This window comes from Leuresthes tenuis, unplaced genomic scaffold (genome assembly GCF_036924035.1).
Source record: "Leuresthes tenuis unplaced genomic scaffold, fLeuTen1.0.hap1 SCAF_22, whole genome shotgun sequence".
In the NCBI taxonomy this organism is placed as follows: Eukaryota; Metazoa; Chordata; class Actinopteri; order Atheriniformes; family Atherinopsidae; genus Leuresthes; species Leuresthes tenuis.
This window is the reverse complement of record NW_027325376.1, coordinates 15185011-15257099: the sequence shown is the minus strand read 5'-3', so window position 1 is coordinate 15257099 and position 72089 is coordinate 15185011.

Sequence of the window (72089 nt, the reverse complement as noted above, 5' to 3'; positions counted from 1 at the left end):
AGTTCAAGGCTTTACTGAAACTCTGGCAGACAGACAAACGGTTTAGAAACCGGCAAACAGGAATCAGGAGAGGAGAGGCAAAGTTCTTGGTCAGGGACAGAAGGCTGGGTCGAATTACCAGGAGGCAGACGAAGCAGGGAATCAGGGACAGGCGAGGTCGGTACCAGTAAAGCTGGCAGGAGAACGCTGGAAAGACTTGCATGGCAAAGAACAATCTGGCAAAGGATAGAGTGTGGAGCTGGTGACTTTATGCTGGGCTGATTGCATGTGATGAGAGGCAGCTGTGTGCACAGGTGAGTGGAGTTAACTGATGAGGTGTGTGTGACTGACAGGCTGAGTGGGGCAGAAGCAGGATCAATGGAAAATTACTGATGGTTGGATGACTAAACTGTGACACTCCAGGCCTCTTCTTACTCCAGGAAAAACAAAAGTAGCAGTTTGTAGTTCAGTTTGCAGGCATACAACCAGGAAAATCTAAAAAGGGGAAAAATAAAAAAAATTAGATGAGATCATTTTATTGTCCATTAGATTGACATAAAATGGAAATTACCTTTCAGTGTGTGGAGAAAGAATAAAAGGGCAAACGACACCTGAATTACATTGAAAGAACAACATAAACTGAACTACAAAAATGAAGAAAAAGATACCTATATATTATACTCATACATACACATACATGCATGCATATGCACCATGTGAACACCTGCATATTTATGCCTGGATACACAGATTAATTCATGCATAACATCAACAGACCGAGAACATCATCATCAGTGGATCTGATAATAAATAGTAGATAAAGTTTCTAATGGAACTTTGCATTCATCCACCATCTCTGCTGCCATCTGCCAGCAACTGAAAAGATGAGTGAAGAGAGTGAGAGATTCAGTACAGGTAAATGGGCTGTACTTGTATAACGCTTTTCGCGTCAAGATGACCACTCAAAGCGCTTCGAACACTACATGCCACATCCACTCATTCATACACACTTATGCAGCACGTCTTAATTCTAACCATTCATACACTGATGGATACGTCGGCAGGCAACGTGGGATTCAGTGTCTTGCCCTGTACAGGTCTGAGTGGGTTTCTGGTGCATGAAACCTTTGTGTAGGTCCTGGTCTCATCCAGACAGAATGTAGACCTAAAGCTACCAAAGCTGCTTCACAGTCTGTTATTTCTGATAGATTTTCAGTCTGTGTAGACTGATGAGCCAAGTAAGTCATTCTGCTGTAAAATTGGCCTAAAAAATAATAGAATGTGAAAAGAAATTGTATCCAAAAACTTTCTAGTGTAATATATATTTCAATGTGATTGATTCTTAATGCATTAAAAAAAAATTACAGTAAAACTAAGTATTTTTGTGTACATAATACATTTACTTTATGTTTCACTATTAAGGGCTGGTGATATTTGATATTCACCTTTTGCATCCTTTTAGATGGATGGATGTCTTTGTAGTAAACTGAACAGCTACAAAACCAAAGCTGTGTGTGGTTAGTGTAACTGAAGTGAAATATATAAGATGTTTAGATCAAGAGTCTCAGTCCTGTTGTTACTAATATGAAGATAATATCTCAACAAATATTGCATTCAATTTTATGAGACCAAACTCTTCATAACATGTTTTCATTCAGATCAAATCTCTTTCCAGCACATAAACCCCTGTCTATCCTCACTGTGTCTCCATCATGGCTGAGTCCTGGAGCCTCAGTAACTCTGAGCTGTGAGGTTCATCATCAGCCTGCAGGATGGAGGTTCTACTGGTACAAAGTTGTTCCTGATTTATCACACAAGTATGTCGGGTACAGATATGAGCTGCTGCCTGGTAGCTCCACTGGGACTGCACAGAGTTCTTACATCATTCCTGGACAGACACAAACAGCAGGATATGTGTGTAGAGCTGGAAGAGGAAACCCAGAGTATTACAGCCATTACACCAAACCAAAGTTTGTCTGGTCTGCAGGTCAGTTTATTTCTGTTCAGGAATTACTGTTATATCCTCCCTTGATTCATGTTTTGTTTTCCAGGAGAACTCTCTCTTGAAAACTATGTTCATATATGATTAGCTGTTTGATTCATGAAAAAAATTATATAGATTTGACTTTTATTACTGATTTAATTCAGTTTAATGAAAATACAGTTTGAGTTATAGATGTTGAGACTTCACCCCTCTGTCTTGTCAGTGTTGTTACCCTGGATATTTAAGATAATTATCTTTGCTTACACAGCAGGCAGCACATGTGTAGTTAAAAGACACGCGTTGTTGTCGTTGGATTAAATAAACTAAGTCTAATCAGTCAGAAATGTAAAATAGTGAAAACTAAACATCAATTTCTTGTATAACTGAATCATTATTAATCACAATTAATCTGAACTCTGACATTTTCTCAAACTTTAGAAATATAACTCTCAGATATGTTGAACTGTTTTCAGTTATCTCCAACAGGTGATAAAAAGACGAAGAAAGCAAATGATTAACTGCTTTGACACGTTTTTCATAGTAATTCTTCTGTGATCTTGTAACTTGTTTTTCAGGTTCTCATCCAGCAGCGTCTCTCACAGTGAGTCCTGACAGACTTCATCACTTCACTGTTGATGATATCTCCCTGAAGTGTGACGGAAACTCTGCTGAGTGGAGAGTGGTGAGGTCTACAGAAACAGGCTACCGGTCAGAATGCTCCGACTGGGGAACAATGACTGGATCCTCATGTAACATACACAGTTACCAGTACCGTAATGGGGTGTACTGGTGTGAGTCTGGATCAGGAGAGTTCAGCAATGCAGTTAACCTCACTGTCACATGTAAGTTATTGTAGTTGTTTTGGGGAGGATTTAAATAATTGAAATAGTTAACCCCAATCGACTTACAGTAAGGGGCTTTTTGTGTGGAGTTTGCATGTTCTCCCTGTGTATGCGTTGGTTCGCTCCAGGTACCCCGGCTTCCTCCCACCATCCAAAAACGTACAAACGTACAAAAAATGTATGTCAGATGAACTGGTGTCTCTAAATTGACTGGTGACCTGTCCAGGGTACCCTGCCTCTTGCCCAATATATTCAAAGTTTCATTCAGTATATTCAAAGTTTTAATCAATATATTCAAAGATTAATTTCCTGAACGGCATGTATATATATATATATATATATATATATATAATCTCTCTGCAACAGTACCCCAGCTCACTGTGTCTCCATCATGGCTGAGTCCTGGAGCCTCAGTAACTCTGAGCTGTGAGGTTCATCATCAGTCTGCAGGATGGAGGTTCTACTGGTACAAAGTGGTTGATCTATCACACAAGTCATACAATTATGAGCTGCTGCCTAAAACCACCAATGGGACTGCACAGAATCGTTACATCATTCATGGACAGACACACACAGCAGGATATGTGTGTAGAGCTGGAAGAGGCAATGCAAAGGAATACACTTATTACAGCAAACCAGAGTTTGTCTGGTCTGGAGGTCAGTTCTCTTTCTGTTCTCACTGCACTACAAGAATAAAAAATCAATTTTTTGTCTTACAAATTTTAACTGATAGTGTGAAAAACAAAAGCAAAATGAGATTTATAATCTATATTATTTGAAATGGCAAAATGTTTGTTTTTAATGTATAAATGATAATTAAATTGATGACTTTTCAGATGTTCATCCAGCAGCAGCTCTCACAGTGAGCCCTGGCAGAGTTCAGCACTTCACCTTTGAGTCTGTCTCACTGAAGTGTGACGGAAACTCTGCTGAGTGGAGAGTGATGAGCTTCACAGAAAAAAGATACCAGTCATATTTACCAAGCTGTTCGTACTGGGTGACAATGACTGGATCTTCATGTATCATAAACAGTATCTGGGAGAGTGGAGTGTTCTGGTGTGAGTCTGGATCAGGAGAGTTCAGCAATGCAGTTAACCTCACTGTACAAGGTATGTTATCAATCATGTTCTTTTTCTTCCATATTTGTCTAATTTACCAGCATTGTTAGAAATCAAGGACAAATGCTCCAAAATCATTGAGAATTAGCCTTATGATGGCATTATGACTAACAGCCAAAAAGTGTTTTCTAAAAAAAAGCCTTTTGAACAAAAATAGACATTGATTGTCCATTACAAAGACAATGTTCAAGCATAAGGTGGTTCATAAGTGCAACTTTCTGTGATTTACTAAGACAACTTAAGATAAATACTGTATTCTAATTCGACTCGAGGAGTGAGGGAAGGTTAGTATACAAAGTAAACACAAATATGTTTATTTCCAACAACAACAAAAAGTGGAATCAGTTTAGATTCAGAATCCCCAATGGAATAAATAGTAAAAAAAAATCTTAAGAAACAAAAATAAAATAAATTGTACTCTGACAGCTGACAGTACTCAAAGTTCAATGAATCCAGTCCAAAGTTCAGATTGAATATGAGCCAGTCCAAGTCCATTCAGTGTATGTGTGTGCTACCCGGGTAGTTTATGTGTGTCACTGCGCGCTGTTCAGGCTATTCTCCTCCAGGTATAACTCTTTATGAAGATGATGAATACGCCTCAGATGGAAAACCCGGTTGAAATCACAGCTGTTAACTCGATGTAGGTCCAGCACTCGGCATTTAAAAAAACAAAACAAGTTCTCAGTTGGAAAAACAAAACAATGCCTCTGCTCCGGCTGAAGCCTTCAGGAAAACTCAAAAACATATACAGACTCGTGAAAATGAAACCGCACTCTTTCACAAAGCGTCTTGCTCAGTAATATCTGGTGGTGTTGTGCCCCTGAGGAGGAGTGACTGATAAAGAAAGGATAAATGATCACAAAAGGGATTCAGTAGTGTTTTCCCGTGGGAGAATTTTATGAGTTAACCCCATCGAATCCTCTATGAGGATGTGCCGACAAAATAATCGATCCCAGATTAGCGGATCGAGGCCACACTGCAGAGCATTAAAACATTACCTGAACCATCTATTACTGTAACTATCTGAAATCACATAAAAGGAATTACTACATCATGACATTTTAATCCTCCTAAAGAGATTAGTTTTGGCTGATTTTTAGAATTGTTTTAATTAATAGTACTTTTCTGTAACTTGACATTTTACACATTTTCAACTATTTTTTTTAATCATAAACCATGAATTAACCATCTTCCATTTCTTACATGAATTAACAAGTGTAATATTTCTGTAAGTGTATATTTCAACATGTCACGGTGGCAGCACTAGCACCAGAGCATTTCTAGCCTGTCCCCTTTCCAGCATGCAATGCACAAATGACAAAATCTCCTTCATCGAATGTACATGAAGCACTCTCCTGTGGCCACTCAAAGCAACTACAACAACACTCTCTTTATGAATTCACACACAAATGAACTGTTTAACATTAAGCCAACACAAATACATTTAGAAAACCCAACTGTATTTTAGGGGTTACAATAAGTGTACCTGGTACCAGGCCAGATTAGGCCAACTGTCGACGATCAACTTTGTTGTCGGGTCGTCAGATTCATTCCATAACTTATTATTTATGGCTGCAACAGATGACATCGTTATCACAGTTGCAGCTCCAAAGAGAGCACAGTTTCATCATGTTGCCTCTGATCATTTGAGGGTTTGTTCAGTACACGTTATCGTGTACATGGGTGATCTATGCTTTTAGTCACAAATATTAATGTAGAAAATTGTTGGACATACAGTAGTTTACGGTATACATGTTTAAATGTTGAATTTAACTTTTTTTTTTAAATCATGTGGGTAATCAGCTCTAATTGAACACAAGAGCTTTCCAAAGCTCTGCTACAGTTAAAAACTAGTATTTTCTGACTTGTTTGACAGACAAAGAAGACAAATCAGATATTATCCTGGTGAGCCCCGTCCATCCTGTGACCGAGGGAGCTTCTGTTACCCTGAGCTGCAGACAAAGAGGACAAACTCCACTTTCCTATGTATCTTTCTATCACAATGACAAACTCCTCCAAAATGATCACAAAGCAGAACTGAACATCTCTGCTGTGTCAAAGTCAGACGAAGGTTTCTACAAATGTGAACATTCAGGAAAGGTTTCACCACAGAGCTGGATGTCAGTTTGGGGTGAGTAGGATTAAAACTTTTAATGGTTTTTATCTATGAAATGATTGATTGTAGAAGTCTAATATGATATGGTCTTATTAATCAATAGTTATGATTCATTTAAGTAGTAAAAACAGATGTGTCCAGGCCAGAAAGCTCTCCGTTTCCTGTGCTGTTGGTCGTTGGCACAGCTGGTGGAATCATATTCATTATTTTCCTGTTCTTGCTGTGTCGCTGCAGACAATCTGCAGGTGAGACCTTCCTCCTCTGATTTTCAATATTTCACCTTGTCATTATTCAAGCAAACATTTCCTCATGAGGCCATGATTTAAAGTAACAGCATGACATTTTTTTCAACTTTTTTCTCTTCTGCAGGTTCTACTAGAGATGAAAGAGTCAGCCAGTATGAAAATGAGCAGCAAGTATACTCCTCCCTTCAGCATGGTCCGTCGTTCACCTTGTTTGTTTGTGCTCTGTGACAGAGGATAAAGTTATATTTAACTTGAATATGAAAAGTATTAGTATTTACTTTATCCTATAATTATCTGAAACACTCAGGAGTTCATAATCACACTAACAAGAAATATTCCCTTCTATCACATCCAGTTCTCCAAGATTACTAATTTTATCTGCTGCAGCTTTAACACTGTTAAATTGAATCAAGATAGGACTTTAGTAACCAATTTAAAAAAAAATGGATTCTGTTAAATCTTTCAGTTCAAATAAGATGACTGATGAGCTGTTTTTTGTATTTTCACTGACCTGCAGGAGACCTTTGTGTCTATGAAACAATCAGAGGGCCTGAAAGCTATGGAAATGGTACAGTATAAACACAGAGTTGGTGGAAGCTTTATGATTATACATAAACTGTGATTAACATTAAAGTCAATAACGTTGTTTCAGACCGAGGGGGACGTGATTACGCTAACATCCAATCTCCAAATCAGCTCAAAGATCTCAGCCAGAGGAGTGAGTATAAAGTTAAATGTTAAATGTGATAATTATCATCAATAATCTGTACATGTCAAACAGAGGGTGTGTTTTATATGATCATGTTAACAGGACGTGGCTGTGCAGAAGAGATCCCTGACTATGATGATGTGGATCTACAGTCAACCGCAGGTACGACCCTGATAAAAATGATGGAATCGCCACACTTTAAGGATGTAACTTTAGCATTTTTATTTTCTAAAAAGTAATCACAGATATGACAGCAAACAATTTGATTTAAGAACCTGAAGAAGGTGATTCAGAAACAGAAAATTAAAAAAAATGTCTTAAAATTGCGCAACAAATGAAACGAAAAACAAAGAGTCAGTGGCAGAAACAGGAGTCAGTGTTTGTGACTGAACTGTTGGAAACCAGCTGAAGGAATTGGGATTTACATCCAGCTAAGACAAATATAAATCATCACTAACACTTAAACAGAAGAAAACAAGGTTACAGTGGATGAAAGAGAAGCAGTCATGGACTGTAGATGATTGGAAGTGATATTCAGTGATGATGGAGGAACTTAAGATTGGTGCAGGTCCAATGACATACAAAGATGCATGCTACAAGAAAACAAGCAAAGTTCTGTAGTCACTGATGATATGAGGTTGATGTTTGGTAAAAGACCAAGTGAGACATGAAACTTTTCATTCCATCAATGGAATGCTTTGGTGATGATGTCACTTTTCAGGATGATGTATCTAACTATGGAGCAAACGGTGTTCAAACCTCAGGAAAGACATTTGGAGAAAGTGATAGTTTCTCTTCACAGCTTCTCTGGAGTCTGTTGTGTTGGTGCAAACTGGAAAGATCAAGGAAGCCTGGGTGCTGCCAGCAACATTTAAATGAAGCTTTAAAGAAAGCTCATCACGAAAGATGTGATACGTTTCATTAACTCTGCCTTACCGCTTGGGTTTCCTCCTCTTTCATGCAACTCCCCCTTTTTCACACACAGACAAAACTTTCCAGAATAATTGTGATGTCGCTGCTTTGCTCCAATGGTCTTCCTTTCTCTCTGAGCCAATCAGGCTCTCTTCTGTTCCTTTTGAAATCTCACTTCTGCTGTCATTTTCCTCCTAGGTCGTGTGACGCACAACCCACCTCCTCCCCAACTCCAACTCCTCCTTCGACCCAAGATAGAGTCTCAACCAGTGACCACCACGAGCATCTAGACTCTGGGCTTCCCTGTGGTACATTGCACCACAACCACAACTCTGTAATAGTTGTGCAGTTCCTCTTTCTGAAAAGATTTATTTGAAGCTTGATATTTGTAGAAATTGTGAATGATTTCTTCGCTGTTTAGCATCCAATTTAATTGCTTTTCCTTGTATGACTTATGCTAAAATGACGATATAAGTGAGATATATAAGTTGTTGTTGTGTGTGTGTGTGTGGGTGGGTGTGTGTGTGTGTAACCTTTTAAGGAGTCTGATTTACTGAAGAAACAATAAGATTAGTTTATCTGACTGAGAGCATGACAGCAAGGTCTGATGTGTCTCAGTGTGATTGTGTGTGTATGTGAGAAACAGTCAATCATATTTGTAGTTAACATTGATATGACTTCAGCTTTTGTGATCATAACACCAACCCAACTGCAAAATGAACTGAATTGTTTACATTTGTATGGCTAAATATATGTATGCATTGCCTGATGACTCCTTTTTTCTTTTCTCTTTTTCTATAAAAGGGGGTTGGTCTTGATAAATGTAAACTTCTAGCTACTTCCTCTCAGAGTAAAAAAAAGAAAGAAAAAGGTCTCTTTTTAACATCACCATCAGATTGCTGATATTAACCTCATTTGCTTAGTATCTTATCTTATTTTTACATTATTTGTTTGAAATAAACAAATTAAACCAAGGAACTTTTAAATGATTTCTTTATCTGTCTACTGAAAAGATCACTTTAGCTATAATCTCACTTCTTTAACTACTTAAATAATACTTGAAATACTCGATTCAAAGGAACAGGAATCAAAGTACTTGATGCTATATTGCAGCTTGGTGTGCGCCCGGGTGGAGGCGTCCTGGTCGTGGGTCATGAGCAGCACCCAGTGCAGATGGCCTCCTGTGATGGTGTTTCCTGACCTGAACCTCTGTATTCAGCCACACGTTTCTATTTTTATTCGTGTGTGTGCATGTCTCTACGTGTGTGTGCGTGTCTCTGCATGTGTGTGTCTGTCCGTGTGTATGTGCTGGGGTGGTGATGGGGGCTGCTTTTAAAGCACTTTGTGCTACGTTTTAATGTATGAAAAGTGCTTTATCAATAAAGTTTGATTGGATTAGATTGAGAATCTATCTAACAACTACATGATATTTTAACTGCACTTCTTTGCTGTGTACTTTTAAAATGTGCTGCCGACATGTTGATAAAAGATCTAGGTCCAGTTTCTGTGTGATGACGACACTCTAAAAATGTATTTAGCAACACAGTTTGAAGGTGTGGAGAGGAAGTCAGGCTAAGTTTAATCACGCCATACTGCCACCATTTCTGTTACACAGATATACACTTTTTTCCTCTGCTGATTAAACACTATATTGTGGTGATTTGCATTGAACATTTTAAACCTTCATTTGGAAGCGATGCAGTGACAGAAGGCCTGTCTGTGTCCTCTTTTTCTGTGTCCTCTCCCTCCTGGATGTGAGCTCCTCTCTCTTCCTCTCCTCTGTGTGTCTGATTACATGGGCAGACTTACCAATGCAAAGCTGGTGCAGGGGAGTCAGCTGCTGCCAAAGCTACCTGCCTAATGTGTGGAACTACTGAGGTCTGAATGTTTGCATGAATGAGAACTGGATCCAATAAATACAATACATTGAAACTCCATAAAGAGGCCCTTGAAGCCACTTCAAAATATAACTTGCAGTAAGCGTACAGGGAAGGATCCTCCAGTGCAACACATTCACAGCTCTAATCCATCTTGTTCTCACATATATCATGTGTAAACTCTAAGACCGACTGCTGTGTGACAATAATGTTCGATGTATGTAGGATTTGATATATATGTGATTACACTCATTAGTAAATGTTTGGCAGGAAATATTTGCCTCGTTCTGCTTATTTATTATTTTCATTTTTTTTTTAACATCAAGAGTTCATTTTCATTTGCTGCAACTGGACAGGAAGTGACAATGTGTTCTGTGGAAGAACTCTATTGCAGATGTGTGGTTAGTGTAGAAAAAAAGAGGAAATTCTAAAGAAAAAAGAACTTGTCGATACCACCTTACTGACGTTCTGTGAGTCTGCTCAGATGCGGCAGTTTCAGCCTGTATGCTGTTACAAAGTGGAACTATTCAGACATAGCAGAGTGACACATTATCAGGGCTGGATGTGAGGATGGGTCTGAAGTTGCTTTTGCTGGGGCTTCTGTGTAAGTACATCTCTTTCTCTGTTTAAACAGTGCAGATGAAGTCAATTATTTGCAGTCAGGTCAGAATGTTGTGGGTTCATTTGACAACAAGATTTGCAAAATACTGAGATGACTCCCAATCTATAATACTTCATTTATTCAGTGCTACATTTCTTTATTTAAAAACAGCTCCTACTTTTTCTATCTAATTCTGCATTCTACCGTGATGCTTCCTTCCTCATTTCTAACTTCGTTGTCAGTTTGCGATACTGTTGATTCATGAACAATTGCTGCCATCATCTCTGTGTTCTCAATGTTTTTTTCAGTGATTCAGTGTCTTTAAGTTTGATATCTAATGAAGTGTCAATCCTCCTTTTAGTGTTCAGTTCACTCCTTCACTCTGGACATGCTCAAGGTAACTGAAAAACTTTCTCTTTGCTGCTTCTTTTACTCGCTCATTTACCATCATCTTCATCACGCTGACCTGCATCTTCTTTTTGTGTCTGTACTTTGTTGTGTTGCTACAACAATGATGTTACAAGTTGATTAGTGCTCAAACAGTTTTAGTTAATGAAGTCACATCTTTACCAGGAAGAGATGAATGCATGTCATCATGAACATGGTAGTGATACACTGGTGAGTCTGATGTGACCAGCAGGTGGAGAAAGTCAATAATTCTGGACATTCCGTGTTGTTTTTTCTACTAATGTCACAATACTGGTGATATCTATGGTGTTATAGTGGGAAGGGGGGGAATCATAGTGGTTTGACCTAATGTAGTGCCTCTTTCTTTTCTGAAGTATTACCAGTAGTCTGACTACAACTTGGTATCAGGTATGAGAAATATTCGTTGCTGTAGATTCTAGTTTTTAAGCTTGTCGCTGGAGTGCAGTTGTTTGTGTGGATTTGCTCCAAATCAGTGTTATTCCCGTCTAAAAAAAAAAAAAGAAAAAAAAATCACAGTGTGTCCTCCAATAGCAGCATCTGTCTCCTCCATGTAACGGGTGGTGTATGGACCCAATTGCAGTACAAATGAGTCAGAAGACAGTGGTAAGAAGTTCAAGGCTTTACTGAAACTCTGGCAGACAGACAAACGGTTTAGAAACCGGCAAACAGGAATCAGGAGAGGAGAGGCAAAGTTTGGGAGAACCCGAGAACTCCCCATCCTCAGGTTGTGAGGAAGGCGAGTTCGCCGGTGGGTCCACTGCCTCCTCCTCCGACAGGGAGTCCTCCCAATGGTCCGGGGCAGTGGAAGGGCCAGCAGCAGGCGTCCTATGGCGAGGGCCCCTGCCGATGTTGCTGGGGGAGGGCTGGTCCGGATGTTGCTGGTGAAAGACTTGGATGAGACCCCGGTCCAAAATATGTTGAGCAGGAACCCAGGATCTTTCCTCCGGACCGTAGCCCTCCCAGTCGACGAGGTACTGGCAGCCCCTTCCACGTCGGCGAGAGTGAATGATGCGGCGCACTTCATATGTGAGTCCCCCTTCAATGAGACGAGGGGGGGGGGGGTGTGGAGCAGCAGGCACCAGCGGGCTCTCGTTGACCGGCTTGACCTTGGACACATGGAATGTCGGGTGCACCCGCATAGACCGAGGGAGTTTGAGCCGGACTGCCACAGGATTGATGACCTTCTTGATAGTGAAGGGCCCAACAAACTTGAGAGCCAGCTTGTTGGATTCCACACGCAGAGGAAGTTCACGGGTGGAGAGCCAAACCTTCTGGCCCACCTGGTATTGTGGAGTTTGAGAGCGATGACGGTTGGCTGCTGAGGAGTACCGGTCTGCCGCCTTCAGGAGGGAGGCCATAGCATGGCTCCAGGTCCGACGACAGCGACGGATGAAGGCTTGAACTGGAGGGCAAGAGGCCTCCCCTTCCAGGGCTGGGAAGAGAGGAGGCTGGTAACCGTAGGCACACTGGAAAGGAGACAAACCGGTGGCGGTGCTGGTAAGGGTGTTGTGGGCATATTCCACCCACAACAGATGCTGGGACCAAGAGGATGGGTTCTGTGACACCATACACCGGAGGGCCGTCTCCATTTCTTGGTTCTTCCTCTCAGTTTGGCCATTAGATTGCGGGTGGTACCCGGATGACAAACTGGCTGTGGCTCCCAAGAGGCTGCAGAACTCCCGCCAGAACACTGATGAAAACTGGGGCCCTCTGTCCGAGACCACATCAACAGGAATCCCATGAAGACGTGGTTGAGGAGCAGCTGGGCTGTCTCTTTAGCTGACGGGAGCTTAGGCAAGGACACAAAGTGTGCCATCTTAGAGAAGCGGTCCACAATGGTAAGAATAGCCGTCTTCCCATTCGATGGTGGCAGGCCTGTCACGAAGTCCACTGAAATGTGGGACCAGGGGCGATGTGGCACTGGGAGAGGCTGCAGGAGGCCGGATGGTGCTTGACGCGATGTTTTATTCCGATTGCAGATCTGGCAGGCTTTGACATACTCCCGGGTGTCCTCCTGTAACGTGGCCCACAAGAAACGTTGTAGAAGGACCTCCCGGGTTCTCTGGATCCCAGGATGGCATGTCAACTTAGAACCATGAGCCCACTGGAGTACATCCGACCTCAGAGCTGCAGGCACGAATAAACATCCAGTAGGGCAGGCACTAGGACCAGGCTGACCCTCTGTGGCAGCTCTTACTTTCTCCTCAATTTCCCAAGTCAGGGATGCCACAACACACAGGGACGGAAGGATGGTGTCAGGAGCACTGGTGCCATCATCCCTCTGGAACTGACGTGACAGAGCGTCAGGTTTGACGTTGCGGGAGCCGGGTCTGTAGGAGAGGGTGAAATTGAACCTAGTGAAGAAGAGGGCCCATCGTGCCTGTCGAGAATTGAGTCTCTTTGTGGTTTGAATGTACTCCAGGTTCTTGTGGTCCGTCCACACCAGGAAGGGCTGCTTGGTTCCCTCCAGCCAGTGCCGCCACTCCTCCAGGGCCAGTTTAACAGCAAGGAGTTCCCGGTTACCAATGTCATAATTTCTCTCGGCTGGGGAAAGACGCCGAGAAAAAAAGGCACATGAGTGGATCTTCTGGTCACTGGCTGCTCGCTGGGACAGCACAGCCCCTACACCCATGTCAGATGCCTCCACCTCTACGATGAACTGCCGTTCGGCATCAGGAACTTGGAGGATGGGTGCAGAACTGAAGCAGTCCCTCAGAGTCTGAAAGGCTGTATCTGCAGAATGGGACCATCGGAAGGAAGTCTTGGAGGATGTCAGGGCTGTGAGAGGGGCAGCGATGGAGCTATAGTTCCGGATGAAGCGCCTGTAAAAATTGGCAAAGCCCAGGAACTGCTGCAGCTTCTTACGGGTTTCAGGGACTGGCCAGCACCTAACTGTGTCCACTTTGGCAGGATCCATCTCCAGGTGACCTTGAGTCACAATGTAACCCAGGAATGACACAGTCTGTGAGTGAAACTCACACTTTTCGGCCTTCACGAAAAGGGAGTTCTCGAGCAAGCGTTGGAGGACCGTCTGGACATGGTGGATATGTTATTCGCGGGACTTAGAAAAAATGAGGATGTCGTCCAAATAGACGAAAACATATTTGTCGATCATGTCTCTGAGGAGGTCGTTGACCAAGGCCTGGAAAACTGCCGGGGCATTCCTTGAAGTAACTCAAAGGCTGAGGAGATGAGGGGAAGAGGGTACCGGTTCTTTATAGTGATGTCATTAAGTCCCCTGTAATCAATGCAGAGGCGCAGGGTATTGTCCTTCTTCTCGACAAAGAAAAATCCTGCCCCAGCAGGAGACGACGAGGGTCGGATAATACCGGCAGCCAGGGAGTCATTGATGTAAGACTCCATGAACTCCCATTCAGGACCAGACAGGGAGTACAGATGCCCCTTGGGAGGTGAAGTGCCAGGTATCAGGTCAATGGAACAGTCATAAGGCCAATGAGGGGGCAATGAAGTCGCCTTAGTTTTACTGAACACCTCCTGGAAGTCATGGTACTCGGCAGGAACTCTGGACAAGTCAGGGCAGGAACTGGAGTGTGTTGTCTGCTGGGGTACAGAGGCCTCTTTAAGGCAGACCTGGTGGCGGGAGTTCTTCCAACCGAGGATGCCCCCTGTGGCCCAGTTGATGTGGGGGCTGTGTCGACGTAGCCAAGGGTAGCCTAAGATCAGTGGAATGTTGGAAGATGACAGGAGGTGAAACTGGATGGTCTCATGGTGGTTACCGGAAAGTAGCATGTGGACAGGAGAAGTCTGGTGAGTGACAGTCTCCAGAAGATGGCCATCAAGGGCTTTGGCAGGAATTGGGGTGTCAAGTGGAATCTTCTTAAGTCCGAGTTGTATAGCTAAGCTCTCAGCCATAATGTTGGCATCTGCACCAGAGTCTATAAAAGTGGGCAGGGTGTGTGCACCACCAGGAAGGAGGAGCTTGACTTGGAAGAGCGGTCGCAAGCTTGAGGAGGAAGACTTTGCGGCCGTGTGACTCACCAGGACTTCCTCACTCACTGGTGAGCCCTATCTTTTAACGGGCAGCGGGAGATAAAATGTCCAGCTTGTCCACAGTACATACACAGATTCCCCTTACGGCGGCGCTCTCGCTCTTCGGGTGTAAGCTTGGTGCGGCCCACCTGCATGGGCTCAGACTCTACACCAATATCCATAGCGGGTAAAGAGGAACCGGAAGCAGATGAGTAACCTGGCCAGCGGGCTGGGTCGAGATGACCAGGAGTGTTCTGTCTCCTCTCCCTTCTCCGGGCCTGTATGCGGAGGTCCAGCCGAACAGTAAGTTCAATGAGACTGTCCAGTGTGGAAGGTAGAGGATAGGAAACCAGTTCATCTTTGATGTAGTCTGCCAAACCATGCAGAAAAGCATCGCGCAGAGCCGCAGTGTTCCAATCGCGTCGACGGGCCCTGGTCCGGAAGTCGATGGAGAAGTCAGCCACTGACTGGTTCCCTTGGCGCAGGGAGAGCAGATCACGGGCGGCATCAGATCCGGAAGCACCCAACCCGAACACCTTGCGTAGTTCCTCAGAGAAGGCCTGGAATGATGCACAAGCGGAGGTCCGCCTCTCCCACTCTGCTGTTCCCCAGAGGAGGGCTCTGCCGGTCAGGTTGCTAATTACGTATGCCACCCTGGCCTCCTCGGTGGCGAACGTGTATGGCTGCAGGCCGAAGAATAAGGAGCAGGAGGTCAGGAATGAACCGCAGAGTTCAGGGTTTCCATCATATCGCTCTGGGGTTCCCACTCTGGGCTCGGAGATAATTCTGGGCTGTGGCAGAGCTGGAGCAGGAGTCTCCAGTGTGGGGACTGGAACTGCAGGAGGGCGAGTGGACATCAGCTGTTGCAACTGGGCAGAGAGGGCTGCAAAGGCATCGGTGTTGGCCTCTGTAGCTCGTCTGGCTTATGCATCAGCCTCCTCCATTCTCTGCTGCTGTTGCATGAGCGTGTGCTCAATCCTCTCAAACCGATCCTGTGGTGAGGTTGGTCCTGCTGGGTCCATGTCTGGCCAGATTGTACTGTAACAGGTGGTGTATGGACCCAATTGCAGTACAAAGGAGTCAGAAGACAGTGGTAAAAAGTTCAAGGCTTTACTGAAACTCTGGCAGACAGACAAACGGTTTAGAAACCGGCAAACAGGAATCAGGAGAGGAGAGGCAAAGTTCTTGGTCAGGGACAGAAGGCTGGGTCGAATTACCAGGAGGCAGACGAAGCAGGGAATCAGGGACAGGCGAGGTCGGTACCAGTAAAGCTGGCAGGAGAACGCTGGAAAGACTTGCATGGCAAAGAACAATCTGGCAAAGGATAGAGTGTGGAGCTGGTGACTATATGCTGGGCTGATTGCATGTGATGAGAGGCAGCTGTGTGCACAGGTGAGTGGAGTTAACTGATGAGGTGTGTGTGACTGACAGGCTGAGTGGGGCAGAAGCAGGATCAATGGAAAATTACTGATGGTTGGATGACTAAACTGTGACACTCCAGGCCTCTTCTTACTCCAGGAAAAACAAAAGTAGCAGTTTGTAGTTCAGTTTGCAGGCATACAACCAGGGAAATCTAAAAAGGGGAAAAATAAAAAAAATTAGATGAGATCATTTTATTGTCCATTAGATTGACATAAAATGGAAATTACCTTTCAGTGTGTGGAGAAAGAATAAAAGGGCAAACGACACCTGAATTACATTGAAAGAACAACATAAACTGAACTACAAAAATGAAGAAAAAGATACCTATATATTATACTCATACATACACATACATGCATGCATATGCACCATGTGAACACCTGCATATTTATGCCTGGATACACAGATTAATTCATGCATAACATCAACAGACCGAGAACATCATCATCAGTGGATCTGATAATAAATAGTAGATAAAGTTTCTAATGGAACTTTGCATTCATCCACCATCTCTGCTGCCATCTGCCAGCAACTGAAAAGATGAGTGAAGAGAGTGAGAGATTCAGTACAGGTAAATGGGCTGTACTTGTATAACGCTTTTCGCGTCAAGATGACCACTCAAAGCGCTTCGAACACTACATGCCACATCCACTCATTCATACACACTTATGCAGCACGTCTTAATTCTAACCATTCATACACTGATGGATACGTCGGCAGGCAACGTGGGATTCAGTGTCTTGCCCTGTACAGGTCTGAGTGGGTTTCTGGTGCATGAAACCTTTGTGTAGGTCCTGGTCTCATCCAGACAGAATGTAGACCTAAAGCTACCAAAGCTGCTTCACAGTCTGTTATTTCTGATAGATTTTCAGTCTGTGTAGACTGATGAGCCAAGTAAGTCATTCTGCTGTAAAATTGGCCTAAAAAATAATAGAATGTGAAAAGAAATTGTATCCAAAAACTTTCTAGTGTAATATATATTTCAATGTGATTGATTCTTAATGCATTAAAAAAAAATTACAGTAAAACTAAGTATTTTTGTGTACATAATACATTTACTTTATGTTTCACTATTAAGGGCTGGTGATATTTGATATTCACCTTTTGCATCCTTTTAGATGGATGGATGTCTTTGTAGTAAACTGAACAGCTACAAAACCAAAGCTGTGTGTGGTTAGTGTAACTGAAGTGAAATATATAAGATGTTTAGATCAAGAGTCTCAGTCCTGTTGTTACTAATATGAAGATAATATCTCAACAAATATTGCATTCAATTTTATGAGACCAAACTCTTCATAACATGTTTTCATTCAGATCAAATCTCTTTCCAGCACATAAACCCCTGTCTATCCTCACTGTGTCTCCATCATGGCTGAGTCCTGGAGCCTCAGTAACTCTGAGCTGTGAGGTTCATCATCAGCCTGCAGGATGGAGGTTCTACTGGTACAAAGTTGTTCCTGATCTATCACACAAGTATGTCGGGTACAGATATGAGCTGCTGCCTGGTAGCTCCACTGGGACTGCACAGAGTTCTTACATCATTCCTGGACAGACACAAACAGCAGGATATGTGTGTAGAGCTGGAAGAGGAAACCCAGAGTATTACAGCCATTACACCAAACCAAAGTTTGTCTGGTCTGCAGGTCAGTTTATTTCTGTTCAGGAATTACTGTTATATCCTCCCTTGATTCATGTTTTGTTTTCCAGGAGAACTCTCTCTTGAAAACTATGTTCATATATGATTAGCTGTTTGATTCATGAAAAAAATTATATAGATTTGACTTTTATTACTGATTTAATTCAGTTTAATGAAAATACAGTTTGAGTTATAGATGTTGAGACTTCACTCCTCTGTCTTGTCAGTGTTGTTACCCTGGATATTTAAGATAATTATCTTTGCTTACACAGCAGGCAGCACATGTGTAGTTAAAAGACACGCGTTGTTGTCGTTGGATTAAATAAACTAAGTCTAATCAGTCAGAAATGTAAAATAGTGAAAACTAAACATCAATTTCTTGTATAACTGAATCATTATTAATCACAATTAATCTGAACTTTGAAATGTTCTCAAACTTTAGAAATATAACTCTCAGATATGTTGAACTGTTTTCAGTTATCTCCAACAGGTGATAAAAAGACGAAGAAAGCAAATGATTAACTGCTGTGACACGTTTTTCATAGTAAATCTTCTGTGATCTTGTAACTTGTTTTTCAGGTTCTCATCCAGCAGCGTCTCTCACAGTGAGTTCTGACAGACTTCATCACTTCACTGTTGATGATATCTCCCTGAAGTGTGACGGAAACTCTGCTGAGTGGAGAGTGGTGAGGTCTACAGAAACAGGCTACCGGTCAGAATGCTCCGACTGGGGAACAATGACTGGATCCTCATGTAACATACACAGTTACCAGTACCGTAATGGGGTGTACTGGTGTGAGTCTGGATCAGGAGAGTTCAGCAATGCAGTCAACCTCACTGTCACGTGTAAGTTATTGTAGTTGTTTTGGGGAGGATTTAAATAATTGAAATAGTTAACCCCAATCGACTTACAATAAGGGGCTTTTTGTGTGGAGTTTGCATGTTCTCCCTGTGTATGCGTTGGTTCGCTCCAGGTACCCCGGCTTCCTCCCACCATCCAAAAATGTACAAACGTACAAAAAATGTATGTCAGATGAACTGGTGTCTCTAAATTGACTGGTGACCTGTCCAGGGTACCCTGCCTCTTGCCCAATATATTCAAAGTTTCATTCAGTATATTCAAAGTTTTAATCAATATATTCAAAGATTAATTTCCTGAACGGCATGTATATATATATATATATATATAATCTCTCTGCAACAGTACCCCAGCTCACTGTGTCTCCATCATGGCTGAGTCCTGGAGCCTCAGTAACTCTGAGCTGTGAGGTTCATCATCAGTCTGCAGGATGGAGGTTCTACTGGTACAAAGTGGTTGATCTATCACACAAGTCATACAATTATGAGCTGCTGCCTAAAACCACCAATGGGACTGCACAGAATCGTTACATCATTCATGGACAGACACACACAGCAGGATATGTGTGTAGAGCTGGAAGAGGCAAAGCAAAGGAATACACTTATTACAGCAAACCAGAGTTTGTCTGGTCTGGAGGTCAGTTCTCTTTCTGTTCTCACTGCACTACAAGAATAAAAAATCAATTTTTTGTCTTACAAATTTTAACTGATAGTGTGAAAAACAAAAGCAAAATGAGATTTATAATCTATATTATTTGAAATGGCAAAATGTTTGTTTTTAATGTATAAATGATAATTAAATTGATGACTTTTCAGATGTTCATCCAGCAGCAGCTCTCACAGTGAGCCCTGGCAGAGTTCAGCACTTCACCTTTGAGTCTGTCTCACTGAAGTGTGACGGAAACTCTGCTGAGTGGAGAGTGATGAGCTTCACAGAAAAAAGATACCAGTCATATTTACCAAGTTGTTCGTACTGGGTGACAATGACTGGATCTTCATGTATCATAAACAGTATCTGGGAGAGTGGAGTGTTCTGGTGTGAGTCTGGATCAGGAGAGTTCAGCAATGCAGTTAACCTCACTGTACAAGGTATGTTATCAATCATGTTCTTTTTCTTCCATATTTGTCTAATTTACCAGCATTGTTAGAAATCAAGGACAAATGCTCCAAAATCATTGAGAATTAGCCTTATGATGGCATTATGACTAACAGCCAAAAAGTGTTTTCTAAAAAAAAGCCTTTTGAACAAAAATAGACATTGATTGTCCATTACAAAGACAATGTTCAAGCATAAGGTGGTTCATAAGTGCAACTTTCTGTGATTTACTAAGACAACTTAAGATAAATACTGTATTCTAATTCGACTCGAGGAGTGAGGGAAGGTTAGTATACAAAGTAAACACAAATATGTTTATTTCCAACAACAACAAAAAGTGGAATCAGTTTAGATTCAGAATCCCCAATGGAATAAATAGTAAAAAAAAATCTTAAGAAACAAAAATAAAATAAATTGTACTCTGACAGCTGACAGTACTCAAAGTTCAATGAATCCAGTCCAAAGTTCAGATTGAATATGTGCCAGTCCAAGTCCATTCGGTGTATGTGTGTGCTACCCGGGTAGTTTATGTGTGTCACTGCGCGCTGTTCAGGCTATTCTCCTCCAGGTATAACTCTTTATGAAGATGATGAATACGCCTCAGATGGAAAACCCGGTTGAAATCACAGCTGTTAACTCGATGTAGGTCCAGCACTCGGCATTTAAAAAAACAAAACAAGTTCTCAGTTGGAAAAACAAAACAATGCCTCTGCTCCGGCTGAAGCCTTCAGGAAAACTCAAAAACATATACAGACTCGTGAAAATGAAACCGCACTCTTTCACAAAGCGTCTTGCTCAGTAATATCTGGTGGTGTTGTGCCCCTGAGGAGGGGTGACTGATAAAGAAAGGATAAATGATCACAAAAGTGATTCAGTAGTGTTTTCCCGTGGGAGAATTTTATGAGTTAACCCCATCGAATCCTCTATGAGGATGTGCCGACAAAATAATCGATCCCAGAGTAGCGGCTCGAGGCCACACTGCAGAGCATTAAAACATTACCTGAACCATCTATTACTGTAACTATCTGAAATCACATAAAAGGAATTACTACATCATGACATTTTAATCCTCCTAAAGAGATTAGTTTTGGCTGATTTTTAGAATTGTTTTAATTAATAGTACTTTTCTGTAACTTGACATTTTACACATTTTCAACTATTTTTTTTAATCATAAACCATGAATTAACCATCTTCCATTTCTTACATGAATTAACAAGTGTAATATTTCTGTAAGTGTATATTTCAACATGTCACGGTGGCAGCACTAGCACCAGAGCATTTCTAGCCTGTCCCCTTTCCAGCATGCAATGCACAAATGACAAAATCTCCTTCATCGAATGTACATGAAGCACTCTCCTGTGGCCACTCAAAGCAACTACAACAACACTCTCTTCATGAATTCACACACAAATGAACTGTTTAACATTAAGCCAACACAAATACATTTAGAAAACCCAACTGTATTTTAGGGGTTACAATAAGTGTACCTGGTACCAGGCCAGATTAGGCCAACTGTCGACGATCAACTTTGTTGTCGGGTCGTCAGATTCATTCCATAACTTATTATTTATGGCTGCAACAGATGACATCGTTATCACAGTTGCAGCTCCAAAGAGAGCACAGTTTCATCATGTTGCCTCTGATCATTTGAGGGTTTGTTCAGTACACGTTATCGTGTACATGGGTGATCTATGCTTTTAGTCACAAATATTAATGTAGAAAATTGTTGGACATACAGTAGTTTACGGTATACATGTTTAACCCTTGTGTGGTGTTCGGGTCTGTGGGACCCGTTTTCATTTTTTATTAAAAGAAAAATTATACAATTAATCAATTTTTCAAACTGAGACTCACTGACTTTGGCTCATTTTCCGTGAAGAACATATATCCGTATACATATTTAAATACCACACACCATACACCCCCCCTACACATTTCTATTACATATAAGATGTCCGGGTCCACTGGACCCGGGGCTAATAGAAGTGTGGAAATTGATGTTCTGTGTACCACACACACACACACACACACACACACACACACACACAGATGCCATTTAGGGGCTGCTGCCCCTTTCGGCAGTATATACCATCTAAACTTGCAAAGTATGGTATAAAGATCTGGGCTGCCTGTGATGCCACTTCCTCGTATGCTTGGAACTTACAAGTCTACACAGGGAAACCTGATGGAGGAGCCCCCAAGAAAAACCAAGGAATGAGAGTTGTCCTCGACATGTCTCAGGGACTCAGTGGACACAACATCACATGCAACAATTTTTTTACCTCGCACAAACTGGGACATGAGCTCCTGAAGAGGAAGCTGACCATGGTGGGAACAATAAGGAAAAAGAGGTCAGAGCTCCCACCTCAACTGCTGACTTCAAAGAAAAGGCCTGTCAAGTCTTCCAAGTTTGCATACACGGCTGACACATCCCTGGTATCCTATGTGCCAAAGAAAGGCAAGAATGTGGTACACTGCACAGGGATGGAAGAATCTGTGACCAGGAGCATCACAAACCAGAGACCATCATGGATTATATGATGGCTTATATCTTCATTTGTAAGTTGCTTTGGATAAAAGCATCTGCTAAATACATAAACATAAACGTTATAATGCCACAAAAGGAGGGGTAGACAACATGGACAAGCTGGTGACGGCCTACAGCTGCAAACGGAGGACTCTACGCTGGCCACTGGTGATATTCTTTGACATGTTGGACGTCTCAGCGTATAATGCCTTTGTCATTTGGATGGCACTGAACCCAGAGTGGAAACGAGTGAAGCTCCAGAAAAGACGGCTCTTTCTTGAGGATCTGGGAAAGGCATTAGTGAGACCACAAATCGAGAGAAGAAAACATGTCCCCAGAACCCCAGCCTCTGCAGCCATGGTGAGGAGGATTCAGGAGGAGAATGCTGGTGCCCTGTCCACCCAACCTACAGAACCACAATCTGCAGAGCCTGAAGTAAGTGTGTGATGCTGTTGCAGTACAACAAGAAGAAGCTGTGCGAAGTGTGTGTACCCAAGATGGACAGGAAAACACATTTAGGAAATATACATGCATCAAGTGCAAAAAGTATATCTGCAACACACATACAGTAAAGCTCTGCCCCTCATGTGTTGTATAGGCTAGTGGCTAAAGGCCATGTGTTCTATGGGGCTGATGTGTTGTCTTGACTGATATGTTTACTCTGTGTTCATGTGTTGTGCACCTGAATGGGTTAAATTTCAAGTTCAAAGAAATAAAAGTCAGTAGTTTTGAAAAACCTTGCTTCACTTGTAAATTTTAATGTCTTGATTTTGATTGATTTTCTTTATGTTTTAAATAATAAGTTATAAACGTGACCTAACAAAGGTAAAGGGCAAATTTTAACCATATATATTGTTTATACTGCTTGTAATTGGGATAAAGTAAACATCTGTTCAGTATTTTAACATAAAAGTGTTTGATTGTGAGGCATTAAAAGCCACAAAATGCAACGGGTCCATCAGACCCACAAACACTGGCTGAGTAACAACAATATGAACATCACACAAGGGTTAAATGTTGAATTTAATTTTTTTTTTAAATCATGTGGGTAATCAGCTCTAATTGAACACAAGAGCTTTCCAAAGCTCTGCTACAGTTAAAAACTAGTATTTTCTGACTTGTTTGACAGACAAAGAAGACAAATCAGATATTATCCTGGTGAGCCCCGTCCATCCTGTGACCGAGGGAGCTTCTGTTACCCTGAGCTGCAGACAAAGAGGACAAACTCCACTTTCCTATGTATCTTTCTATCACAATGACAAACTCCTCCAAAATGATCACAAAGCAGAACTGAACATCTCTGCTGTGTCAAAGTCAGACGAAGGTTTCTACAAATGTGAACATTCAGGAAAGGTTTCACCACAGAGCTGGATGTCAGTTTGGGGTGAGTAGGATTAAAACTTTTAATGGTTTTTATCTATGAAATGATTGATTGTAGAAGTCTAATATGATATGGTCTTATTAATCAATAGTTATTATTCATTTAAGTAGTAAAAACAGATGTGTCCAGGCCAGAAAGCTCTCCGTTTCCTGTGCTGTTGGTCGTTGGCACAGCTGGTGGAATCATATTCATTATTTTCCTGTTCTTGCTGTGTCGCTGCAGACAATCTGCAGGTGAGACCTTCCTCCTCTGATTTTCAATATTTCACCTTGTCATTATTCAAGCAAACATTTCCTCATGAGGCCATGATTTAAAGTAACAGCATGACATTTTTTTCAACTTTTTTCTCTTCTGCAGGTTCTACTAGAGATGAAAGAGTCAGCCAGTATGAAAATGAGCAGCAAGTATACTCCTCCCTTCAGCATGGTCCGTCGTTCACCTTGTTTGTTTGTGCTCTGTGACAGAGGATAAAGTTATATTTAACTTGAATATGAAAAGTATTAGTATTTACTTTATCCTATAATTATCTGAAACACTCAGGAGTTCATAATCACACTAACAAGAAATATTCCCTTCTATCACATCCAGTTCTCCAAGATTACTAATTTTATCTGCTGCAGCTTTAACACTGTTAAATTGAATCAAGATAGGACTTTAGTAACCAATTTAAAAAAAATGGATTCTGTTAAATCTTTCAGTTGAAATAAGATGACTGATGAGCTGTTTTTTGTATTTTCACTGACCTGCAGGAGACCTTTGTGTCTATGAAACAATCAGAGGGCCTGAAAGCTATGGAAATGGTACAGTATAAACACAGAGTTGGTGGAAGCTTTATGATTATACATAAACTGTGATTAACATTAAAGTCAATAACGTTGTTTCAGACCGAGGGGGACGTGATTACGCTAACATCCAATCTCCAAATCAGCTCAAAGATCTCAGCCAGAGGAGTGAGTATAAAGTTAAATGTTAAATGTGATAATTATCATCAATAATCTGTACATGTCAAACAGAGGGTGTGTTTTATATGATCATGTTAACAGGACGTGGCTGTGCAGAAGAGATCCCTGACTATGATGATGTGGATCTACAGTCAACCGCAGGTACGACCCTGATAAAAATGATGGAATCGCCACACTTTAAGGATGTAACTTTAGCATTTTTATTTTCTAAAAAGTAATCACAGATATGACAGCAAACAATTTGATTTAAGAACCTGAAGAAGGTGATTCAGAAACAGAAAATTTAAAAAAATGTCTTAAAATTGCGCAACAAATGAAACGAAACACAAAGAGTCAGTGGCAGAAACAGGAGTCAGTGTTTGTGACTGAACTGTTGGAAACCAGCTGAAGGAATTGGGATTTACATCCAGCTAAGACAAATATAAATCATCACTAACACTTAAACAGAAGAAAACAAGGTTACAGTGGATGAAAGAGAAGCAGTCATGGACTGTAGATGATTGGAAGTGATATTCAGTGATGATGGAGGAACTTAAGATTGGTGCAGGTCCAATGACATACAAAGATGCATGCTACAAGAAAACAAGCAAAGTTCTGTAGTCACTGATGATATGAGGTTGATGTTTGGTAAAAGACCAAGTGAGACATGAAACTTTTCATTCCATCAATGGAATGCTTTGGTGATGATGTCACTTTTCAGGATGAGGTATCTAACTATGGAGCAAACGGTGTTCAAACCTCAGGAAAGACATTTGGAGAAAGTGATAGTTTCTCTTCACAGCTTCTCTGGAGTCTGTTGTGTTGTTGCAAACTGGAAAGATCAAGGAATCCTGGGTGCCAGCAACATTTAAATGAAGCTTTAAAGAAAGCTCATCACGAAAGATGTGATACGTTTCATTAACTCTGCCTTACCGCTTGGGTTTCCTCCTCTTTCTTGCAACTCCCCCTTTTTCACACACAGACAAAACTTTCCAGAATAATTGTGATGTCGCTGCTTTGCTCCAATGGTCTTCCTTTCTCTCTGAGCCAATCAGGCTCTCTTCTGTTCCTTTTGAAATCTCTCTTCTGCTGTCATTTTCCTCCTAGGTCGTGTGACGCACAACCCACCTCCTCCCCAACTCCAACTCCTCCTTCCACCCAAGATAGAGTCTCAACCAGTGACCACCACGAGCATCTAGACTCTGGGCTTTCCTGTGGTACATTGCACCACAACCACAACTCTGTAATAGTTGTGCAGTTCCTCTTTCTGAAAAGATTTATTTGAAGCTTGATATTTGTAGAAATTGTGAATGATTTCTTCGCTGTTTGGCATCCAATTTAATTGCTTTTCCTTGTATGACTTATGCTAAAATGACGATATAAGTGAGATATATAAGTTGTTGTTGTGTGTGTGTGTGTGGGGGGGGGTGGGTGTGTGTGTGTGTAACCTTTAAGGAGTCTGATTTACTGAAGAAACAATAAGATTAGTTTATCTGACTGAGAGCATGACAGCAAGGTCTGATGTGTCTCAGTGTGATTGTGTGTGTATGTGAGAAACAGTCAATCATATTTGTAGTTAACATTGATATGACTTCAGCTTTTGTGATCATAACACCAACCCAACTGCAAAATGAACTGAATTGTTTACATTTGTATGGCTAAATATATGTATGCATTGCCTGATGACTCCTTTTTTCTTTTCTCTTTTTCTATAAAAGGGGGTCGGTCTTGATAAATGTAAACTTCTAGCTACTTCCTCTCAGAGTAAAAAAAAGAAAGAAAAAGGTCTCTTTTTAACATCACCATCAGATTGCTGATATTAACCTCATTTGCTTAGTATCTTATCTTATTTTTACATTATTTGTTTGAAATAAACAAATTAAACCAAGGAACTTTTAAATGATTTCTTTATCTGTCTACTGAAAAGATCACTTTAGCTATCATCTCACTTCTTTAACTACTTAAATAATACTTGAAATACTCGATTCAAAGGAACAGGAATCAAAGTACTTGATGCTATATTGCAGCTTGGTGTGCGCCCGGGTGGAGGCGTCCTGGTCGTGGGTCATGAGCAGCACCCAGTGCAGATGGCCTCCTGTGATGGTGTTTCCTGACCTGAACCTCTGTATTCAGCCACACGTTTCTATTTTTATTCGTGTGTGTGCATGTCTCTACGTGTGTGTGCGTGTCTCTGCATGTGTGTGTCTGTGTGTGTGTATGTGCTGGGGTGTTGATGGGGGCTGCTTTTAAAGCACTTTGTGCTACGTTTTAATGTATGAAAAGTGCTTTATCAATAAAGTTTGATTGGATTAGATTGAGAATCTATCTAACAACTACATGATATTTTAACTGCACTTCTTTGCTGTGTACTTTTAAAATGTGCTGCCGACATGTTGATAAAAGATCTAGGTCCAGTTTCTGTGTGATGACGACACTCTAAAAATGTATTTAGCAACACAGTTTGAAGGTGTGGAGAGGAAGTCAGGCTAAGTTTAATCACGCCATACTGCCACCATTTCTGTTACACAGATATACACTTTTTTCCTCTGCTGATTAAACACTATATTGTGGTGATTTGCATTTAAGTTTGCATTGAACATTTTAAACCTTCATTTGGAAGCGATGCAGTGACAGAAGGCCTGTCTGTGTCCTCTTTTTCTGTGTCCTCTCCCTCCTGGATGTGAGCTCCTCTCTCTGCCTCTCCTCTGTGTGTCTGATTACATGGGCAGACTTACCAATGCAAAGCTGGTGCAGGGGAGTCAGCTGCTGCCAAAGCTACCTGCCTAATGTGTGGAACTACTGAGGTCTGAATGTTTGCATGAATGAGAACTGGATCCAATAAATACAATACATTGAAACTCCATAAAGAGGCCCTTGAAGCCACTTCAAAGTATAACTTGCAGTAAGCATACACTGAAGAATCCTCCAGTGCAACACATTCCCAGCTCTAATCCATCTTCTTCTCACATATATCATGTGTAAACTCTAAGACCGACTGCTGTGTGACAATAATGTTCGATGTATGTAGGATTTGATATATATGTGATTACACTCATTAGTAAATGTTTGGCAGGAAATATTTGCCTCGTTCTGCTTATTTATTATTTTCATTTTTTTTTTAACATCAAGAGTTCATTTTCATTTGCTGCAACTGGACAGGAAGTGACAATGTGTTCTGTGGAAGAACTCTATTGCAGATGTGTGGTTAGTGTAGAAAAAAAAGAGGAAATTCTAAAGAAAAAATAACTTGTCGATACCACCTTACTGACGTTCTGTGAGTCTGCTCAGATGCGGCAGTTTCAGCCTTGTATGCTGTTACAAAGTGGAACTATTCAGACATAGCAGAGTGACACATTATCAGGGCTGGATATGAGGATGGGTCTGAAGTTGCTTTTGCTGGGGCTTCTGTGTAAGTACATCTCTTTCTGTGTTAGAACAGTGCAGATGAAGTCAATTATTTGCAGTCAGGTCAGAATGTTGTGGGTTCATTTGACAACAAGATTTGCACAATACTGAGATGACTCCCAATCTATAATACTTCATTTATTCAGTGCTACATTTCTTTATTTAAAAACAGCTCCTACTTTTTCTAATTCTGCATTCTACCATGATGCTTCCTTCCTCATTTCTAACTTCGTTGTCAGTTTGTTGATTCACGAACAATTGCTGCCATCATCTCTGTGTTCTCAATGTTTTTTTCAGTGATTCTGTGTCTTTCAGTTTGATATCTAATGAAGTGTCAATCCTCCTTTTAGTGTTCAGTTCACTCCTTCACTGTGGACATGCTCAAGGTAACTGAAAAACTTTCTCTTTGCTGTTTTTTTTTTTACTCGCTCATTTACCATCATCTTCATCACGCTGACCTGCATCTTCTTTTTGTGTCTGTACTTTGTTGTGTTGCTACAACAATGATGTTACAAGTTGATTAGTGCTCAAACAGTTTTAGTTAATGAAGTCACATCTTTACCAGGAAGAGATGAATGCATGTCATCATGAACATGGTAGTGATACACTGGTGAGTCTGATGTGACCAGCAGGTGAACAAAGTCAATAATTATGGACATTCAGTGTTGTTTTTTCTACTAATGTCACAACACTGGTAATATCTATGGTGTTATAGTGGGAAGGGGGGGGGGGGGGGGGGGGGGTCATAGTGGTTTTACCTGATGCATTCCAACAGTGCTTCTTTCTTTTCTTTTCTTTTCTGAAGTATTACCAGTAGTCTGACTACAACTTGGTGTGAGTCCAGCTTTTATTCATGGTTCTTGGCTGTGGACTACTTTTCATTTCCTTTGCAAATGGCACATTTGTGATGAAAATATCTTGATGGACATTGTAGTTGATATATGACAGAATAACTCGGCTTGAGTTCATTACATTACCCAACCCAGTCACCTGTCTCCTCAATGAATCACATAGTGTGTCCTCCAATAGCAGCATCTGTCTCCTTCAGGCCTCTTCTTACTCCAGGAAAAACAAAAGTACAGGTTTGTAGTTCAGTTTGCAGGCATACAACCAGGAAAACCTAAAGAAGGGAAACCTTTAAGAAAAGATCATATCATTTTATTGTGCATTAGATTGACATAAAATGGACAAAGAGGACAGTTTCTAATGGAACTTTGCATTCATCCACCATCTCTGCTGCCATCTGCCAGCAACTGAAAAGATGAGTGAAGAGAGTGAGAGATTCAGTACAGGTCTGAGTGGGTTTCTGCTGCATGAAACCTTTGTGAAGGTCCTGGTCTCATCCAGATCAAGTCTTGACCTAAACCCCTGAGGAAATATCTGCAGATCACTGGAACAATTCTCCCAAGTAGAATGGGGAAAAACTCAGAATGAAAAGTGTATCAAGCTTGTAAGATCATTCAAAAATGTAGAACTGAAGCTACCAAAGCTGCTTCATAGCCTGTGTAGACTGATGATAGAAAAGAAATAACTCTATTTGGAAAGGGGCCTGAAAAACAATGAAATGTCAAAAGAAATTGTAAGTATCTGAGAACTTTCTATCCTCACGTGTATTTGAAATATTCCAATGGGGCTGATTATTAATGAATAGAAAAATAAAAATAAATTAACAGATTAATAAAATATGTGTGCGTAAAGAGTATATTTACTTTATGTTTCACTATTAAGGGCTGGTGATATTTGATATTCACCTTTTGCATCCTTTTAGATGGATGGATGTCTTTGTTGTAAACTGAACAGCTACAAAACCAAAGCTGTGTGTGGTTAGTGTAACTGAAGTGAAATATCTAAGATGTTTAGATCAAGAGTCTCAGTCCTGTTGTTACTAATATGAAGATAATATCTCAACAAATATTGCATTCAATTTTATGAGACCAAACTCTTCATAACATGTTTTCATTCTGATCAAATCTTTTTCCAGCAGATAAACCCCTGTCTATCCTCACTGTGTCTCCATCATGGCTGAGTCCTGGAGCCTCAGTAACTCTGAGCTGTGAGGTTCATCATCAGTCTGCAGGATGGAGGTTCTACTGGTACAAAGTTGTTCCTGATCTATCACACAAGTATGTCGAATATAGATATGAGCTGCTGCCTGATAGCTCCACTGGGACTGCACAGAGTTCTTACATCATTCCTGGACAGACACAAACAGCAGGATATGTGTGTAGAGCTGGAAGAGAAAACCCAGAGTATTACAGCCATTACAGTTATCCAAAGTTTGTCTGGTCTGCAGGTCAGTTTATTTCTGTTCAGTAATTACTGTTATATCCTCCCTTGATTCATGTTTTGTTTTCCAGGAGAACTCTCTCTTGAAAACGATTGTAATGTATATGATTAGCTGTTTGATTCATGAAAATTCAGTTATATGAAAATACAGTTTGAGTTATAGATGTTTAGACTTCACCCTCTAGTCAGTGTTGTTACCCTGGATATTTAAAATAATTATCTTCATTTCATTCTTTCATTTTATTAATCTGAACTCTGAAATGTTCTCAAACTTTAGAAATATAACTCTCAGATATGTTGAACTGTTTTCAGTTATCTCCAACAGGTGATAAAAAGACGAAGAAAGCAAATGATTAACTGCTGTGACACGTTTTTCATAGTAATTCTTCTGTGATCTTGTAACTTGTTTTTCAGGTTCTAATCCAGCAGCGTCTCTCACAGTGAGTCCTGACAGACTTCATCACTTCACTGTTGATGATATCTCCCTGAAGTGTGACGGAAACTCTGCTGAGTGGAGAGTGGTGAGGTCTACAGGAACAGGCTCCCGGTCAGAATGCTCCGACTGGGGAACAATGACTGGATCCTCATGTAACATACACAGTTACCAGTACCGTAATGGGGTGTACTGGTGTGAGTCTGGATCAGGAGAGTTCAGCAATGCAGTTAACCTCACTGTGACGTGTAAGTTATTCTACTTTTTTTTCTTTGATTTAGATCATTTAAACACAAATAAACACATGGAAAGAGCTGAGATATTATTGGACAGAACAAGCTTTCAGTGTGAAATGAAAAAAGATAAACAAAAATGACACAAAAAAAGGAAATTTGTCTCTCCAACAGCACCCCAGCTCACTGTGTCTCCATCATGGCTGAGTCCTGGAGCCTCAGTAACTCTGAGCTGTGAGGTTCATCATCAGTCTGAAGGATGGAGGTTCTACTGGTACAAAGTGGTTCCTGATCTATCACGCAACTCATATAATTATGAGCTGCTGCCTAAAACCACCAATGGGACTGCACAGGATTTCTACGTAATCCATGGACAGACACACACAGCAGGTTATGTGTGTAGAGCTGGGGGAGGAGATCCAGAGCATTACACTTATTACAGCAAACCAGAGTTTGTCTGGTCTGGAGGTCAGTTCCCTTTCTAAAAAATGACCTTTGCTCTCACACATTTAAACTTATAGAGTGAAAAACAAAAGCAAAATGAGATTTTGAAATAATTTTACTTTAAAATAGTTGCTGTTAGCTTATTTTAAGTTCAAAATAAATAAAATTTGTTCAGGTGAGGCAGTGGAATAATCACAAATGTACAAAATGCAGCAGATGGAAGAACATAATCTATATTCTTTGCGATTCATTTATTTTTATTGTATAAATGATAATTAGTTTGAAATGTTTGTTCTGATCTTCAACAAGACAAAGTTGAAGTTGCTGAGAATATTTCAAAAGAGGTGGTTTTACAGTAAATATCTGTGTGTTTAGCTTTACTCCATCTTACATGTTTGATTTTTCAGATGTTCATCCAGCAGCAGCTCTCACAGTGAGCCCTGACAGAGTTCAACACTTCACCCCTGAGTCTGTCTCACTGAAGTGTGACGGAAACTCTGCTGAGTGGAGAGTGATGAGCTTTACAAAAACAGGCCACCTGTCACAATGCTCTAACTGGGGGACAATGACTGGATCCGCATGTACCATAAGCATTTACGGGTACCATAGTGGAATGTTCTGGTGTGAGTCTGGATCAGGAGAGTTCAGCAATGCAATCAACATCACTGCAGAGTGTACGTTATCATTCATGTTCTTTTTCTTCCATCTTTGTCTAATCTACCAGCATTATTAGAGATGAAGGACAAACTCTCCAAAAGAATTGGGATCCACATAAACCCTATGATGGCATTATGATCAACAGCCAAACAGAATATTTAGTCCACATGAAGTCCACACAGTAAATCTGATTGATTTGAAATTTCCATGGATATCAGACTCAGAGTTTTCTACAAAAAACATTTTGAACAAAAATATAATGCGTATTGAGCTTGTTTGCATGATGTGAAAAACTGTAAACTGACATCGACTTCTTGAATTCTATCTTAATGAACACCAGTTTTGGTTTGCAGCATCGTTGGACTGATCTATATAATTCTTTGATGAATGAACAAAATCAATCAAACAGAACAAGAGGCAGAGATGGAGACATGTTGCAGTGGGCGTGGCCTCAGGGGAAATTAGCAATAAATCATTCACCTTTTGCTCAGTTGTTTATAAAATGCGCCCCTGTGTTGAGATTGTTTCTAGAAATAAGTATGTATAAGTGTTCTGAGCCTGAGTTCTGTTGCCCCCATTTATGAGCTGCCCTCAAGTGGAAGCAAAACACCATCACATGTAGAAAGTGAGGTAACAACAGTGGGAGTTTAGAGATCTATGCTCAGCCCCTAAGTCCATTCAACAATGTCTTTGTTTTTTCTAAGCAAATTGATTGATCAGGAGGATTTTACTTGTGATGGTCTCTTAGATATGTTTCCAGCATTAGTTGCCATGGTGATTCAAACCACCATGGATCAACATCTTTGTGATACTTTGACTTCAAAGTATCACAAACCTGCTTTGTGATACTGAAAATCCAAAGCTGACCCGAAGTTGTCTTGTGAAGCCAGTAATCCTGCTTTGTAGTACAGACCCGAGGTGTGAGAGAGCAGGAAAGAAAATGAACACACACATTCTACAAAATGAAACAGGAAGTGAAGAAAACTACAGAGCAAACACGCAATCACTGAAACCATAAGACAGACCAAACCCACAGACCATGATAACAACATATCGAATAGAAGTTAAATGAAAAACATAGAATGAACTTTTCTATCTACAGAAACTGATACTTAGATCAATGTGACTTTATTCAATAAAATGAAAATACTGTTCGATATTGTAAAAATCTGCTGTTTATTTGGTAAAAGGTTATTCACACATGCAGTAGTTTGTTGGTACACAAGTTTAAATGTCAAATATTGATGTAATCAACTCTAATTGAACATAAGAGCTTTCCAAAGCTCTGCTACAGCTGAAAACTAATATTTTCTGACTTGTTTGACAGACAAATCAGACAAATCAGATATTATCCTGGTGAGCCCCGTCCATCCTGTGACCGAGGGAGCTTCTGTTACCCTGAGCTGCAGACAAAGAGGACAAACTCCACTTTCCAATGTATCTTTCTATCACAATGACAAACTCCTCCAAAATGATCACAAAGCAGAACTGAACATCTCTGCTGTGTCAAAGTCAGACGAAGGTTTCTACAAGTGTGAACATTCAGGAAAGGTTTCACCAAAGAGCTGGATGTCAGTTAGGGGTGAGAATGGCTTTTATTTATTGAATGATTTGTTGTGACAGTCTAATATGATATGGTCTTTTTAATCAATAGTTATTGTTAATTACAGCAGTAGAAACAGATGTGTCCAGGCCAGAAAGCTCTTCATTTCTCGTACTGTTGATCGTTGGGTCAGTTGGTGGAATCATATTCATTATTTTCATGTTGTTGCTGTGCCACTTCAGGCAAAGAGGTGGGACCTTTATCTTCTTATGCTGTATTATATCATTTATCATCTGTCTCCTCGATATGTAGTCATTGTCATGAATGTCTTTATCACAGGCTCCTGCTGCATCAGGTCCGTACAATACTTTTTCATCTCCTTTCATCTTAAACAGAAATCAACCAGACTCTACTGTTTTAAACATAATGTGTTTGTCATGTTTTAGGTCGATTCAGTCGGAGAGCACCAGTGAAGCTGCACATCATGGAGTCAGCCAGACAGAAACTCATGAACACAGCTCTCCTCTCAACGGTCAGGACTTCAGCTGATCATTATTATCATCAATCATTAGCATTATAGTTGCTATTGTCATATCGTATTACTTTAATCAGTAATTTAGAACTTCCATGAACTCTTCTTCAAGTTAACATTTCTTAAACTGTTCAGTCAGGATGATTTTAAGGAACATTACTCAGAAGCCAAAATTCACCAGACAGATCGACAGTTTTAACGTTCCACCCTACCATCATGATAAACTGAACTGAATGAAATAACACTTCATCATTTGCCACAGGGAAATTGTATTATTGCAGAATGAATTATTGAGAAAAAATCCATCCATCCATCAATCAATCAGTCAATCGGGGTGCATAGATGCTCCTTCTCAGCAACGTCTGCAGGATCAATCCTGTTCATTTACTCCCTGTGCTCTGTCTGCAGTCTCCGTCTGCCTGTACAGGCTTAAAGTGGGCTAGAGAGGCACTGAAGTGTGGAACATGTTCCTGCAGCCGTATTTCAGTAAAACACATACTACCGAATCCCCCATATTTTCCCTGTGTCCTCATCAGTGCTTCGAATTTTATCTGCTTCATTTGCTAAGCATCTGTTTAATTTGCCGGTGATCTCATGTTCCCCCATTATGGTTGAGGAGCCAAACAAGCAAGAAAAAAAAAAGGTTTTATACAAGCTACATACAATGGTTCCTTTTTCATGTGGGAGTTCTGGTTTCTAAGCATAATCCCAGTTGTAGAAACACAAACCACTTGTAAATGTACTCATAAACACATGGTATACAAGTAAAGAATTCATACATTGGTTATTGCACATATAATTGCACATTATACTTTATGTATTAGCATCGATGTCTGGCAATGGATTCTTTTTCAAAAGACATGAACAACTGGAAAGAAAAGCAATATATATATAAATGACTGATATAAATTCTTGAAATTTCAGTTGCAGATGAATACCCAGATGTCACATACTCTCTCATTGATCGAAACAACTTTGCAAAGAGCGGTGAGTTTGAGCAAACTCATGCATGAAAAAAGAAAAAAAAGGCAAATTTATTCAAAGGGTTTTGACTTCAAAGTATTAATCATTATATTTTGATGTGATGATCCAATCAGGGAGGAGTCGTGAACCAGATGAGGCTGTTGTTTACTCTCATGTGAAGAGCAGAGCTGCAGGTAAGGTCATTTACACACTCAGTGTGTGGACTGAAATGTGCCCATGCTGTTAACAGGTCGGCATGCAGTTCATTTAACAAGCTGCTTTGGTTAGATCTTTTCATATGACCTCAAGATGTCAGCAGAGTTAGAATCTTCTTCATGTGATTGTTATTGTCTTCTGTATGTGAAGTGTTACGTGTTTTAGTCTGTAAACCTGCTAGTGTCCATTGTGAAATGCATCCTGCAGCATGTGGATATTGTCCACCCACCTTCTCACCTCTTGTGTTTGACATTATCTCAAACTGTCCTTCCTTTTCATTTCTCTGTTATGTCGGTGACAATAGCAGCAAAAGTTTGACTCAACCCATCTCTTCATCCACAGGCAAATCGATTCCTGCCTCATCCGATGCTGTAGTTTATTCCGAGGTCAGATTAAGATCAGTTCTGGATAACGATGCTGCGATGTAGGCTGCGTGCTGTGGTGGTTTATTTTGCAACATATCAAGTGTGTTAGAACTCATAAGAACATCCTCACATCTCAGATGAGCCAACAGTTTTCTTGTGATTCTCCAACAAGGTTATCCTACAAGCTGCATTGATAAAACCAAAACGAAGCATTGTGTGAAAGCATTCTCTGTATGCTTTCTATGTTCTATTGTGAACAGATCATTGGTTTATGGTTTGCAAATCATTGCATTCTATTTCCATTTTACACATTGTCCTGACCTTTTTGGAATTGGGATTGTTGTTTGTATACTTCCACTTATAACATAGTTTAGGGCTTTTATTGATCTTTGAATGCATGTTGCTGAGAAATGCAGCAGCACCGAGTTCAGAATGTGGCCTCAGTAAAGTCAACATATTTTACTGTATCAGAAGGGCGAAGCTCCTCCATAGACAGCATTTACTGTTGCTTTGTATATCAAGGGCTTCTTTTTAAAATCTATGAAATGATAAATATGTGTTGTTTTTTTATTGTTCTTTTGAATATATTGTTGTGTTTTGAAAATGTTTTGCCTCCATAGATTTTTCTTCATCATTAAGTTTGAATTTTTTTTTGTTTGTTCTTGTTTTCTGACGCATATGATGCAGATTTTACAAAAACACATCATATTTATTTAATTTTAACTGCTTATCTATAGAACAGGATACATTATGAGGAATGAACACTGATATTTATCATGACGTTGAGAAGCTACAGATGATAGTTGTTGCATATTACATCCAAAATGACAAATGAACGACTTTAATGGATCAATTGTGTTCCTTGAAGGACTTATTTGATTGAATATTGTCAACCTGACACCTCTGTGGCCAAATTTGAGTTCAAAAGCCCACTGAATGTGAAGAATCAACGCCAACTTTTAAAAACGTATTTCAACTCAGTCATTAGTTGCAGCTGTTGTTTTCTTGTCACCTTGAAATCAGATAGGCCTCCTCACAGTGTTTCCTAAGTGTTCCATTTATCCTCTGCCAATGAAAGAATGGTCAAATGTGCTATTTCATAGAAAATTGTCAAATTTGCTTGTGAAAGAAAAGAAGAGATGAACAGTTCAAGTTGTGGGAGTTTCTGGTTTGTTGCATTTTCTTATTATATCATCGTATTGTTGTTCCTTTAATGAGTCTCAGCTCTGAGTTTCTGTGCATACGTGAAGCTGCATGTTCAACATGTGCGTCAGCAGCTGGGCCTTTATGTCACCTTCAACGATTGATGTGTTCTCTGTCTTCTGTTGTGAATTAAATATTGTTTCATAGATTTAACAAATCATTGCATTCTGTTTTTATTTGGATTTTACACCATCTTCTCACTTCTTGGGAAATGGGGTGTGTCAGAAAAATTCTCTCAAAATTAGGCTCAGAGTCGCTGGATACGATTAACACAAAACATTAATTTCTTGCAAGAAAGAGACAAGTCGGCACAACCTGTCAGGATGCTGGCTCAGAGTTGTCTCACTAACAAAACGGTACTATTGCTATTTATATTGTTTATGCTTGCTGGCCACACAATGTTATGGTTAGGGACATTCAATGTTATGGGAAAAGACATTACTAGCCATTTAATGTTATGGGAAGACGAGTTCAGACAGTCAAAACACTTTTGCTTGCTACATAGTATTATGAGAACCAAAAGACAGAACATCACAGAAACTCTTATTCTTGCAGCTTTTCTCATAGTATAACTATATAATTTTTCTAACATTCCCTAAAATCCCTCCTGAGCTGTCGCCCCCCCTTGAGCTGTCACCTTATCGTGGTGGGGGAGTTTGCGTGCCCCAATGAGTCAGGGAGCTATGTTGCCCGGGGCTTCAAGCCCCTGGTAGGGTCACCCAAGGCAAACAGATCCTAGATGAGGGACCAGACAAAGAACAGCTCAAAAGACTCCTTATGATGAAAAACAAATTTGGACAACGTCATCCCTTGCCCGGATGTGGGACACCGGGGCCTCCCCCCGGAGCCAGGCCCGGGGGTGGGGCCCGGCAGCGAGCGTCTGGTGGCCGGGCCTGTGCCCATGGGGCTCAGTCGGGCATAGCCCGAAAACATGACGTGGGTCCCCCTTCCGACGGGCTCACCACCCGTGGGAGGGGCCAAGGGGGTCGGGTGCCATGTGAGCTGGGTAGCAGCCGAAGGCGGAGGCCTTGGCGGTCTGATCCTCGGCTACTGAAGCTAGCTCTTGGGACGTGGAATGTCACCTCTCTGTTGGGGAAGGAGCCGGAGCTGGTGCGCGAGGCTGAGCGGTTCCGGCTAGATATAGTCGGACTCACCTCGACGCACAGCTTGGGCTCTGGAACCAGTCCTCTTGAGAGGGGTTGGACTCTCTTCCACTCTGGAGTTGCCCGTGGTGAGAGGCGCAGAGCAGGTGTGGGCATACTTATTGCCCCCCGGCTGTGTGCCAGTACATTGGGGTTTACCCCAGTGAACGAGAGGGTAGCCTCCCTCCACCTTCGGGTGGGGGGACGGGTCCTGACTGTTGTTTGTGCCTATGCGCCAAACGGCAGTTCAGAGTACCCACCCTTTTTGGAGTCTCTGGGGAAGGCACTGGAGAATGCTCCCACCGGAGACTCCCTCGTTCTACTGGGGGACTTCAATGCTCACGTGGGCAATGACAGTGAGACCTGGAGGGGTGTGATTGGGAGGAACGGCCCCCCCGATCTGAATCAGAGTGGTGTTATGTTGTTGGACTTCTGTGCTAGTCATGTACTGTCCATAACGAACACCATGTTCAGGCATAAGGGTGTCCATATGTGCACTTGGCACCAGGACACCCTTGGCCGCAGTTCGATGATCGACTTTGTGGTTGTATCATCGGACTTGCGGCCGTATGTCCTGGACACTCGGGTGAAGAGAGGGGCGGAGCTGTCAACTGATCACCACCTGGTGGTGAGTTGGCTCCGCTGGTGGGGGAGGATGCCGATCAGACCTGGCAGGCCCAAACGTATTGTGGGTCTGCTGGGAGCGTTTGTCAGAATCCCCCGTCAGAAGGAGCTTTAACTCCCACCTCCGGCAGAGCTTCAACCATATCCCGGGGGAGGTGGGGGACATTGAGTCCGAATGGGCCATGTTCCGTGACTCCATTGTAGAGGCGGCTGATCGGAGTTGTGGCCGTAAGGTGGTCGGTGCCTGTCGTGGCGGCAACCCTCGAACCTGCTGGTGGACACCAGTGGTGAGGGAAGCCGTCAAGCTGAAGAAGGAGTCCTATCAGGCCTTTTTGGCCAGTGGGACCCTGGAAGCAGCTGATAGGTACCGGCAGGCCAGACGGGCTGCAGCTTCGGCGGTTGCTGAGGCAAAAACTCAGGCCTGGGAGGACTTCGGTGAGACCATGGAGAACGATTTCCGGACGGCCTCGAAGAGATTCTGGTCCACCATCCGGCGTCTCAGGGGGGGGAAGCGGCTCACAGTCAACACTGTGTACACTGGGGACGGGGCTTTGCTGACCTCAACTAGGGATGTTGTGAGTCGGTGGGGGGAATACTTCGAGAAACTCTTCAATCCTACCAACACGTGCTCGGAAGACGCAGAGTCGGAGAGCTCGGAGACGGGGCCTCCCATTTCTGGGGCTGAGGTTGCCGAGGTGGTCAAAAAGCTCCTCGGTGGCAAGGCCCCGGAGCTGGATGAGGTCCGTCCTGAGTTTCTCTGGGTGTTGTAGGACTGTCTTGGCTGACACGCCTCTGCAGCATCGCGTGGATATCGGGGACAGTGCTTCTGGACTGGCAGATCGGGGTGGTGGTCCCCCTCTTTAAAAAGGGGGACCGGAGGGTGTGTTCCAACTATAGGGGTATCACACTCCTCAGCCTCCCTGGTAAGGTCTATTCGGGGGTACTGGAGAGGAGGATCCGTCGGATAATCGAGCCTCGGATTCAGGAGGTGCAGTGTGGCTTTCGTCCTGGCCGTGGAACAGTGGACCAGCTCTATACCCTCGGCAGGATCCTGGAGGGTGCATGGGAGTTCGCCCAACCAGTCTACATGTGTTTTGTGGACTTGGAGAAAGCGTTCGACCGTGTCCCTCGTGGAGTCCTGTGGGGGGTGCTCCGGGAATATGGAGTGCCGAATCCCTTGATAGGGGCCGTTCGGTCTCTGTATGACCGGTGCCAGAGTTTGGTCCGCATTGCCGGCAGTAAGTCGGATACGTTTCCGACTTACTGCCCTTTGTCACCGATTCTGTTCCTAACTTTTATGGACAGAATTTCTAGGCGCAGCCAGGGCGTTGAGGGTGTCCGATTTGGTGACCTCAGAATCGGGTCTCTGCTTTTTGCGGATGATGTGGTTCTGTTAGCGTCGTCAGGCCGTGACCTTCAGCTCTCACTGGAGCGATTTGCAGCCGAGTGTGAAGCGGCTGGGATGAGAATCAGCACCTCCAAATCCGAGACTATGGTTCTCAGCCGGAAAAGGGTGGAATGCTCTCTCCGGGTCGGGAATGAGATCCTTCCCCAAGTGGAGGAGTTCAAGTATCTCGGGGTCTTGTTCACGAGTGAGGGACGAATGGAGCGCAAGATTGACGGGCGGATCGGTGCAGCGTCTGCAGTGTTGCGGGCTCTGCACCGTCCCGTCGTTGTGAAGAAGGAGCTGAGCCAGAAGGCGAAGCTCTCTATTTACTGGTCAATCTACGTCCCCATCCTCACCTATGGCAGAAAGGAAGCATAACCTTATATGGTATTATTTTGGGCGTGGAGTATGCAAATTTACTAACCTCGTGGTGCACTTAAATACACACGGGTGGCAGTCATCATTTACGCAGTTCGTTTACACACTTTTTCCAAAGTTAAGAGCGTTTGTTGAATCTGACATGTTCGTACAAGACCTTCTTACGAAAAAAGTAACAGAAATTTAGAATTAAAATACGAACATTTTCTTCTGAGGCCCATTGTTTTTAATTAGTGAAGTTAATGCCTCAAAAACCTCAAGCTTCATAAAACCAGAAGGCTGAAACAAAGGACCAATAGTGGTTTTTCAATTCATTTATTGTTGATGATTGTGCAGTCTTCCATAGTTTTTTCACCTACTTCTGTCACAAGGCCTGGAATCTGGACCCACGAGATCACAAAGATCAGGTCCTTTCTTTCCAATGTCTGACATGACATTTTACTCACTTTAAGTGAAAGCACTTCCAGGGCGTTTTCACCTCAAAAACTTTGATCTGTGGCAGGAGCTTTCACACTGCAAGACTTTTTGCCAGACTAAACACCTGACTTGTCTGACTGATCTCTTTCAAGAACTTACAGCTGTCGCGCATCTTTCTGTAAAATACAAAATATACGCAATAAAATTGGTGATTCAGTCTGTTTTGCTCAGTGAGTAGTTAAGGAGAAAGTGATAGTTTCTCTTCACAGCTTCTCTGGAGTCTGTTGTGTTGTTGCAAACTGGAAAGATCAAGGAAGCCTGGGTGCCAGCAACATTTAAATGAAGCTTTAAAGAAAGCTCATCACGAAAGATGTGATACGTTTCATTAACTCTGCCTTACCGCTTGGGTTTCCTCCTCTTTCTTGCAACTCCTCCTTTTTCACACACAGACACAACTTTTCAGATTAATTTTGATGTTGCTGCTTTGCTCCAATGGTCTTCCTTTCTCTCTGAGCCAATCAGTCTCTCTTTCATTCCTTTTGAAATCTCACTTCCGATGTAATTTTCCTCCTAGGTCGTGTGACGCACAACCCACCTCCTCCCTGGGCTTTCCCGTGGTACATTACATCAAAACTATCTGTAATAGTTGTGCAATTCCTCCTTCTGAAACTAGCTATTTGAAGCTTGATATTTGTAGAAAATGTGGATGATTGCTATACTGTTTTGCAGCTGATTGAATTGCTTTTCCTTGTATGACTTGTTCGGCTTAAATGAGGATTTATAAGTAAGATATAAAAGTTGTTGTTGTTGTGTGTGCAACCTTTAAGAAGGAGTTTGATTTACTGAAGAAACAATAAGGTTAATTTATCTGACTGAGAGCAGGACAGTAAGGTCTTATGTGTCTCAGTGTGTGATTGTGTGTGTATGTGAGAAACAGTCAAATTACGTAATGGTAAGAAGCTGTAATATTTTAGAATAAGCTTTATTTTATTGCTTTGTTTTTAGTTTAACAAAAATTTACATTTTAGCAAAAATGTAAATGTTTTATTCAACCTGACATCATGCACACTTTTATTCCTACAAATAGAGAAATTATCATTGAGTATATTGTCATTTGAAATTTGATCTGCATTTCTTTTCTAAAGCTTGTAAAATTATCACTGCACTCTACCACCTGCTTGATGACTGACAGAATGTAGAAATAAAATTAATTCAATCAATTAAAATAAAACGGTTATTTTTGCTCAAGAATGTGCCAAAATGTCATTCAGCCAAAACTTGACCAAAACACACATCGATATACGTAGTCATGATCCATGTTGTTTGATGCTTGTGTTCATTCTGTTTCTTGTTTGGGTTCTGTCATTTCCTCTCTCACTCCCTCAGTCCATTCATCAGCTCCACTCCCTTCACCTGTGTTCACTTATCCTCAGCTGCACTCATTCTCCAATCACCCTCCTTTATATTTAAACTCCCGGTTTCCTTCACTTTTTGTCAGATCCTTGTTGTTGTCTACCCATGGTTTTCCTGTCAGCTCTTGTTCCTGCTCCTGCGAAGTGTTACTCTCAGGTTTTGTTTTTTTAGCTTTATGTTTTCACAAGTTTAGTGTCATGGTATTCCAGCTTGGCTGCGATTATTGTTACATTTCCCAATAAACTAAGTTGAGTTTTCATTTACCTCCTGCCTGTTACAAGTCCGCACTTTGGTCCTACTTCCTCGACCTCCATCAGCCACACGTGACATACATACAGCAAAAAAAGAGCAATAAGAATCATAAAACAAATCTGCTTTCACAGCAAAACTTTATGAACTTTTAATAAAATCAAAAACACTCAGATGTAAGGACTTGGTTGACCTCAAAACAGCCTCATGTTCAATAAACCAGCTGTAAAAACAGATTACAACAAAATTTCACAGTCAGTGGGTCTACATGATGAGATTAACTCGATTATAGCTATAGTTGGGTTATGCTCCTTATCTGAGGAAGGGTCATTTTCTTTTCTCTTTTTCTATATAAGGGGGTAGGTCTCGATGAACGTAAACTTCTACCTACTTCCATCTATCCATCCATTTTCTATACCTGCTTAATCCAAATGCCGGGTCACGGGGGGCTGGAACCTATCCCAGCTGTCATTGGGCGAGAGGCGGGGTACACCCTGGACAGGTCGCCAGTCCATCACAGGACCACACAGACAAACGAGACAAACAACCACACACACTCTCACACTCACTCCTAGGGGCAATGTACCAAGTCACCAATTAAACCTAACATGCATGTTTTTGGACAGTGGGAGGAAGCCAGAGTACCCGGAGAGAACCCATGCATGCACGGTGAGAACATGCACTACCTACTTCTTCTCGGGGTTAAAAGAAAGAAAGAAAAAAAAGGTCTCTTTTTTACATCACCATCAGATTGCTGATATTAACCTCTTTTGCTTTGTATCTTATCTTATTTTTACATTATTTGTTCGAAATAAACAAACTAAACCGAGGAACTTATAAATGAGTTCTTCATCTGTCTACTGAAAGGATCACTTTAGCTATCATTTCACTTCTTTAACTACTTGAAATACTTGATTCAAAGTAACAGGAATCAAAGTACTTGATGCTATATTGCAGCTTGGTGTGCGCCCGGGTGGAGGCGTCCTGGTCGTGGGTCATGAGCAGCACCCAGTGCAGATGGCCTCCTGTGATGGTGTTTCCTGACCTGAACCTCTGTATTCAGCCACACGTTCTATTTTTATTTGTGTGTGTGCGTGTCTCTACGTGTGTTTGCATGTCTGTGTGTGTGTGTGTGTCAGTTTGTGTGTGTGTGTGTGTGTGTGTGTGTGTGTGTGTGTGTGTGTATGTGTGTGTGTGTGTGTGTGTGTGTGTGTGCGTGTCTGTTAGTGTGTGCGTGTCTGTGTGTGTGTGTCTGTCCGTGTGTATGTGCTGGGGTGGTGATGGGGGCTGCTTTTAAAGCACTTTGTGCTACGTTTTAATGTATGAAAAGTGCTTTATCAATAAAGTTTGATTGGAGTAGATTGAGAATCTATCTCACAACTACATGATCTTTTAACTGCACTTCTTTGCTGTGTACTTTTTAAATGGGCTGCTGACATGTTGATAAAGATCTAGGTCCAGTTTCTGTGTGATAACGACACTCTAAAAATGTATTTAGCAACACAGTTTGAAGGTGTAAAGAGGAAGTCAGGCTAAGTTTAATCACACCATACTGCCACCACACTTGACTGACATTCTGTGAGTCTGCTCAGATGCTGCAGTTTCAGCCTGTATGCTGTTGCAAAGTGGAAATATTCAGGCATAGCAGAGTGACACATTATCAGGGCTGGATATGAGGATGGGTCTGAAGTTGCTTTTGCTGGGGCTTCTGTGTAAGTACATCTCTTTCTCTGTTTGAACAGTGCAGATGAAGTCAATTATTTGCAGTCAGGTCAGAATGTTGTGGGTTCATTTGACAACAAGATTTGCAAAATACTGAGATGACTCCCAATCTATAATACTTCATTTATTCAGTGCTACATTTCTCTATTTAAAAACAGCTCCTACTTTTTCTATCTAATTCTGCATTCTACAGTGATGCTTCCTTCCTCATTTTTAACTTCGTTGTCAGTTTGCGATACTGTTGATTCATGAACAATTGCTGCCATCATCTCTGTGTTCTCAATGTTTTTTTCAGTGATTCAGTGTCTTTAAGTTTGATATCTAATGAAGTGTCAATCCTCCTTTTAGTGTTCAGTTCACTCCTTCACTCTGGACATGCTCAAGGTAACTGAAAAACTTTCTCTTTGCTGCTTCTTTTACTCGCTCATTTACCATCATCTTCATCACGCTGACCTGCATCTTCTTTTTGTGTCTGTACTTTGTTGTGTTGCTACAACAATGATGTTACAAGTTGATTAGTGCTCAAACAGTTTTAGTTAATGAAGTCACATCTTTACCAGGAAGAGATGAATGCATGTCATCATGAACATGGTAGTGATACACTGGTGAGTCTGATGTGACCAGCAGGTGAACAAAGTCAATAATTATGGACATTCAGTGTTGTTTTTTCTACTAATGTCACAACACTGGTAATATCTATGGTGTTATAGTGGGAAGGGGGGGGGGTCATAGTGGTTTTACCTGATGCATTCCAACAGTGCTTCTTTCTTTTCTTTTCTTTTCTGAAGTATTACCAGTAGTCTGACTACAACTTGGTGTGAGTCCAGCTTTTATTCATGGTTCTTGGCTGTGGACTACTTTTCATTTCCTTTGCAAATGGCACATTTGTGATGAAAATATCTTGATGGACATTGTAGTTGATATATGACAGAATAACTCGGCTTGAGTTCATTACATTACCCAACCCAGTCACCTGTCTCCTCAATGAATCACATAGTGTGTCCTCCAATAGCAGCATCTGTCTCCTCCAGGCCTCTTCTTACTCCAGGAAAAACAAAAGTACAGGTTTGTAGTTCAGTTTGCAGGCATACAACCAGGAAAACCTAGAGAAGGGAAACCTTTAAGAAAAGATCATATCATTTTATTGTGCATTAGATTGACATAAAATGGACAAAGAGGACAGTTTCTAATGGAACTTTGCATTCATCCACCATCTCTGCTGCCATCTGCCAGCAACTGAAAAGATGAGTGAAGAGAGTGAGAGATTCAGTACAGGTCTGAGTGGGTTTCTGCTGCATCAAACCTGTGTGAAGGTCCTGGTCTCATCCAGATCAAGTCTTGACCTAAACCCCTGAGGAAATATCTGCAGATCACTGGAACAATTCTCTTTAATTAACTTTCTATCCTCTCGTGTATTTGAAATATTCCAATGGGACTGATTATTAATGAATAAAAAGAGAAAAATAAATTGACAGATTAATAAAATATGTGTGTGTACAGAGTATATTTACTTTCTGTTTCACTATTAAGGGCTGGTGATATTTGATATTCACCTTTTGCATCATTTTAGATGGATGGATGTCTTTGTTGTAAACTGAACAGCTACAAAACCAAAGCTGTGTGTGGTTAGTGTAACTGAAGTGAAATATCTAAGATGTTTAGATCAAGAGTCTCAGTCCTGTTGTTACTAATATGAAGATAATATCTCAACAAATATTGCATTCAATTTTATGAGACCAAACTCTTCATAACATGTTTTCATTCAGATCAAATCTCTTTCCAGCAGATAAACCCCAGTCAGTCCTCACTGTGTCTCCATCATGGCTGAGTCCTGGAGCCTCAGTAACTCTGAGCTGTGAGGTTCATCATCAGCCTGCAGGATGGAGGTTCTACTGGTACAAGTATGTCGGGTACAGCTATGAGCTGCTGCCTGGTAGCTCCACTGGGACTGCACAGGGTTCTTTTATCATTCCTGGACAGACACACACAGCAGGATATGTGTGTAGAGCTGGAAGAGGAAACCCAGAGTATTACAGCCATTACAGTTATCCAAAGTTTGTCTGGTCTGCAGGTCAGTTTATTTCTGTTCAGTAATTACTGTTATATCCTCCCTTGCTTCATGTTTTGTTTTCCAGGACAATTCTCTTGAAAACTATGTTCATATATGATTGGCTGTTTGATTCATGAAAAAATCATATAGATTTGACTTTTATTACTGATTTAATTCAGTTTAATGAAAATACAGTTTGAGTTACAGATGTTGAGACTTCACCCCTCTGTCTTGTCAGGGTTGTTACCCTGGATATTTAAGATAATTATCTTCATTTCATTGTTTCATTTTATTAATCTGAGCTCTGAAATGTTCTCAAACTTTAGAAATATAACTCTCAGATATGTTGAACTGTCTTCAGTTATCTCCAACAGGTGATAAAAAGACGAAGAAAGCAAATGATTAACTGCTTTGAGACGTTTTTCATAGTAATTCTTCTGTGATCTTGTAACTTGTTTTTCAGGTTCTAATCCAGCAGCGTCTCTCACAGTGAGTCCTGACAGACTTCATCACTTCACTGTTGATGATATCTCCCTGAAGTGTGACGGAAACTCTGCTGAGTGGAGAGTGATGAGCTTCACAGAAACAGGCCACCTGTCAGAATGCTCCGACTGGGGAACAATGACTGGATCCTCATGTAACATACACAGTTACCAGTACCGTAATGGGGTGTACTGGTGTGAGTCTGGATCAGGAGAGTTCAGCAATGCAGTTAACCTCACTGTCACGTGTAAGTTATTCTACTTTTTTTTCTTTGATTCAGATCATTTAAACACAAATGTTATTTGTTGTAACATGTTAAACACGTGGAAAGAGCTGAGATATTATTGGACAGAACAAGCTTTCAGTGTGAAATGAAAAAAGATAAACAAAAATTACACAAAAAAAGGAAATCTCTCTCTGCAACAGCACCCCAGCTCACTGTGTCTCCATCATGGCTGAGTCCTGGAGCCTCAGTAACTCTGAGCTGTGAGGTTCATCATCAGTCTGCAGGATGGAGGTTCTATTGGTACAAAGTTGTTCCTGATCTATCGCGCAACTCATATAATTATGAGCTGCTGCCTGGTAGCTCCACTGGGACTGCACAGGGTTCTTTTATCATTCCTGGACAGACACACACATCAGGATATGTGTGTAGAGCTGAGGGAGGAGATCCAGAGCATTACACTTATTACAGCAAACCAGAGTTTGTCTGGTCTGGAGGTCAGTTCTCTTTCTGTTCTCACAACACTACAAGAATAAAAATGACCTTTGCTCTCACACATTTAAACTTATAGAGTGCAAAACAAAAGCAAAATGAGATGTTGAAATAATTTTACTTTAAAATAGTTGCTGTTAGCTTATTTTAAGTTTAAGATCTTTAGAATAAGTCAAATCTGATCAGGTGAGGCAGTGGAATAATCACAAATGTACAAAATACAGCAGATGGAAGAACATAATCTATATTCTTTGCAATTCATTTCTTTTTATTGTATAAATGATAATTAGTTTGAAATGTTTGTTCTGATCTTCAACAAGACAAAGTTGAAGTTGCTAAGAATAATTGAAAAGAGGTGGTTTTACACTAAATATCTGTGTGTTTAGCTTTACTCCACATTACATGTTTGATTTTTCAGATGTTCATCCAGCAGCAGCTCTCACTGTGAGCCCTGACAGAGTTCAACACTTCACCCCTGAGTCTGTCTCACTGAAGTGTGACGGAAACTCTGCTGAGTGGAGAGTGATGAGCTTCACAGAAACAGGCCACCTGTCACAATGCTCTAACTGGGGGACAACTAATGGATCCGCATGTACCATAAGCATTTACGGGTACCTTAGTGGAGTGTTCTGGTGTGAGTCTGGATCAGGAGAGTTCAGCAATGCAATCAACATCACTGCAGAGTGTACGTTATCATTCATGTTCTTTTTCTTCCATCTTTGTCTAATCTACCAGCATTATTAGAAATGAAGGACAAACTCTCCAAAAGAATTGGGATCCACATAAACCCCATGATGGCATTATGATCAACAGCCAAACAGAATATTTAGTCCACATGAAGTCCACACAGTAAATCTGATTGACTTGAAATTTCCATGGATATCAGACTCAGAGTTTTCTACAAAAAACATTTTGAACAAAAATATAATGCGTATTGAGCTCGTTTGCATGATGCGAAAAACTGTAAACTGACATCTACTTCTTGAATTCTATCTTAAGGAACACCAGTTTCGGTTTGCAGCATCGTTGGACTGATCTATATAATTCTTTGATGAATGAACAAAATCAATCAAACAGAACAAGAAGCAGAGATGGAAACGTGTTGCAGTGGGCGTGGCCTCAGGGGAAATTAGCAAAAACTCATTCACCTTTTCCTCAGTTGTTAATAAAATGTGCCCCTGTGTTGAGATTGTTTCTAGAAATAAGTATGTATAAGTGTTCTGAGTCTGAGTTCTGTTGCCCCTATTTATGAGCTGCCCTCAAGTGGAAGCAAAACACCATCACATGTAGAAAGTGAGGTAACAACAGTGGGAGTTTAGAGATCTATGTTCAGCCCCTAAGTCCATTCAACAATGTCTTTGTTTTTTCTAAGCGAATTGATTGATCAGGAGGATTTTACTTGCGATGGTCTCTTAGATATGTTTCCAGCATTAGTTGCCATGGTGATTCAAACCATCACGAGGCCAACCTGCTTTGTGATACTGAAAATGCAAAGCTGACCCGAAGTTGTCTTGCGAAGCCACTAATCCTGCTTTGTAGTACAGACCCCAGGTGTGTGAGAGCAGGAAAGAAAATGAACACACACATTCTACAAAATGAAACAGGAAGTGAAGAAAACTACAGAGCAAACACTCAATCACTGAAACCAAAAGACAGACCAAACCCACAGACCATGACAGCATATCGAATATAAGAAAAAACATAGAATGAACTGAAGGAAAAAATATTTTGATCAATTTAAATTTTGTCTGAATTCGTTCCAGTAATTTCAGCCTCTGGAATTAAACTTTTCTATCTACAGAAACTGATACTTCGATCAATGTGACTTTATTCAATAAAATGAAAATACTGTTCGATATTGTAAAAATCTGCTGTTTATTTGGTAAAAGGTTATTCAAACATGCAGTAGTTTGTTGGTGCACAAGTTTAAATGTCAAATATTGATGTAATCAACTCTAATTGAACATAAGAGCTTTACAAAGCTCTGCTACAGCTAAAAAGTAGTATTTCTGACTTGTTTGACAGACAAAGAAGACAAATCAGATATTATCCTGGTGAGCCCCGTCCATCCTGTGACCGAGGGAGCTTCTGTTACCCTGAGCTGCAGACAAAGAGGACAAACTCCACTTTCCAATGTATCTTTCTATCACAATGACAAACTCCTCCAAAATGATCACAAAGCAGAACTGAACATCTCTGCTGTGTCAAAGTCAGACGAAGGTTTCTACAAGTGTGAACATTCAGGAAAGGTTTCACCACAGAGCTGGATGTCAGTTTGGGGTGAGTAGGATTAAAACTTTTAATGGTTTTTATCTATGAAGTGATTGATTGTGGAAGTCTAATATGATATGGTCTTACTAATCAATAATATTGTTCATTTAAGTAGTAAAAACAGATGTGTCCAGGCCAGAAAGCTCTCCGTTTCCTGTGCTGTTGGTCGTTGGCACAGCTGGTGGAATCATATTCATTATTTTCCTGTTCTTGCTGTGTCGCTGCAGACAATCTGCAGGTGAGACCTTCCTCCTCTGATTTTCAATATTTCACCTTGTCATTATTCAAGCAAACATTTCCTCATGAGGCCATGATTTAGAGATTGACATTTTTTTCAACTTTTTTCTCTTCTGCAGGTTCTACTAGAGATGAAAGAGTCAGCCAGTATGAAAATGAGCAGCAAGTATACTCCTCCCTTCAGCATGGTCAGTGGTTCACCTTGTTTGTTTGTACTCTGTGACACAGGATAAAGTTATATTTCACTTGAAGACGAAAAGTATTAGTATTTACTTTATCCTATAATTATCTGAAACACTCAGGAGTTCATAATCACACCAACTGGAAAAATTCCCTTCTATCACATCCAGTTCTCCAAGATTACTCATTTTATCTGCTGCAGCTGTAACCTTAATTTTAATCAAGACAGGACTTTAGTAACCAATTAAAAAAACAAAACAAAATGGATTTTGATAAATCTTTCAGTTCAAATAAGATGACTGATGAGCTGTTTTTTGTATTTTCACTGACCCGCAGGAGACCTTTGTGTCTATGAAACAATCAGAGGGCCTGAAAGCTATGGAAATGGTACAGTATAAACACAGAGTTGGTGGAAGCTTTATGATTATACATAAACTGTGATTAACATTAAAGTCAATAACGTTGTTTCAGACCGAGGGGGACGTGATTACGCTAACATCCAATCTCCAAATCAGCTCAAAGATCTCAGCCAGAGGAGTGAGTATAAAGTTAAATGTTAAATGTGATAATTATCATCAATAATCTGTACATGTCAAACAGAGGGTGTGTTTTATATGATCATGTTAACAGGACGTGGCTGTGCAGAAGAGATCCCTGACTATGATGATGTGGATCTACAGTCAACCGCAGGTACGACCCTGATAAAAATGATGGAATCGCCACACTTTAAGGATGTAACTTTAGCATTTTTATTTTCTAAAAAGTAATCACAGATATGACAGCAAACAATTTGATTTAAGAACCTGAAGAAGGTGATTCAGAAACAGAAAATTAAAAAAAATGTCTTAAAATTGCGCAACAAATGAAACGAAAAACAAAGAGTCAGTGGCAGAAACAGGAGTCAGTGTTTGTGACTGAACTGTTGGAAACCAGCTGAAGGAATTGGGATTTACATCCAGCTAAGACAAATATAAATCATCACTAACACTTAAACAGAAGAAAACAAGGTTACAGTGGATGAAAGAGAAGCAGTCATGGACTGTAGATGATTGGAAGTGATATTCAGTGATGATGGAGGAACTTAAGATTGGTGCAGGTCCAATGACATACAAAGATGCATGCTACAAGAAAACAAGCAAAGTTCTGTAGTCACTGATGATATGAGGTTGATGTTTGGTAAAAGACCAAGTGAGACATGAAACTTTTCATTCCATCAATGGAATGCTTTGGTGATGATGTCACTTTTCAGGATGAGGTATCTAACTATGGAGCAAACGGTGTTCAAACCTCAGGAAAGACATTTGGAGAAAGTGATAGTTTCTCTTCACAGCTTCTCTGGAGTCTGTTGTGTTGTTGCAAACTGGAAAGATCAAGGAATCCTGGGTGCCAGCAACATTTAAATGAAGCTTTAAAGAAAGCTCATCACGAAAGATGTGATACGTTTCATTAACTCTGCCTTACCGCTTGGGTTTCCTCCTCTTTCATGCAACTCCCCCTTTTTCACACACAGACAAAACTTTCCAGAATAATTGTGATGTCGCTGCTTTGCTCCAATGGTCTTCCTTTCTCTCTGAGCCAATCAGGCTCTCTTCTGTTCCTTTTGAAATCTCTCTTCTGCTGTCATTTTCCTCCTAGGTCGTGTGACGCACAACCCACCTCCTCCCCAACTCCAACTCCTCCTTCCACCCAAGATAGAGTCTCAACCAATGACCACCACCAGCATCTAGACTCTGGGCTTTCCTGTGGTACATTGCACCACAACCACAACTCTGTAATAGTTGTGCAGTTCCTCTTTCTGAAAAGATTTATTTGAAGCTTGATATTTGTAGAAATTGTGAATGATTTCTTCGCTGTTTGGCATCCAATTTAATTGCTTTTCCTTGTATGACTTATGCTAAAATGACGATATAAGTGAGATATATAAGTTGTTGTTGTGTGTGTGTGTGTGTGTGGGTGGGTGTGTGTGTGTGTAACCTTTAAGGAGTCTGATTTACTGAAGAAACAATAAGATTAGTTTATCTGACTGAGAGCATGACAGCAAGGTCTGATGTGTCTCAGTGTGATTGTGTGTGTATGTGAGAAACAGTCAATCATATTTGTAGTTAACATTGATATGACTTCAGCTTTTGTGATCATAACACCAACCCAACTGCAAAATGAACTGAATTGTTTACATTTGTATGGCTAAATATATGTATGCATTGCCTGATGACTCCTTTTTTCTTTTCTCTTTTTCTATAAAAGGGGGTTGGTCTTGATAAATGTAAACTTCTAGCTACTTCCTCTCAGAGTAAAAAAAGAAAGAAAAAGGTCTCTTTTTAACATCACCATCAGATTGCTGATATTAACCTCATTTGCTTTGTATCTTATCTTATTTTTTACATTATTTGTTTGAAATAAACAAATTAAACCAAGGAACTTTTAAATGATTTCTTTATCTGTCTACTGAAAAGATCACTTTAGCTATCATCTCACTTCTTTAACTACTTAAATAATACTTGAAATACTCGATTCAAAGGAACAGGAATCAAAGTACTTGATGCTATATTGCAGCTTGGTGTGCGCCCGGGTGTAGGCGTCCTGGTCGTGGGTCATGAGCAGCACCCAGTGCAGATGGCCTCCTGTGATGGTGTTTCCTGACCTGAACCTCTGTATTCAGCCACACGTTTCTATTTTTATTCATGTGTGTGCGTGTCTCTGCATGTGTGTGTCTGTGTGTGTGTATGTGCTGGGGTGTTGATGGGGGCTGCTTTTAAAGCACTTTGTGCTACGTTTTAATGTATGAAAAGTGCTTTATCAATAAAGTTTGATTGGATTAGATTGAGAATCTATCTAACAACTACATGATATTTTAACTGCACTTCTTTGCTGTGTACTTTTAAAATGTGCTGCCGACATGTTGATAAAAGATCTAGGTCCAGTTTCTGTGTGATGACGACACTCTAAAAATGTATTTAGCAACACAGTTTGAAGGTGTGGAGAGGAAGTCAGGCTAAGTTTAATCACGCCATACTGCCACCATTTCTGTTACACAGATATACACTTTTTTCCTCTGCTGATTAAACACTATATTGTGGTGATTTGCATTTAAGTTTGCATTGAACATTTTAAACCTTCATTTGGAAGCGATGCAGTGACAGAAGGCCTGTCTGTGTCCTCTTTTTCTGTGTCCTCTCCCTCCTGGATGTGAGCTCCTCTCTCTTCCTCTCCTCTGTGTGTCTGATTACATGGGCAGACTTACCAATGCAAAGCTGGTGCAGGGGAGTCAGCTGCTGCCAAAGCTACCTGCCTAATGTGTGGAACTACTGAGGTCTGAATGTTTGCATGAATGAGAACTGGATCCAATAAATACAATACATTGAAACTCCATAAAGAGGCCTTGCAGTAAGCGTACACTGAAGAATCCTCCAGTGCAACACATTCCCAGCTCTAATCCATCTTGTTCTCACATATATCATGTGTAAACTCTAAGACCGACTGCTGTGTGACAATAATGTTCGATGTATGTAGGATTTGATATATATGTGATTACACTCATTAGTAAATGTTTGGCAGGAAATATTTGCCTCGTTCTGCTTATTTATTATTTTCATTTTTTTTTTAACATCAAGAGTTCATTTTCATTTGCTGCAACTGGACAGGAAGTGACAATGTGTTCTGTGGAAGAACTCTATTGCAGATGTGTGGTTAGTGTAGAAAAAAAGAGGAAATTCTAAAGAAAAAAGAACTTGTCGATACCACCTTACTGACGTTCTGTGAGTCTGCTCAGATGCGGCAGTTTCAGCCTGTATGCTGTTACAAAGTGGAACTATTCAGACATAGCAGAGTGACACATTATCAGGGCTGGATATGAGGATGGGTCTGAAGTTGCTTTTGCTGGGGCTTCTGTGTAAGTACATCTCTTTCTCTGTTAGAACAGTGCAGATGAAGTCAATTATTTGCAGTCAGGTCAGAATGTTGTGGGTTCATTTGACAACAAGATTTGCAAAATACTGAGATGACTCCCAATCTATAATACTTCATTTATTCAGTGCTACATTTCTTTATTTAAAAACAGCTCCTACTTTTTCTAATTCTGCATTCTACCGTGATGCTTCCTTCCTCATTTCTAACTTCGTTGTCAGTTTGTTGATTCACGAACAATTGCTGCCATCATCTCTGTGTTCTCAATGTTTTTTTCAGTGATTCTGTGTCTTTCAGTTTGATATCTAATGAAGTGTCAATCCTCCTTTTAGTGTTCAGTTCACTCCTTCACTGTGGACATGCTCAAGGTAACTGAAAAACTTTCTCTTTGCTGCTTCTTTTACTCGCTCATTTACCATCATCTTCATCACGCTGACCTGCATCTTCTTTTTGTGTCTTTACTTTGTTGTGTTGCTACAACAATGATGTTACAAGTTGATTAGTGCTCAAACAGTTTTAGTTAATGAAGTCACATCTTTACCAGGAAGAGATGAATGCATGTCATCATGAACATGGTAGTGATACACTGGTGAGTCTGATGTGACCAGCAGGTGGACAGAGTCAATAATTATGGACATTCAGTGTTGTTTTTTCTGCTAATGTCACAACATTGGTGATATCTATGGTGTTATAGTGGGAAGGGGGGGGGGGATCATAGTGGTTTGACCTGATGCATTCCAACAGTGCTTCTTTCTTTTCTTTTCTTTTCTGAAGTATTACCAGTAGTCTGACTACAACTTGGTATGAGTCCAGCTTTTATTCATGGTGCTTGGCTGTGGACTACTTCTCATTTCCTTTGCAAATGGCACATTTGTGATGAAAATATCTTGATGGACATTGTAGTTGATATATGACAGAATAACTCGGCTTGAGTTCATTACATTACCCAACCCAGTCACCTGTCTCCTCAATGAATCACATAGCGTGTCCTCCAATAGCAGCATCTGTCTCCTTCAGGCCTCTTCTTACTCCAGGAAAAACAAAAGTACAGGTTTGTAGTTCAGTTTGCAGGCATACAACCAGGAAAACCTAAAGAAGGGAAACCTTTAAGAAAAGATCATATCATTTTATTGTGCATTAGATTGACATAAAATGGACAAAGAGGACAGTTTCTAATGGAACTTTGCATTCATCCACCATCTCTGCTGCCATCTGCCAGCAACTGAAAAGATGAGTGAAGAGAGTGAGAGATTCAGTACAGGTCTGAGTGGGTTTCTGCTGCATGAAACCTTTGTGAAGGTCCTGGTCTCATCCAGATCAAGTCTTGACCTAAACCCCTGAGGAAATATCTGCAGATCACTGGAACAATTCTCCCAAGTAGAATGGGGAAAAACTCAGAATGAAAAGTGTATCAAGCTTGTAAGATCATTCAAAAATGTAGAACTGAAGCTACCAAAGCTGCTTCATAGCCTGTGTAGACTGATGATAGAAAAGAAATAACTCTATTTGGAAAGGGGCCTGAAAAACAATGAAATGTCAAAAGAAATTGTAAGTATCTGAGAACTTTCTATCCTCACGTGTATTTGAAATATTCCAATGGGGCTGATTATTAATGAATAGAAAAATAAAAATAAATTAACAGATTAATAAAATATGTGTGCGTAAAGAGTATATTTACTTTATGTTTCACTATTAAGGGCTGGTGATATTTGATATTCACCTTTTGCATCCTTTTAGATGGATGGATGTCTTTGTAGTAAACTGAACAGCTACAAAACCAAAGCTGTGTGTGGTTAGTGTAACTGAAGTGAAATATCTAAGACGTTTAGATCAAGAGTCTAAGTCCTGTTGTAACCAATATGAAGATAATATCTCAACAAATATTGCATTCAATTTTATGAGACCAAACTCTTCATAACATGTTTTCATTCTGATCAAATCTTTTTCCAGCAGATAAACCCCTGTCTAGCCTCACTGTGTCTCCATCATGGCTGAGTCCTGGAGCCTCAGTAACTCTGAGCTGTGAGGTTCATCATCAGCCTGCAGGATGGAGGTTCTACTGGTACAAAGTTGTTCCTGATCTATCACACAAGTATGTCGGGTACAGCTATGAGCTGCTGCCTGATAGCTCCACTGGGACTGCACAGAGTTCTTACATCATTCCTGGACAGACACAAACAGCAGGATATGTGTGTAGAGCTGGAAGAGAAAACCCAGAGTATTACAGCCATTACAGTTATCCAAAGTTTGTCTGGTCTGCAGGTCAGTTTATTTCTGTTCAGTAATTACTGTTATATCCTCCCTTGATTCATGTTTTGTTTTCCAGGAGAACTCTCTCTTGAAAACGATTGTAATGTATATGATTAGCTGTTTGATTCATGAAAATTCAGTTATATGAAAATACAGTTTGAGTTATAGATGTTTAGACTTCACCCTCTAGTCAGTGTTGTTACCCTGGATATTTAAAATAATTATCTTCATTTCATTCTTTCATTTTATTAATCTGAACTCTGAAATGTTCTCAAACTTTAGAAATATAACTCTCAGATATGTTGAACTGTTTTCAGTTATCTCCAACAGGTGATAAAAAGACGAAGAAAGCAAATGATTAACTGCTGTGACACGTTTTTCATAGTAATTCTTCTGTGATCTTGTAACTTGTTTTTTAGGTTCTAATCCAGCAGCGTCTCTCACAGTGAGTCCTGACAGACTTCATCACTTCACTGTTGATGATATCTCCCTGAAGTGTGACGGAAACTCTGCTGAGTGGAGAGTGGTGAGGTCTACAGGAACAGGCTACCTGTCACAATGCTCCAACTGGGGAACAATGACTGGATCCTCATGTAACATACACAGTTACCAGTACCGTAATGGGGTGTACTGGTGTGAGTCTGGATCAGGAGAGTTCAGCAATGCAGTTAACCTCACTGTGACGTGTAAGTTATTCTACTTTTTTTTCTTTGATTTAGATCATTTAAACACAAATAAACACATGGAAAGAGCTGAGATATTATTGGACAGAACAAGCTTTCAGTGTGAAATGAAAAAAGATAAACAAAAATGACACAAAAAAAGGAAATTTGTCTCTCCAACAGCACCCCAGCTCACTGTGTCTCCATCATGGCTGAGTCCTGGAGCCTCAGTAACTCTGAGCTGTGAGGTTCATCATCAGTCTGCAGGATGGAGGTTCTACTGGTACAAAGTTGTTCCTGATCTATCACGCAACTCATATAATTATGAGCTGCTGCCTAAAACCACCAATGGGACTGCACAGGATTTCTACGTAATCCATGGACAGACACACACAGCAGGTTATGTGTGTAGAGCTGGGGGAGGAGATCCAGAGCATTACACTTATTACAGCAAACCAGAGTTTGTCTGGTCTGGAGGTCAGTTCTCTTTCTAAAAAATGACCTTTGCTCTCACACATTTAAACTTATAGAGTGAAAAACAAAAGCAAAATGAGATTTTGAAATAATTTTACTTTAAAATAGTTGCTGTTAGCTTATTTTAAGTTCAAAATAAATAAAATTTGTTCAGGTGAGGCAGTGGAATAATCACAAATGTACAAAATGCAGCAGATGGAAGAACATAATCTATATTCTTTGCAATTCATTTATTTTTATTGTATAAATGATAATTAGTTTGAAATGTTTGTTCTGATCTTCAACAAGACAAAGTTGAAGTTGCTGAGAATATTTCAAAAGAGGTGGTTTTACACTAAATATCTGTGTGTTTAGCTTTACTCCACCTTACATGTTTGATTTTTCAGATATTCATCCAGCAGCAGCTCTCACAGTGAGCCCTGACAGAGTTCAACACTTCACCCCTGAGTCTGTCTCACTGAAGTGTGACGGAAACTCTGCTGAGTGGAGAGTGATGAGCTTTACAAAAACAGGCCACCTGTCACAATGCTCCAACTGGGGGACAATGACTGGATCCGCATGTACCATAAGCATTTACTGGTACCATAGTGGAGTGTTCTGGTGTGAGTCTGGATCAGGAGAGTTCAGCAATGCAATCAACATCACTGCAGAGTGTACGTTATCATTCATGTTCATTTTCTTCCATCTTTGTCTAATCTACCAGCATTATTAGAGATGAAGGACAAACACTCCAAAAGAATTGGGATCCACATAAACCCCATGATGGCATTATGATCAACAGCCAAACAGAATATTTAGTCCACATGAAGTCCACACAGTAAATCTGATTGACTTGAAATTTCCATGGATATCAGACTCAGAGTTTTGCGTATTGAGCTCGTTTGCATGATTTGAAAAACTGTAAACTGACATCTACTTCTTGAATTCTATCTTAATGAACACCAGTTTTGGTTTGCAGCATCGTTGGACTGATCTATATAATTCTTTGATGAATGAACAAAATCAATCAAACAGAACAAGAGGCAGAGATGGAGACGTGTTGCAGTGGGCGTGGCCTCAGGGGAAATTAGCAATAAATCATTCACCTTTTGCTCAGTTGTTTATAAAATGCGCCCCTGTGTTGAGATTGTTTCTAGAAATAAGTATGTATAAGTGTTCTGAGCCTGAGTTCTGTTGCCCCCATTTATGAGCTGCCCTCAAGTGGAAGCAAAACACCATCACATGTAGAAAGTGAGGTAACAACAGTGGGAGTTTAGAGATCTATGCTCAGCCCTTAAGTCCATTCAACAATGTCTTTGTTTTTTCTAAGCAAATTGATTGATCAGGAGGATTTTACTTGTGATGGTCTCTTAGATATGTTTCCAGCATTAGTTGCCATGGTGATTCAAACCACCATGGATCAACATCTTTGTGATACTTTGACTTCAAAGTATCACAAACCTGCTTTGTGATACTGAAAATCCAAAGCTGACCCGAAGTTGTCTTGCGAAGCCAGTAATCCTGCTTTGTAGTACAGACCCGAGGTGTGAGAGAGCAGGAAAGAAAATGAACACACACATTCTACAAAATGAAACAGGAAGTGAAGAAAACTACAGAGCAAACACGCAATCACTGAAACCATAAGACAGACCAAACCCACAGACCATGATAACAACATATCGAATAGAAGTTAAATGAAAAACATAGAATGAACTTTTCTATCTACAGAAACTGATACTTAGATCAATGTGACTTTATTCAATAAAATGAAAATACTGTTCGATATTGTAAAAATCTGCTGTTTATTTGGTAAAAGGTTATTCAAACATGCAGTAGTTTGTTGGTGCACAAGTTTAAATGTCAAATATTGATGTAATCAACTCTAATTGAACATAAGAGCTTTCCAAAGCTCTGCTACAGCTGAAAACTAATATTTTCTGACTTGTTTGACAGACAAATCAGACAAATCAGATATTATCCTGGTGAGACCCGTCCATCCTGTGACCGAGGGAGCTTCTGTTACCCTGAGCTGCAGACAAAGAGGACAAACTCCACTTTCCAATGTATCTTTCTATCACAATGACAAACTCCTCCAAAATGATCACAAAGCAGAACTGAACATCTCTGCTGTGTCAAAGTCAGACGAAGGTTTCTACAAGTGTGAACATTCAGGAAAGGTTTCACCAAAGAGCTGGATGTCAGTTAGGGGTGAGAATGGCTTTTATTTATTGAATGATTTGTTGTGACAGTCTAATATGATATGGTCTTTTTAATCAATAGTTATTGTTAATTACAGCAGTAGAAACAGATGTGTCCAGGCCAGAAAGCTCTTCATTTCTCGTACTGTTGATCGTTGGGTCAGTTGGTGGAATCATATTCATTATTTTCATGTTCTTGCTGTGCCACTTCAGGCAAAGAGGTGGGACCTTTATCTTCTAATGTTGTATTATATCATTTATCATCTGTCTCCTCGATATGTAATCATTGTCATGAATGTCTTTATCACAGGCTCCTGCTGCATCAGGTCCGTACAATACTTTTTCATCTCCTTTCATCTTAAACAGAAATCAACCAGACTCTACTGTTTTAAACATAACGTGTTTGTCATGTTTTAGGTCGATTCAGTCGGAGAGCACCAGTGAAGCTGCACATCATGGAGTCAGCCAGACAGAAACTCATGAACACAGCTCTCCTCTCAACGGTCAGGACTTCAGCTGATCATTATTATCATCAATCATTAGCATTATAGTTGCTATTGTCATATCGTATTACTTTAATCAGTAATTTAGAACTTCCATGAACTCTTCTTCAAGTTAACATTTCTTAAACTGTTCAGTCAGGATGATTTTAAGGAACATTACTCAGAAGCCAAAATTCACCAGACAGATCGACAGTTTTAACGTTCCACCCTACCATCATGATAAACTGAACTGAATGAAATAACACTTCATCATTTGCCACAGGGAAATTGTATTATTGCAGAATGAATTATTGAGAAAAAATCCATCCATCCATCAATCAATCAGTCAATCGGGGTGCATAGATGCTCCTTCTCAGCAACGTCTGCAGGATCAATCCTGTTCATTTACTCCCTGTGCTCTGTCTGCAGTCTCCGTCTGCCTGTACAGGCTTAAAGTGGGCTAGAGAGGCACTGAAGTGTGGAACATGTTCCTGCAGCCGTATTTCAGTAAAACACATACTACCGAATCCCCCATATTTTCCCTGTGTCCTCATCAGTGCTTCGAATGTTATCTGCTTCATTTGCTAAGCATCTGTTTAATTTGCCGGTGATCTCATGTTCCCCCATTATGGTTGAGGAGCCAAACAAGCAAGAAAAAAAAAAGGTTTTATACAAGCTACATACAATGGTTCCTTTTTCATGTGGGAGTTCTGGTTTCTAAGCATAATCCCAGTTGTAGAAACACAAACCACTTGTAAATGTACTCATAAACACATGGTATACAAGTAAAGAATTCATACATTGGTTATTGCACATATAATTGCACATTATACCTTATGTATTAGCATCGATGTCTGGCAATGGATTCTTTTTCAAAAGACATGAACAACTGGAAAGAAAAGCAATATATATATAAATGACTGATATAAATTCTTGAAATTTCAGTTGCAGATGAATACCCAGATGTCACATACTCTCTCATTGATCGAAACAACTTTGCAAAGAGCGGTGAGTTTGAGCAAACTCATGCATGAAAAAAGAAAAAAAAGGCAAATTTATTCAAAGGGTTTTGACTTCAAAGTATTAATCATTATATTTTGATGTGATGATCCAATCAGGGAGGAGTCGTGAACCAGATGAGGCTGTTGTTTACTCTCATGTGAAGAGCAGAGCTGCAGGTAAGGTCATTTACACACTCAGTGTGTGGACTGAAATGTGCCCATGCTGTTAACAGGTCAGCATGCAGTTCATTTAACAAGCTGCTTTGGTTAGATCTTTTCATATGACCTCAAGATGTCAGCAGAGTTAGAATCTTCTTCATGTGATTGTTATTGTCTTCTGTATGTGAAGTGTTACGTGTTTTAGTCTGTAAACCTGCTAGTGTCCATTGTGAAATGCATCCTGCAGCATGTGGATATTGTCCACCCACCTTCTCACCTCTTGTGTTTGACATTATCTCAAACTGTCCTTCCTTTTCATTTCTCTGTTATGTCGGTGACAATAGCAGCAAAAGTTTGACTCAACCCATCTCTTCATCCACAGGCAAATCGATTCCTGCCTCATCCGATGCTGTAGTTTATTCTGAGGTCAGATTAAGATCAGTTCTGGATAACGATGCTGCGATGTAGGCTGCGTGCTGTGGTGGTTTATTTTGCAACATATCAAGTGTGTTAGAACTCATAAGAACATCCTCACATCTCAGATGAGCCAACAGTTTTCTTGTGATTCTCCAACAAGGTTATCCTACAAGCTGCATTGATAAAACCAAAACGAAGCATTGTGTGAAAGCATTCTCTGTATGTTTTCTATGTTCTATTGTGAACAGATCATTGGTTTATGGGTTTGCAAATCATTGCATTCTATTTCCATTTTACACATTGTCCTGACCTTTTTGGAATTGGGATTGTTGTTTGTATACTTCCACTTATAACATAGTTTAGGGCTTTTATTGATCTTTGAATGCATGTTGCTGAGAAATGCAGCAGCACCGAGTTCAGAATGTGGCCTCAGTAAAGTCAACATATTTTACTGTATCAGAAGGGCGAAGCTCCTCCATAGACAGCATTTACTGTTGCTTTGTATATCAAGGGCTTCTTTTTAAAATCTATGAAATGATAAATATGTGTTGTTTTTTTATTGTTCTTTTGAATATATTGTTGTGTTTTGAAAATGTTTTGCCTCCATAGATTTTTCTTCATCATTAAGTTTGAATTTTTTTTTGTTTGTTCTTGTTTTCTGACGCATATGATGCAGATTTTACAAAAACACATCATATTTATTTAATTTTAACTGCTTATCTATAGAACAGGATACATTATGAGGAATGAACACTGATATTTATCATGACGTTGAGAAGCTACAGATGATAGTTGTTGCATATTACATCCAAAATGACAAATGAACGACTTTAATGGATCAATTGTGTTCCTTGAAGGACTTATTTGATTGAATATTGTCAACCTGACACCTCTGTGGCCAAATTTGAGTTCAAAAGCCCACTGAATGTGAAGAATCAACGCCAACTTTTAAAAACGTATTTCAACTCAGTCATTAGTTGCAGCTGTTGTTTTCTTGTCACCTTGAAATCAGATAGGCCTCCTCACAGTGTTTCCTAAGTGTTCCATTTATCCTCTGCCAATGAAAGAATGGTCAAATGTGCTATTTCATAGAAAATTGTCAAATTTGCTTGTGAAAGAAAAGAAGAGATGAACAGTTCAAGTTGTGGGAGTTTCTGGTTTGTTGCATTTTCTTATTATATCATCGTATTGTTGTTCCTTTAATGAGTCTCAGCTCTGAGTTTCTGTGCATACGTGAAGCTGCATGTTCAACATGTGCGTCAGCAGCTGGGCCTTTATGTCACCTTCAACGATTGATGTGTTCTCTGTCTTCTGTTGTGAATTAAATATTGTTTCATAGATTTAACAAATCATTGCATTCTGTTTTTATTTGGATTTTACACCATCTTCTCACTTCTTGGGAAATGGGGTGTGTCAGAAAAATTCTCTCAAAATTAGGCTCAGAGTCGCTGGATACGATTAACACAAAACATTAATTTCTTGCAAGAAAGAGACAAGTCGGCACAACCTGTCAGGATGCTGGCTCAGAGTTGTCTCACTAACAAAACGGTACTATTGCTATTTATATTGTTTATGCTTGCTGGCCACACAATGTTATGGTTAGGGACATTCAATGTTATGGGAAAAGACATTACTAGCCATTTAATGTTATGGGAAGACGAGTTCAGACAGTCAAAACACTTTTGCTTGCTACATAGTATTATGAGAACCAAAAGACAGAACATCACAGAAACTCTTATTCTTGCAGCTTTTCTCATAGTATAACTATATAATTTTTCTAACATTCCCTAAAATCCCTCCTGAGCTGTCGCCCCCCCTTGAGCTGTCACCTTATCGTGGTGGGGGAGTTTGCGTGCCCCAATGAGTCAGGGAGCTATGTTGCCCGGGGCTTCAAGCCCCTGGTAGGGTCACCCAAGGCAAACAGATCCTAGATGAGGGACCAGACAAAGAACAGCTCAAAAGACTCCTTATGATGAAAAACAAATTTGGACAACGTCATCCCTTGCCCGGATGTGGGACACCGGGGCCTCCCCCCGGAGCCAGGCCCGGGGGTGGGGCCCGGCAGCGAGCGTCTGGTGGCCGGGCCTGTGCCCATGGGGCTCAGTCGGGCATAGCCCGAAAACATGACGTGGGTCCCCCTTCCGACGGGCTCACCACCCGTGGGAGGGGCCAAGGGGGTCGGGTGCCATGTGAGCTGGGTAGCAGCCGAAGGCGGAGGCCTTGGCGGTCTGATCCTCGGCTACTGAAGCTAGCTCTTGGGACGTGGAATGTCACCTCTCTGTTGGGGAAGGAGCCGGAGCTGGTGCGCGAGGCTGAGCGGTTCCGGCTAGATATAGTCGGACTCACCTCGACGCACAGCTTGGGCTCTGGAACCAGTCCTCTTGAGAGGGGTTGGACTCTCTTCCACTCTGGAGTTGCCCGTGGTGAGAGGCGCAGAGCAGGTGTGGGCATACTTATTGCCCCCCGGCTGTGTGCCAGTACATTGGGGTTTACCCCAGTGAACGAGAGGGTAGCCTCCCTCCACCTTCGGGTGGGGGGACGGGTCCTGACTGTTGTTTGTGCCTATGCGCCAAACGGCAGTTCAGAGTACCCACCCTTTTTGGAGTCTCTGGGGAAGGCACTGGAGAATGCTCCCACCGGAGACTCCCTCGTTCTACTGGGGGACTTCAATGCTCACGTGGGCAATGACAGTGAGACCTGGAGGGGTGTGATTGGGAGGAACGGCCCCCCCGATCTGAATCAGAGTGGTGTTATGTTGTCGGACTTCTGTGCTAGTCATGGACTGTCCATAACGAACACCATGTTCAGGCATAAGGGTGTCCATATGTGCACTTGGCACCAGGACACCCTTGGCCGCAGTTCGATGATCGACTTTGTGGTTGTATCATCGGACTTGCGGCCGTATGTCCTGGACACTCGGGTGAAGAGAGGGGCGGAGCTGTCAACTGATCACCACCTGGTGGTGAGTTGGCTCCGCTGGTGGGGGAGGATGCCGATCAGACCTGGCAGGCCCAAACGTATTGTGGGTCTGCTGGGAGCGTTTGTCAGAATCCCCCGTCAGAAGGAGCTTTAACTCCCACCTCCGGCAGAGCTTCAACCATATCCCGGGGGAGGTGGGGGACATTGAGTCCGAATGGGCCATGTTCCGTGACTCCATTGTAGAGGCGGCTGATCGGAGTTGTGGCCGTAAGGTGGTCGGTGCCTGTCGTGGCGGCAACCCTCGAACCTGCTGGTGGACACCAGTGGTGAGGGAAGCCGTCAAGCTGAAGAAGGAGTCCTATCAGGCCTTTTTGGCCAGTGGGACCCTGGAAGCAGCTGATAGGTACCGGCAGGCCAGACGGGCTGCAGCTTCGGCGGTTGCTGAGGCAAAAACTCAGGCCTGGGAGGACTTCGGTGAGACCATGGAGAACGATTTCCGGACGGCCTCGAAGAGATTCTGGTCCACCATCCGGCGTCTCAGGGGGGGGAAGCGGCTCACAGTCAACACTGTGTACACTGGGGACGGGGCTTTGCTGACCTCAACTAGGGATGTTGTGAGTCGGTGGGGGGAATACTTCGAGAAACTCTTCAATCCTACCAACACGTGCTCGGAAGACGCAGAGTCGGAGAGCTCGGAGACGGGGCCTCCCATTTCTGGGGCTGAGGTTGCCGAGGTGGTCAAAAAGCTCCTCGGTGGCAAGGCCCCGGAGCTGGATGAGGTCCGTCCTGAGTTTCTCTGGGTGTTGTAGGACTGTCTTGGCTGACACGCCTCTGCAGCATCGCGTGGATATCGGGGACAGTGCTTCTGGACTGGCAGATCGGGGTGGTGGTCCCCCTCTTTAAAAAGGGGGACCGGAGGGTGTGTTCCAACTATAGGGGTATCACACTCCTCAGCCTCCCTGGTAAGGTCTATTCGGGGGTACTGGAGAGGAGGATCCGTCGGATAATCGAGCCTCGGATTCAGGAGGTGCAGTGTGGCTTTCGTCCTGGCCGTGGAACAGTGGACCAGCTCTATACCCTCGGCAGGATCCTGGAGGGTGCATGGGAGTTCGCCCAACCAGTCTACATGTGTTTTGTGGACTTGGAGAAAGCGTTCGACCGTGTCCCTCGTGGAGTCCTGTGGGGGGTGCTCCGGGAATATGGAGTGCCGAATCCCTTGATAGGGGCCGTTCGGTCTCTGTATGACCGGTGCCAGAGTTTGGTCCGCATTGCCGGCAGTAAGTCGGATACGTTTCCGACTTACTGCCCTTTGTCACCGATTCTGTTCCTAACTTTTATGGACAGAATTTCTAGGCGCAGCCAGGGCGTTGAGGGTGTCCGATTTGTTTACCTCAGAATCGGGTCTCTGCTTTTTGCGGATGATGTGGTTCTGTTAGCGTCGTCAGGCCGTGACCTTCAGCTCTCACTGGAGCGATTTGCAGCCGAGTGTGAAGCGGCTGGGATGAGAATCAGCACCTCCAAATCCGAGACTATGGTTCTCAGCCGGAAAAGGGTGGAATGCTCTCTCCGGGTCGGGAATGAGATCCTTCCCCAAGTGGAGGAGTTCAAGTATCTCGGGGTCTTGTTCACGAGTGAGGGACGAATGGAGCGCAAGATTGACGGGCGGATCGGTGCAGCGTCTGCAGTGTTGCGGGCTCTGCACCGTCCCGTCGTTGTGAAGAAGGAGCTGAGCCAGAAGGCGAAGCTCTCTATTTACTGGTCAATCTACGTCCCCATCCTCACCTATGGCAGAAAGGAAGCATAACCTTATATGGTATTATTTTGGGCGTGGAGTATGCAAATTTACTAACCTCGTGGTGCACTTAAATACACACGGGTGGCAGTCATCATTTACGCAGTTCGTTTACACACTTTTTCCAAAGTTAAGAGCGTTTGTTGAATCTGACATGTTCGTACAAGACCTTCTTACGAAAAAAGTAACAGAAATTTAGAATTAAAATACGAACATTTTCTTCTGAGGCCCATTGTTTTTAATTAGTGAAGTTAATGCCTCAAAAACCTCAAGCTTCATAAAACCAGAAGGCTGAAACAAAGGACCAATAGTGGTTTTTCAATTCATTTATTGTTGATGATTGTGCAGTCTTCCATAGTTTTTTCACCTACTTCTGTCACAAGGCCTGGAATCTGGACCCACGAGATCACAAAGATCAGGTCCTTTCTTTCCAATGTCTGACATGACATTTTACTCACTTTAAGTGAAAGCACTTCCAGGGCGTTTTCACCTCAAAAACTTTGATCTGTGGCAGGAGCTTTCACACTGCAAGACTTTTTGCCAGACTAAACACCTGACTTGTCTGACTGATCTCTTTCAAGAACTTACAGCTGTCGCGCATCTTTCTGTCAAATACAAAATATACGCAATAAAATTGGTGATTCAGTCTGTTTTGCTCAGTGAGTAGTTAAGGAGAAAGTGATAGTTTCTCTTCACAGCTTCTCTGGAGTCTGTTGTGTTGTTGCAAACTGGAAAGATCAAGGAAGCCTGGGTGCCAGCAACATTTAAATGAAGCTTTAAAGAAAGCTCATCACGAAAGATGTGATACGTTTCATTAACTCTGCCTTACCGCTTGGGTTTCCTCCTCTTTCTTGCAACTCCTCCTTTTTCACACACAGACACAACTTTTCAGATTAATTTTGATGTTGCTGCTTTGCTCCAATGGTCTTCCTTTCTCTCTGAGCCAATCAGTCTCTCTTTCATTCCTTTTGAAATCTCACTTCCGATGTCATTTTCCTCCTAGGTCGTGTGACGCACAACCCACCTCCTCCCTGGGCTTTCCCGTGGTACATTACATCAAAACTATCTGTAATAGTTGTGCAATTCCTCCTTCTGAAACTAGCTATTTGAAGCTTGATATTTGTAGAAAATGTGGATGATTGCTATACTGTTTTGCAGCTGATTGAATTGCTTTTCCTTGTATGACTTGTTCGGCTTAAATGAGGATTTATAAGTAAGATATAAAAGTTGTTGTTGTTGTGTGTGCAACCTTTAAGAAGGAGTTTGATTTACTGAAGAAACAATAAGGTTAATTTATCTGACTGAGAGCAGGACAGTAAGGTCTTATGTGTCTCAGTGTGTGATTGTGTGTGTATGTGAGAAACAGTCAAATTACGTAATGGTAAGAAGCTGTAATATTTTAGAATAAGCTTTATTTTATTGCTTTGTTTTTAGTTTAACAAAAATTTACATTTTAGCAAAAATGTAAATGTTTTATTCAACCTGACATCATGCACACTTTTATTCCTACAAATAGAGAAATTATCATTGAGTATATTGTCATTTGAAATTTGATCTGCATTTCTTTTCTAAAGCTTGTAAAATTATCACTGCACTCTACCACCTGCTTGATGACTGACAGAATGTAGAAATAAAATTAATTCAATCAATTAAAATAAAACGGTTATTTTTGCTCAAGAATGTGCCAAAATGTCATTCAGCCAAAACTTGACCAAAACACACATCGATATACGTAGTCATGATCCATGTTGTTTGATGCTTGTGTTCATTCTGTTTCTTGTTTGGGTTCTGTCATTTCCTCTCTCACTCCCTCAGTCCATTCATCAGCTCCACTCCCTTCACCTGTGTTCACTTATCCTCAGCTGCACTCATTCTCCAATCACCCTCCTTTATATTTAAACTCCCGGTTTCCTTCACTTTTTGTCAGATCCTTGTTGTTGTCTACCCATGGTTTTCCTGTCAGCTCTTGTTCCTGCTCCTGCGAAGTGTTACTCTCAGGTTTTGTTTTTTTAGCTTTATGTTTTCACAAGTTTAGTGTCATGGTATTCCAGCTTGGCTGCGATTATTGTTACATTTCCCAATAAACTAAGTTGAGTTTTCATTTACCTCCTGCCTGTTACAAGTCCGCACTTTGGTCCTACTTCCTCGACCTCCATCAGCCACACGTGACATACATACAGCAAAAAAAGAGCAATAAGAATCATAAAACAAATCTGCTTTCACAGCAAAACTTTATGAACTTTTAATAAAATCAAAAACACTCAGATGTAAGGACTTGGTTGACCTCAAAACAGCCTCATGTTCAATAAACCAGCTGTAAAAACAGATTACAACAAAATTTCACAGTCAGTGGGTCTACATGATGAGATTAACTCGATTATAGCTATAGTTGGGTTATGCTCCTTATCTGAGGAAGGGTCATTTTCTTTTCTCTTTTTCTATATAAGGGGGTAGGTCTCGATGAACGTAAACTTCTACCTACTTCCATCTATCCATCCATTTTCTATACCTGCTTAATCCAAATGCCGGGTCACGGGGGGCTGGAACCTATCCCAGCTGTCATTGGGCGAGAGGCGGGGTACACCCTGGACAGGTCGCCAGTCCATCACAGGGTCACACAGAGACAAACGAGACAAACAACCACACACACTCTCACACTCACTCCTAGGGGCAATGTACCAAGTCACCAATTAAACCTAACATGCATGTTTTTGGACAGTGGGAGGAAGCCAGAGTACCCGGAGAGAACCCATGCATGCACGGTGAGAACATGCACTACCTACTTCTTCTCGGGGTTAAAAGAAAGAAAGAAAAAAAAGGTCTCTTTTTTACATCACCATCAGATTGCTGATATTAACCTCTTTTGCTTTGTATCTTATCTTATTTTTACATTATTTGTTCGAAATAAACAAACTAAACCGAGGAACTTATAAATGAGTTCTTCATCTGTCTACTGAAAGGATCACTTTAGCTATCATTTCACTTCTTTAACTACTTGAAATACTTGATTCAAAGTAACAGGAATCAAAGTACTTGATGCTATATTGCAGCTTGGTGTGCGCCCGGGTGGAGGCGTCCTGGTCGTGGGTCATGAGCAGCACCCAGTGCAGATGGCCTCCTGTGATGGTGTTTCCTGACCTGAACCTCTGTATTCAGCCACACGTTCTATTTTTATTTGTGTGTGTGCGTGTCTCTACGTGTGTTTGCATGTCTGTGTGTGTGTGTGTGTCTGTTTGTGTGTGTGTGTGTGTGTGTGTGTGTGTGTGTGTGTGTGTGTGTGTGCGTGTGTATGTGTGTGTGTCTGTTAGTGTGTGCGTGTCTGTGTGTGTGTGTCTGTCCGTGTGTATGTGCTGGAGTGGTGATGGGGGCTGCTTTTAAAGCACTTTGTGCTACGTTTTAATGTATGAAAAGTGCTTTATCAATAAAGTTTGATTGGAGTAGATTGAGAATCTATCTCACAACTACATGATCTTTTAACTGCACTTCTTTGCTGTGTACTTTTTAAATGGGCTGCTGACATGTTGATAAAGATCTAGGTCCAGTTTCTGTGTGATAACGACACTCTAAAAATGTATTTAGCAACACAGTTTGAAGGTGTAAAGAGGAAGTCAGGCTAAGTTTAATCACACCATACTGCCACCACACTTGACTGACATTCTGTGAGTCTGCTCAGATGCTGCAGTTTCAGCCTGTATGCTGTTACAAAGTGGAAATATTCAGACATAGCAGAGTGACACATTATCAGGGCTGGATGTGAGGATGGGTCTGAAGTTGCTTTTGCTGGGGCTTCTGTGTAAGTACATCTCTTTCTCTGTTTGAACAGTGCAGATGAAGTCAATTATTTGCAGTCAGATCACAATGTTGTGGGTTCATTTGACAACAAGATTTGCACAATACTGAGATGACTCCCAATCTATAATACTTCATTTATTCGGTTCTCCATTTCTTTATTTAAGAACAGCTCCTACTTTTTCTATCTAATTCTGCATTCTACCGTGATGCTTCCTTCCTCATTTCTAACTTCGTTGTCAGTTTGCGATACTGTTGATTCATGAACAATTGCTGCCATCGTCTCTGTGTTCTCAATGTATTTTTCAGTGATTCTGTGTCTTTCAGTTTGATATCTAATGAAGTGTCAATCCTCCTTTTAGTGTTCAGTTCACTCCTTCACTCTGGACATGCTCAAGGTAACTGAAAAACTTTCTCTTTGCTGCTTTTTTTACTCGCTCATTTACCATCATCTTCATCACGCTGACCTGCATCTTCTTTTTGTGTCTGTACTTTGTTGTGTTGCTACAACAATGATGTTACAAGTTGATTAGTGCTCAAACAGTTTTAGTTAATGAAGTCACATCTTTACCAGGAAGAGATGAATGCATGTCATCATGAACATGGTAGTGATACACTGGTGAGTCTGATGTGACCAGCAGGTGAACAAAGTCAATAATTATGGACATTCAGTGTTGTTTTTTCTACTAATGTCACAACACTGGTGATATCTATGGTGTTATAGTGGGAAGGGGGGATCATTGTGGTTTGACCTGATGCATTCCAACAGTGCTTCTTTCTTTTCTTTTCTTTTCTGAAGTATTACCAGTAGTCTGACTACAACTTGGTGTGAGTCCAGCTTTTATTCATGGTGCTTGGCGGTGGACTACTTTTCATTTCCTTTGCAAATGGCACATTTGTGATGAAAATATCTTGATGGACATTGTAGTTGATATATGACAGAATAACTCGGCTTGAGTTCATTACATTACCCAACCCAGTCACCTGTCTCCTCAATGAATCACATAGTGTGTCCTCCAATAGCAGCATCTGTCTCCTCCAGGCCTCTTCTTACTCCAGGAAAAACAAAAGTACAGGTTTGTAGTTCAGTTTGCAGGCATACAACCAGGAAAACCTAGAGAAGGGAAACCTTTAAGAAAAGATCATATCATTTTATTGTGCATTAGATTGACATAAAATGGACAAAGAGGACAGTTTCTAATGGAACTTTGCATTCATCCACCATCTCTGCTGCCATCTGCCAGCAACTGAAAAGATGAGTGAAGAGAGTGAGAGATTCAGTACAGGTCTGAGTGGGTTTCTGCTGCATCAAACCTGTGTGAAGGTCCTGGTCTCATCCAGATCAAGTCTTGACCTAAACCCCTGAGGAAATATCTGCAGATCACTGGAACAATTCTCTTTAATTAACTTTCTATCCTCTCGTGTATTTGAAATATTCCAATGGGACTGATTATTAATGAATAAAAAGAGAAAAATAAATTGACAGATTAATAAAATATGTGTGTGTACAGAGTATATTTACTTTCTGTTTCACTATTAAGGGCTGGTGATATTTGATATTCACCTTTTGCATCATTTTAGATGGATGGATGTCTTTGTTGTAAACTGAACAGCTACAAAACCAAAGCTGTGTGTGGTTAGTGTAACTGAAGTGAAATATCTAAGACGTTTAGATCAAGAGTCTAAGTCCTGTTGTAACCAATATGAAGATAATATCTCAACAAATATTGCATTCAATTTTATGAGACCAAACTCTTCATAACATGTTTTCATTCTGATCAAATCTTTTTCCAGCAGATAAACCCCTGTCTATCCTCACTGTGTCTCCATCATGGCTGAGTCCTGGAGCCTC